This window comes from Aphelocoma coerulescens, chromosome 15, assembly GCF_041296385.1.
Source record: "Aphelocoma coerulescens isolate FSJ_1873_10779 chromosome 15, UR_Acoe_1.0, whole genome shotgun sequence".
NCBI classification, from domain to species: Eukaryota; Metazoa; Chordata; class Aves; order Passeriformes; family Corvidae; genus Aphelocoma; species Aphelocoma coerulescens.
Window position 1 is genome coordinate 173,275 of NC_091029.1, and position 72,089 is coordinate 245,363.

Here is a 72,089-nt window from a genome sequence, read left to right on the forward strand (position 1 = left end):
TGTCCTACTCAAAACACTGCAAATAACTTTGAAATAATTAGGTAAATGGTGGATAACATCATTCTACATGACCATTTAGATGGCTCTGTTTCATCACAGCTTATGTGCACAATGAAATTTCTCCACATCAGACCCAGCATTTTATATCGTTTGCATGAGTGTAACTTCTGATAGTTATTAACCAAAAATTACTGTTTCCAATGGCTTAAATACTGCACTTGCATTCCAAGGGGGCAAGGGGCATGCCAGGGACCATTCTGACCATCATGGTACTTAAATTTTAAATTGTATCAATACTGTTTCTCCTCCCCTTGCCTTAAACAAGAAGACTTTGCATCGGGGTTGTTAGTCTGTGTCATTCTATGGAGATAATTTACCAACTGGTCTATGAGGAAGTGAGAACTTTAATTTCTCTAATCCGTTTCCAACATGCACCTCCTCTTCATAAAACCAGAGAAAATCAGGACCATGAGTCACTAAACCCACAATCTTTCTAACTATAGATCACAGACTTTTTCAAGGATCAGGAAAAGCTATGATCCCATTCTTTACCGAATTAGATAATTGCCAATAGGGGCACCTTTTGAATATAACCAACTATTACAAATCCCCCTCATTGTTAAAGCCGGCTTTGGTAAAAATCCACATATTTTTTATAATCATTTTAAGAGCATTTAAATTAAAATATTAAATTGTCTCAGTGTAGAACAAAGATTGCACAATAAACAAATATGCAATTTTACTGAGGCCACAAACTTTCTGAAAAAATTTGATAGGTCTATGTCAGTGAAACATAAATTAGTAAATATCTTTTTCCACTGTACGAAAGATGCTAAATCAGAAAAATGCTGGATTTCTGTACAGGATGCCTGATCAATGTCCAAAAATATCCTCTTTTCTGTACCTAAGTAGAGAGAACAAGGTACATTAAGACAATGGGGCCACTGATCATTAGTTATTGACTTCTATGGGTCAACTCCTCGCATGGAGGGTCCGAGATCTTTCTAACTCATGGATAGAAAATTACACCCCTTGTTCAAAAACTGTCTACTACTGACATCCAAGTAAACAAGCATTCTTCTGAGATCATCCTGTGCATGACGGAAGAGAAATAGAATGTCTCAGCTTAAGGTAGTCAGCAGGCAAGACAATTGTCAAATTAAAGTGCAAAAAATAACAAACAAAAAAAATTAATTTGTAACAAAACCCAACTGCAAACAATGAAGGACTCCACAAAACCTCTAGCTAATGAAAGATGTTTCCTTCTTTATTATTGTGTAATACTTTTCACAGAAACATAGTATTTACAAATATACACATACAGACTGCTGATCATAAAATGTTACTGAAGAATTAGTCAAAAAAATCAATTTACAAAACCCAAAATCTTTCCAAAGATATTCTGGCTGAAAAAATTTAATGAAATTTCAAGGAGATGCTTCTGTACAGAAAGATAGGTTTTAGCTTCTTGAGTTCTGGTAAATTAGGCGAGTTGTGAACCAAGAGAGCCAAGCTCAGCTGTACATTTGAGATGAGGCAGTTTTTTTCCAATTGTTCTTTTCACATCATTTCTTGATGGCCAGTTCCAAGAGGTCTCAGGAGGCACTGGTTTGGATGTTTTTGGAAGCTGCAAGCATTGCTCTCACTTTGGCCATAAGATCCTGTAGAAAATAAAAGGAAAATTATCAGATATGTCTGAGCGTTGAATAGAGCTAAAACACATGACTGCAAAAATCTGCACGAAAGGGTTAGTGTGTACTCCATTCACACTGGATTCTTCAATTCATGACCATCAAATGTTTAGTTCCTAGGCTAAATGAGCCAAATAATTTGGAGAAAGTTCCTATGGCAGCAACTGAAGTCTGGTTTTACCACAATGCAACAAAGTGCTCTGCATAAATATTTCAAGCAGTTTCTATACAACAAAGCACAGAAATCACATCAATTGAAATGGAAAAAAACTATATCTTCAAAGAAACCCTGTAATGAACATACAATTACTAACCACTGGAGGTTTAAAAGAAAAGAGAAAAAGAAAAGAGAAAAAGAGAAAAGAGAAAAGAGAAAAAAGAGAAAAGAGAAAAGAGAAAAGAGAAAAGAGAAAAGAGAAAACAGAAAACAGAAAACAGAAAACAGAAAAGAGAGAGAAAAGAGAGAAAAGAGAGAAAAGAGAGAAAAGAGAGAAAAGAGAGAAAAGAGAGAAAAGAGAGAAAAGAGAGAAAAGAGAGAAAAGAGAAAAGAGAAAAGAGAGAAAAAAGAGAAAAGAGAAAAGAGAAAAAGAAAAGAGAAAAGAGAAAAAAGAGAAAAGAGAAAAGAGAAAAAGAAAAGAGAAAAAAGAGAAAAAGAAAAGAGAAAAAAGAGAAAAAGAAAAGAGAAAAAGAAAAGAATGTAACAATTGCTCTAAAACAGAAAGGGTTTTTTGCTTGCTTTGTAAATCTGAACCAAAAATTTACACAGCAGAGGCATTTTCTCATATGACAGAGTGACTGTGAAACCAAACAGACTCTCAGTCTTGTCTGAGCATGCAGTTGGAACAGTATTACAAAAAGAAATGAAATTTCATGTAAACAGCATTGAATAACTGGGTTGCAAAAAATGATGTCAAAATAAAAAGTGTGCATCAGTAATGAATCAGAGTTACTTAAACATTTGTTCACAAATGCAATACAAATAAATTCCTTAGTTCTTTTAAAGCATTTTGCGTCTGAAGTTCTCAAAACACTTTAGAGAGGAATTTAGCATCATTATTCCTTCTGCTTTACAGATTGAAGGATCTGAATGAGAAAAGATACTGACTTGGTTAGGGTCAGCCAGTACAATGGCAGCACAACAATCTAATAATTAGGTAAATTCCATTTTTTGAAGCCCTTAAAGAAAAAGAGATGCTAAACTAATCTGTGTTGGGAAATATCTTGCAGATTCAGGTAAGTTTCATTCCTATTTTTTACCATTTGCAAATAGCAACCAAGAAATGTATTTTGACACAGTAATCACATTCCTTCTCTTACAGCTGCACTTCAAGCAAGCAGTCTAATATTAAACCAGGAAATGCTATGCCATAAGCAACATTTAACCCAAAAATGCATAAACCAATAACCTTTGAAGGGTTTATGTTTTTAAAGACTGGGATGTTCACTCTCCTTTGAAGACCACACTGTAGTTTGTATCTCATTTTTCATACCAGGAATTCCCATGCATTTGTTTGGCAGTCTAAGAAGTGCTGAGGCATTAACACTCCTTTTTCTTTCTCTGCTGCCTATACTTGCTATTTTTCCTGAATAATCTTGTTTAGAGTTCCTCATAAGAAATGGATGAAATACTGTACATAAGGTACTAGACCACTAGTATTAATTCCCAACTACCACTACTTCCATAGCAGATTCAAATCTAAATCTAAACTAAATCTTTGAACAATATTTATTTCTTGAAAGAATAACCTATCCACTGAAAAAACATCAGAATATAAAAAACAACTCTGATTTTCTACTGTAAGCTTTTCAAAGTACAGTTAAGACAGTTTTTCCTTTAAAGATGGCATATTCAATTGAAAAAAGTTAAATATTTCTTTTTTTCCATGAAACTTGTTAAGAGCTCAACATGGTATGATGGGATGTTGGTAAGGGGCGTATTGCAGCATAATGTGGACTTTAACATCTTTACAGTGGATACAGTGCTGCCTAATGAATTTAGCTTGATCTTTAGAGGCTTGATTAAAATTGAAAGGACAGCACCCAGAGAAGCAAAATTGTTTTTCCCATAAGCAAACAAATTAAGAAAGACAAAAAACATGTCTCTACATCACATGCGAAGTTCAGAACTGCCCAAGGCGGTAAGAGAAGAAAACAATATGCTGGACATAGTTAATAAGGCAACATACTCTGAATTTGCCTATTTGTACCTGAGTGATTTTACTCTGCACTGATGACACAATTGCTGAAGAGATTTGGCCATCTTTTTCCTGAGAAACTCCCCTAAAAAATAAAATTAGAAATTTCCAGTAAAAGTTTTGAAAATGCATTTCACTCACCATCTTGATTTGGGTTTTATTGTACATGTCTCTCATATGTTAGTTAACAGTTCTCTCAGTCAACTAGAGGAGGTAAGACAGGGTCAGAAAAATCACTTGTACAACTGCTCAGACAAACCTGAACAGCACCTTGAGAATTTTTAACAGAACTGTTCTATATTCTGTAGAATTAATTTAATAATGAATCTTGACACACATTACAATTCAAACCACTTTAATAAAGTTCTATTTCAAAGAGTTATCCCATTTCATGAAAGCTTCCAAACTCCATCTTAGAAATAGGTTGCAGAATTTTCTGCACCAGTTTTCCTGTAAGAGTAGGTTGAGATGTTTACTCCAGAAAACAACAGAGACCCAACACTTTCATCAAACTGACGCAGATAGTGCTGTATTCCCAGTGACTTGTACTTTTGATAAGCATACACTGCACACAACACAGAGCTCCTCACCCCACAAGTCTGGTCACAGATACCCTCAGTGTCAACAGACAGCAGCATTGCAGTATGACAGTAACAGAGCACGGTACCTGGAGCGTTCCTGGCTGGATTCCCTGCTCTCCACAGGAGAGACGCTAGTTGAATGTACAGAATTTTTGTGTGTGGATGGTTTGCCTGGTGACACGGATGGTGAGGGAGACCTAGCTCTGGATTTAGTACGTGATCTAGACCGCCTCTTCTTCTTCTTTTCGTGGGGACTTCTGTGAGAAGAAAATATTTTATTGAAGAATATTTAAAACAATATTACACTAGCTAAGCTGAATTTACTTTCCACACTTCTGAAAGCTTATGTACCCTCTTCCACAGGATGTTTCTCTTGCATTCAGCAAGCATTAGTCTTACCCAATACTGCACTTTTATGGTTGTACAAAATACTTTCTCAAAAGCTCTTTTTAATATATTACATTAGGCAACTACTGGCTCCTGATAATAGATGCCTCATATGCAATATTAAGCTCAAGGAGAATTCAATTAGTAATATATTAAAGATGGCACTATCAAAACTTTTTACCTGGTTATGAATGTATGTCTATTATGATTTACATACTAGTATTGATATTACTATAATTAGAATAACTAGAGTGATGCCTCAATTAGTTAGGCAATACCTCACTGTAGGCATCTCTCTCTAGTATGCACTGCTAGAAGTCTATTCAGAAGAATGCTGTTGAAGCTTCTAGAACATCTTAAAACACTAGAACTTTAAGCCATCTTTCAAATATCACATTATTCATTCCTTTGATTTTTTATGGGAATTTCCTACTTTAAAAGGTGCTATGCTAGAACACATTGAATTCCCATATAAATAGCGTACAGCTGTGATGCTTAGAATTTATCCCACAGTTTTACATATAGAATTTAACATTCAAACCTTAAAATTGCAAAAACCTCCTTACACTTTACTTGCACAAATAATGATTAAGTGGCAGACAAAAAACCCCAAAGCCTCCAATATTTTCATGACTTCACAAAACCATCAGCGACAAAGTCAGTTGTTCCTCGGCTAGTTATGTAATTTAATTGCTTGGTTTCTTAAAACATCATCATGTAACCAAGCTGCGAACAGATTTCATATTTAAATCTTGAAAATCTTGACAAACATTTGTCATGCAAGAAAAGTATTTTACGGTAAACTTTTTCAGTGTTTTTCATCTCAGATTATGATGAACAAACAGAACAGCTGAATGATGAAGAATCTTTTCCATAATTGAACATGGAAACTGGACCATCACATTTTTACTTGAAAATTTAACATGTTAGGGCTGTAACAGTTTTTGATTTAATTCTGCAATCAGAGCTGCAAAATATCCTTTTCTGTGTTTACCTACAATACTCTTTCTTCAGTCTACATCTTCTGTACTTACTGCCATATGTTATTGTGTCATGTTCTGGTTTCCTGTTTGAAGCCTAACAGAAGTTTAAAATTTTGGCTTATATAAGTAATATTATTCACAGAGGAATGTAGTTTGTTTCACAATTGCCCTTATAATTTACAGCTTGGAGTGGCACAATTCTAAAAATAATTTATAGTTTAAAATGCTGAACGGTCAAGCAGCAGACGCACCAACACAGCATTAAAAACAGCACAGGGCTGTGAAAATAGATTCTTTTGTGTGTTTATAGGAAAACAAACATTTTAAGCTTCCACATCTTTTCTGCTTAACCAAATTTGCATGAATTCCACAGGAGCCTCTATTATCTTCATTTGGTGAATGTTAAAAACTAAATCAGCTGAAGTATACTTAAGAAGTTCTCAATTACACCTACTACACATCAATTAATTACAGGCTATCAAGAGATGGAAAGTTGTCATAAGAAACAGTAGAATTTTTTTAATGACACCGAAAAGTGAACTCTTTGTTTCTTATTCCAAAAGACATACGGAGAAAGAAGCTGAAGACTAAATGCCATTTTGATTATAATAGTTTAAGAAGGACTATATGCAGGGTACTCTCAAAATGACACCTCGATTCCTACTTCACATTCTAGTCTGCCAGTAAAATAACTGCAAAATAACTGTTTGCTAAATCAGAGTTGCCCTTATTTATACAGGTATGATGTGATGTCAAGACATTTGACATCACAGTTGTGCTATGACCTGTGCAGAGGTCACACAGCTTGCACAAGTGCAGCATGAGGAAATGACCCAACAAGAGGGAAATACAAAACTCCAAGTGAAATCTGAACTCTCATGGCCAGCAGACAGCAGTGTATTAACATTCACCAATTTGACTGGACAACCGGTGTTCAAGCATATGCAAGAACAGAGAAGAACAAGTGCTTCCATTATTTTTTTTTTCTCTGCAAAAGTATTTTTCTATCAAAATAAATCTCCAGAACATATGAAAGTTAAGTTCTAGTTAAGGAGTCTACAAGACATCAGTCTGTTAAGATGCCAGGACCCTGCCGTCCAGGACCAGGAGCCCTTACTTGGAGCGGGGCCGTTTCCTGCTGTTCCCAGGACTATTGCTGATGCGATATGCCGTGGGAACACTTCTTTCATCTCTCCGTCGTTCTGGTGTGTGAGCCCTTCTCCGGGGTGACCTCGATCGTGACCTGAGCAGAGAAAAAACATTCAAAAGTTTGCTTTCTGCCACTTATTTCCAAACTTTTATTTCAGTGGAATTGTGTTTCACCAAATGCAAATACACCATCTTTCAAACACCTGCTTTATACCAACAGGGTGCATTTAGGCTCCAAGACTTGTCAGCTATGTAAAAATTTCTTGCTTATCCAAGACATTTGAGATGAAGTTATCCATTGCTTTTCACTCCCAACAGGGGGCCTAAAAAAAGAATTAGTTTTTGGTCTTGTCTGTTACTGTACAACTTCTGTATTAGTTGATAGAAAAGTTTTCTTTTAGTCCAGCCACCTTTTGTGGCAACATAGTTTACTAACATTGGTATGCAGAAATCAAATTTGGCTTGAAGCCTAGGATTGGCAGGCCCGACCTTGTATTCCCAAATTAGTGGTGTGTTTTTAGAACTGCTGCCTCACAGAGATAAATACATGTTCTTGTTTGCAGTGCCTATCTAACATTGACAAGTCCGGGAAATATCCTGGATGCTGCAGAATAATCCTAGCACAGCCAATATTTTCACCAGTGTAAATGACCAACAACCCATTATCAGTGGTGTTTGGCACTAGCATTTTGACTTGAAATATTTCTCCTAGAAAAGTGAGAAGGAGATCAAGAAGGGTAAATAGAAAGCATGCCCAGTTTAAGATCAGAGATCTTCAGATTCACACAATATAGGTAATACATACACACACAAAATCCTGAGCCATTTCTGTTACACCTACAACAAAAAAGCACAACTGAAAATAAATGGTCACAATGGCAGGTAACTGTTGCAAAGTAACTGCTTTGACACTTAAAAATCTGATCTTTACCAGGCCATTCAGAAGGACTAAAAGAAAGGAAAAAACCAGAAGATTATAAAACTTGGGTTCAGTCAGACACCTTGATATTTTACCAGGATTTCCCTCAAAAGAGCTCCAGCAGTCAAATCTTTTCATTGCCCAAGTTGCCTGATAATTTTTCCACTCTTTTTCTGCTGCCACTGATGAGCTGCTCAGACTCAGCTCTATGCTCAGTGTTGCTGTGGATGCCGTGAGTCTGTGATGTGGAGGCACACACTTCACATTCAGACTAAAATGTCCTAGTTTTGGTATTAACTAGAATCCTGAAAAGGCTTAGTCCCTTAACCAAAAGCTGAACCTTAGTTAAACACACCTGTATGAACCAGCCTAAAAAAAATTCCAAACAATCAGAAAGAAAAAGACATTAGCTTCATTTTTATGAACTGACATTTGTGGTTCTAAAGCATTCTTCCAATCACCAAATATTAAGAACTTTGGCCATTTGCTTCAAACAATTAAAAAACAGCTAATCAGTTTTACTGCAATATATAAATTATTAGTTTCATTAGACTGTAATTCCAGAAGGCACTTTATTCCTTTATGACTTATGCTTAGAAGGGTCCCAAAAGTTCAAAGGGTTATGAAGCTTGGCATGTCTCACTACACAGGTGGAATTAAAATTACGTGACTAGACACTGCCTCAGCAATAAGAAAATCACTTTTGGAGGAGAAAAAAAACCCACCCCCTAACAATCTTTTTTAACAAAGAACAGCTACTTCCAAGTCTACTAAATTCCTAATACACGGGAAAAAAATCTCACACAAACTCCCACACAGGTGCTCCCTATCCAAACTTATTGCAAAGTAACCTGTTAATAAAATATACCACTAATTACTGCTAATAATTAATTAACTGGATATATTATATGCCTTAGTACTACTCTACTACTGAACAGTACAGTAAAACAGCAACACTGAAAAGAAGGTCACACTTTCCATCTCTAGTTCAAAATGAACATCCAAAGTTCACCCAATCAAATCACTAAATCATTTGGTACGTAACAAGTGCCTCTGCTTCCCTTCCTCTCCTCTCCTCTCACACTCACAATCCAGTAGATATATCTGTGGGTAGGAAACAGAGATTGAGGTCAACATCACTGTTGTTTACAGTCATACATGTGAACTGGAAGAGCCCACTGCCCACCCCAGGTATGACACCCGGCACCACTGCCAGAAACAGCTCAGACCTAATTCTTTAATGGTGCTTTGAAGCCAATGGGAAATAAAATCAGTAATTCAGCATTTACTACATGTGACTCTAAGATACTAAAAACTTTGTTTTCCAAGCCAGATTTAATAAATGTGCCCCATCTTTGATATCAAGTACTAATCTGTAATAACTAATTATCTCTTTGGAACTGACAGGTCTGTTCTGCAGTACCTTACAGAACTTTGGGACACAGTTTACTGTGTACATGACTTGTTTAATCTGTCATGTTGGTCTAGAATTAAAATTGTATGATACCAGGAGCTTTATAGGACTAATTTTGTTCCAGAAAATAACATGCATTTATACAGAGAATTGCTGTTAGCACACCACATGCCACAATTAAACCAATATTATCTGGGCTCTCTATATAGCTATGATTTTTTAATTTTGTTTCTGTAAAATAGGTTCGGTTGTTAACCAGAGAAATGGATACGCAAAACATGCTTTGAATCAACTTCATGTTACTGGAACAGAATTTTTGAACTTTATTACTGCTGAAGACGCATAAGAAAGTATAAAAAATGCAACAGTATCAAAATTGTATCTTATCACCAAAGACTATTCTTAAACACAACAGAGCCTCTAAACCTGTAACAATGCAAAAATAAATGATAAGCAAGTGATGTAAAGTGGTATACAAAGAAATATACTGCGAAGTTCACCCACAGGAATTCTAAGCACAATATTCATTTTAGAAAAAAAGAATAAGACGACAAACCAAAAAGGAAGAGCTTGCAAAGTATCCTGAACATCCCCCGAATACAGAGCAAAGAATGTAACTGCAAATTTCGATGTTTACCTACACTTCCCACATTTTATTTCCCATTAACTTATCACAATAAGTTATATGATAAAGGTGATTTTGAACAGATTAAGATAAGGCAACAATACACCATTAGACCAGGAAATTCAAATAGTGCACAGATACTCAAAATAGGCTTGTTCCAAAGTAATTTAGCATCACTGTCCACACAGTAATGACTGTCTCTAAGTGCCATCCACTTAATACAAGATGAACACATTAACATCCAGAAACAGTTTACACTTCATTCCAGGAGGGTATGGCTCTTTACATAACTGTTCTTTCAGCTGGAAGCTGTAATATCCAGTGCTTTGGGAAGCTATGAACACTGTTCTAGGTGAAGCTGAAGAATCCTGTTCTAGGGAAAACTGATGAGCAAAGAGATGTGAAACACGCCAAGCTTTGAATGAAGCAACACAATGCACTGAAATAATGTTATCTGAAAGAACACTAAAAATAAAAACAAATTTAAAAAAAAGAAAGACAAACCCCAGTAATATCTTCTACCTAGGCAACAACACCTACTTTTTTTTGGCAATTACTAAGACAAGGCATTATTTTTGCCTAAACATTTGAGATTCAAAAGAAATCAGTATCTGACAGGGTTATGAATCAGCCTCCTGCTCTTGACTATTCTACAATTTTTCTGTTTCAGCAGCAAGAGCTCTAATTTTGGAAATACAGTATGTTAAGGCATAGCAAACACCTCCAATAAAGCACGCCTTCAATCATCGCCATTTCTTGTACAAGGCCTTTCCTGTTCCGCTCTGGATTTTGTGAAGTTAAAACATGCAAAAGGTTTTCAGTGCAAAATCTGGTGCTGTTTTTTTGCATAATTTTAAAACTCAGTCAGCCAGCATCAAGCTTATTGGACTTCTGAGGTTTTAGAATTCAACAGCTCATCAAGAAAATACCTAACCAGCTTTAATCAGGTGTTGTAGTGATTCATGATTTTCATGCTATTACGTGCTTGTCCTTTGATTTGTGCCAGGAGGCAAATTCAAGACGGCAAACACAGATTAGTTCCTGTAGATTACTTACTCTTGATGACTTTTGTGTGATTTTTTCATCAGCTGAACTGTGGCCACCAAAAAAAAAAACCCAAAACAAAACAAAACAATCAAAACCCTATCAAAACACAATGACACTCTCCACCTTGCACCTGGTAAACCTCAGTAGACTGTTGTTTTTTCATTGGCAGAACCAAATGCAGACCTGTTGTTTGGTACAAGTATTCAAGCCGCTATAAAGGACCAGATTAACTGCTCTCCCTGAAGTCATTAAAGACATATCTCAGTATACACCAAATTGAACTTGCAAGCTCCCATTAATCTTGTTACTGCCTGCTGCAAACTCAGGATGCAGGACTATCTTTATGCTATTGAGCAGCATACCCAAGTATTGCTAAGGGCCTTCTCAAATGATTCTTTGTCCTTAAGTACCACAGAGGACGCTTAATTTTTTTTTAGCACTACTCTGATGTTTCTCCTTGGTTCTACCACGTATCAGTACAAGTGTGGATAAATATATGCAGCATAGCTTGGATGAAGTGATATGGCTGGTTCAAGTGAAGATACATCTTGACAGGGAGTTGAAATGTTCAGTGATTCACCTGAGGAGGCTTTTCCCCAAGATATGCTTAACTCTGAGAAGACCTGCATTCAATTCTTAAGCAAGGAAAGCTTCATTCAACATCATTCCCTTTAAATGCTGGTAAGCACAGAAAAGGAATGGCACACAGTATTTTGGAATGTGCCTTACAACACAGCATGTCATGACAACTTATTGTCAAAGGTCGTCAAATAAGCAGCATGTCAGACTGATCGTTTCAGTCCAAGTTACGCTCACTTAATTCCTGGCATCCCTGAATAGCAGAGATTTCTGCAGCAAAGTATTGTTCTTAAACTCAAAAATCAAGTATAAAGTAGTAAGTTGTAACATATTAACACTCCTATTAGTGTAGTAGTTAACACACTTCATTAAACAAAAAAAAGCACAAGAAAACAAAAAGAAGTTTTGGCACAGTGTCGCCAGGGGCTAGAAGCTTTTTTCAGTCTCGTGCCATAAGCAGAGACACAGAGAGGAAGTAGCGTATGGTTTCACATGCATCGCATACTTATACAGCTGTGGCAGTATTTATATGCAAAATTTGCATGAACTACAAGCAACTTAAGTACCTGTAGCCTGATCCACAGAACGTACCCTCAAAGCCCTTCCTACTGACCACAGTAACTGCACTGTGGCAGGGCATTCAGATATGACAAATTTTACAGACAGTAAACTTTGAAGGTGCTGAGACCCAAATATCTTTGAAAGAATTAACAGTATCAATAAACCACAATATACAACACCTTATACCTGGATAATTAGCATAGCGTATTTAATCTCATTAACGATTAAGTACAGAGTTAACAGCACTGGGCTACATTCTTCTGTGGTCTCTCTCTCTTTCAACTGTTTTCACCCTTCTTGGATTCCTGTCATACCTCTCCTGAAATTCATCCATCATATTTTTTCACTGGCCACCCAACTGCTTTGTTTTCTTCTGAGCTTTGCTGCTCAACCACACAGTTCTCTATCTCTATTTCTTATCTGAATATTGTCTAAGTTACTTTGCTCCAGTAACACCCACAGATTTATCAGCAAGCTCTCTTCCTGCTATCATCACATTCCTACATATTACCACCAGATATTTCACAGAGCATCATGAAAAATTTACTGGTAAAAGTTTTGTACTATGTAATTAGAAATTAATGATTATTTCACTTAAATGACTTTCAAAATACCTGCCACATTTGATGTGTATGTGCCACATACTGCCTTCAAGGTGACTGTAACCTTTGCAATGGGTATAAAAACACCTATGTAATAGAAGAAGTGCAAAGATGTTTTAAGTGTTAACCCATACAGAACTCTAAAGAATATGTTTGGTTTCCAAACCCACCTTGAATGCCTGACAGTCCTATAGGCAGTGGGAAGCGAGTGTTTTGCTTTTGAATGTGATCTAGACCTGGATTTAGATGATGAATGATACTTGAATGGTGATCGAGATCTTGACCGAGATCTTTTCTTGTGCTTTTTTCTTTTCTTTTCCTTTTCTTCATCCCTAGGAGGATCTCTGCTTCTGCTTGAAGGCCTTTCTGCTTGCTTAACTTCTAAGGTGGGTAAAGTTCTGACTGCAGTCACAGGACATGGTATACTACTGACACTCTGAAAGCAAAGATAAAAAAAAGAACAGTGTTCAGTTTCCTAAGTTAGTCGTGCTGCATTGGGATTATGCAAAGTGTGCAGAAGTAAGGCTGACATCTTCAAACACATGCATCCAGCTGAATTTAATGGAGGCCTGTACAGTTCCCCAAAGATACATATTCAAGTTGGTATATGCATGCTAAGACTGTCAGCTTAACCAGGATACAGTTCTGAAGTTTTCATCTTTAGTTTTTAGAAGAAACGTGTTCTAAAAAAATGGGTACTATCAGGTATCTTTTAGTCTATCCACATTTTACTTAGAACAGGACAAACCTGGAAATACAATCAGGAACTACCAGCATTCAAAGCTAAGTTTTAGTGTCACTTTCCTCCATGAACTGTGCTGTTTGGATGACAACTTCAAGAAAAACAGCAAAACGAACGAGTGCTGATAGAAATCATGCCTGAACTTTGCAAAATAAACGTCTTAAATGTAAAGGATTGGGATGATCACAAACATTATTACTCTCAAAGACAGAACAGGTCCATGCACATTTAATGTTCAGTGAGCAATTCCAGCTGCAGGAGGGGAAGCAAAATCATACCACAACATTTTCAAATTATCAGCTTGAACCCCAGAGAATTCTGCTCAAAGCCTTGTTAAGAACAATTCAAGCCAGGCACTACAGATATGCTCCTCATTTCAAAGTCTGTCATTCCCCCAGCTGCCATTTCAAGGCAACTGGAGAAATCAGTTTCCCTGTCATAATTTCTGCTCCACCTGGTCTGACACTTTTGCTGTTTGCTGCAAGGATACTTACCATGACTGGAATAAAAAGTAATACATTAAAACCTGAAATAACCAAATTAGAAACAGGTGATCTTTTCCTTTCTTTTTACCCTTTTCCTACCATGAATACATAAAGACAGTAACTGACCACATTTGAATAATCAAAAAGGCAGCTCTGCTTCAAGTTAGAGAGACGTGACACTTTTTCATGCTTTAACTGATAACTGCTATCACAATATTCAGAAAACCAGCAACAAAGCAGTACTAAAGTAGCTTGCTTCAAAGATTATAAACATTGTATGGCATGATCATTTGAGTGACTGGTTTACCAGAGGACTATTTCCAATTTCACAAACTCCACGTGTAACTGCAGACGCCTCACAGACTCCTCATCTCCGGTTTCCTAAGAGGCCACCAGAGTTGACTTTCATTGCTTTGACAACATTATTCATCTCTTTATACAGTACCTGAGCCTTTGCTTTGAACTCTACTGAATATGAAATATCCCAGTCTGCCTTGAAGTAGTCACCTCTCATAGCTTGAAACAAAAAAACTGTAAGCAAAACGTAGTGTTAAGAGGAAAACAAGAGAGGGGAGAAAAACCCAATGGTTTTCAGTGCTCGGGTTCATTTGGCCACATAAAACACAAGCTCCCCTATGACTGCCAAGAAGGAAGTTAATAAATGAATGACACATTTATCTCAGCCACCTGAACAAAGAATCACACAATGCTAAGCCCAACTATGTTTCCACCAAAACCATCCACTGCTGACACTGGGCTCTCCTTGACTTTCAGCAAGCTGACACTACAGAGTGACAGCGCTGTCCAGATCTCTGGGAAACATAGATGCAGGCTGGCTGGCTGGTGGATTCAAACACCACTGCTTCAAGCTACTGATGAATTACATCTGCAGAGCCATACTGAAGTAACTTTATCTACCCCCAGGTGAAATAAGCAGGTTCCTCAGTGAAATACAACAGGTAACACACAGGGAGAAGTCACCCACCCATACACCACTATGCCCAGGTGCTCTGGTGACAGATGTCGTGTCCTTATGACAATAGCCTGAACAAATGGACTGCTTCCCTCAGTGGCAACTCTAGTTGCCTTCAAGAAAAACAGCACCAGCAAAATGACTTGACTCACCACCAGAGCAGAACACAGAGCTCAGTGAAAGCAGCCAGCAAATTGCTAGGCCACAAATAAAATGTCTAGGTGTATAACTATTTGGAAAGAAATAAACTGTCTTGGAAAATAAGGTAATGGGAACTGAAATTGGAGGCATGAATGCAGAAAAGAATAATTAAAAAAAAATAACAGTAAGCACAGAACTGGGAGATTACAAAGCACTCTGCTTCAACTGATCAGGCTCTGCCAATATGCAGACCAGTAGAACAGTTTTGGAAAGCATGGAAACAAATCTGTTACCTGATGAATTTTATTATGCATCTCAAGGGATGAGAGATTTACATTGTCGGAGAGCTCTTCTAAGAAGTTAAACTGCAAACATTCAGATAGCATTCACTGAATCTCACTTCTTTGTCCGTTTTGGGTAACAGCACAATTTTTTGGCCTTTACTAAATGCTAGTGTCAGACAAATTCACTGGCAGAGTTGTTCTTCAGCATTTTATTTGCATGACTGAAGCAAATCTGACAAAAGTAATGCCAAAACATGGTTCAACAACTCTTGTTTAGCAGGAATGGACTAGGAAAGAGCTCTGCAAATAGGGAGAATTTATAGCTATATGAGAACAGAAATGAGTACTTTGGTTCATATAAGTCATTTGCATATTTCCAATATTCATAAGCCCAGAACACACATTATTTATTTCTGGGGTTACACTACTTAATCAATACATAAAGCCAAAATTAGAAATGAACCAAAATGTGCTTACTGCAACAGAGCAAAACACAAGCACTGTGTCTGGCTCAAACAAAATCAACTGGCAAAAGACATTATCAATAATATTACAAACAGCTAATATTTCTTTTACAGCAATTGGAATCCTATGTTAGATCAAAACTGCAAAGAGTGAACAATGTCAGAACTGTAAAGAGTTAATCAATAATTCTATTACTTCACTAAAATCCAAAAATACTTCAGATTCTTTTCTACCACTGTATCTTTTTTACTATAGGTTCACCAAAGGTTATGGTGAAGTATTGCCTGGCTGAGAATTAAAATGCAATTGTCTACCAGCAATGGAAGTGTATTAGTTTTGTATTCATTGCTCTGTGGAACAAAGCAAGCAGTTACTTCTATTTAGCAGTTTGTCAGTCCTAGTATTAATAAACTGGCCCAAAATATTAATTCAAAGAGATAAAAGTGTTTCCTACGGAGTAAGTTCCTACAGAATTTGTTCTATAGGAACACAAAGACTCAACAGTTTCATCTGGGTTACTCTGCTGCACTAAGAGCTATTAACAGTGCACTGACCATGGTATGGTCTTCAAAAACAGACAAAATTTTGACAGGCCAACTGCAAAGAAATTAGTGGCTGTGAATCTGTTTGCTGTGTGGATCAATATGCCTTTTTGCTTTGAACGCTTTGAAGACTAAAAATCAATGCATAAACATTCTTACCTCCTCACCTATCTTAATTAAAATGGCAGTTCCTGATATTTAGCTTTTTCCCCCCCGTTAAAAAAAGACTTAAGTATTTATGCTATAAGGAACTACAACTCTCATGTAGTTTTTGTTAGTAGGGTTATTGCAATAAAAAAAAAGTTTCAAATGCCAGCAAGTTATCCACTCCCCAAATGCCACGTTAGTACGTGACATTTATGTTTTTCCTTTATCTTGCTTTTTCAAAAGGACAGATAGATTTACAAGCAAACCCAACCCCCACTCCCATGCTAACCAGAAGATGTAGATACCTATAGTCTGAAAAAAAAGTAAAGAAAGAAGTGAATGGCTCTGAAATATTCTAAAGAATTCTTTTCTTCAAATACTTATGGGATAGTTTTGATTAGACAATTACATTTTGCTCAAAAATTAACAAAGAAAATGTGCAAACATAAAATGATGTTGTACATTGTTATTCCAAAGAGGCATGCAGGAATATCTACAGTCCGTTGCTAAAAAAGCAGGATAAAATATAGCAATGTGAAAGACATACACTATCCACAGCTGCTGATAACCCTGTTATACTTGACAAAACTAGAGGAGCATCTCATTTTTAACACATGGCACACTTCTATTTCACTCGTAAACAGACTACTTTCCACAAGGAAAAACATAATTGTTACATACAGGACAAACATAAGGACAAGACATCTACAGAAACAAATGATAAAATAGGGCTTCAAAACCTGGGAAGATGAAAAGAGCCAAAAGAAGGAAAGTTTTGCTTTGTGCCACAGAATCTTTATATTCAGAGACGTAACAGATGACATTTGGGACAAGCCATTAAAACAGCATCACTTTCAAACCATGTGCTTGTCTGGTTTTGCAACATAATGACTGTGGATTTCTCTTCTCATTTAAATCAGATACTAAGGTGTATACAGGTAACAGTTTGGGTACAACCAACTGGCTTTCACATGCCTATCAAAGCACTGTCACCACTAAAACATTTCTGACACAGAGTAAAATATGACATTTGCAGAATAATCCATGCCAAGCCTCACTACCAAGGATATATAATCTTATTTTTAAAAATTTGAATTAATTTAAATAATTTTGGAATGAGATTTGCATTTCAGATCATGAAACACCTTACTTTATTTAATAGTTTTCAAGTAAAAAAGGCAGTTCAGCGAAGCACTCCATATAGCCTGGCATATTCCAGCTCAGCATAGAAGAACCGCAGTTGTTAAACTACAAGCTGTCTGCTGTTACAGGACAAGGAACCTACATTCATTGCAGAATGAAGGCAACTTCCCCTCAGTGACACTGATAGACGTGCCAAAGAGTCTATATAAAGTCTATGTGTACCAAAAGTCTATACGAAGTATAAATGTAAACACAAGAAGGGAAACATCATCCAGTTACTGTTTATTCACGTCCTGAACAAGGGCACAGACTTCACTGGCCACAGCATCGCTGGAAGCTAACCAGTTTTGGAAACTGAGATAAGCTCCATGCTTTCCAGTACTGGTTTGAGAATTATTACTGGTTTGAAATATTATGCATAACTGGTCTGTTCTAATGCATGCAAGAATACTAAGGAGCCATTTGTGAAAAGCTGTCCTGCTTCACTGCTCAAGATTTTTCAGCTTTTTGTTTCTCTTGCTTGATTTCACTTTAAAGAAAAACAGGAAGCCATATAAAAGAAATAATTCGGCTATGGAAAACACAGAACTGACTATTTTTAAGACTCAGCTGAAGCCAAAACAGCTTAGAAGTATTCTGTTCTGTGGTATTGAATGTCCTTTACCTGCAGTTAGCAGAATCAATTTCATTCAAAGATGTAATGTACAATCAGTACCAGTGATCTTTTCAAGAAATACAAGGTATCAGGAAAATCTGACAGAGGTCACAAAAGCTTTGTGCATTTAATATATTTCTGCACATTGTGATAAACAGGTTTTCAGCACAAATGTACACTATATGTACACATAAATAGCATTACTAGTTTTTATACACTTATTAGGCTGGGGCAATGTAATGGAAATTATGCATCTCCCACAGATATTCTCAACTCCTCTTCATGCTTTACTATACAACTCAGTCATTACTCCATTTTTGAGACACATTTTAAGCTACAAAAAGCATGCCACTACATTAACTCTGACCAGTGCATATCAGTCTTTGTTTCCTGGGCTCCTCATTGGATGCTCCTACCTCCAAAACAAGAGATGAAATACATTTAGTGACATTTTTGGTGGACACAAATATTTAATTTTTTTCTTTGTTTTCTAATTAATTTTCTGATTTAATTACCCCAATTAGTTCCATTGACCAAACTACAAAACCAAAATTACATATCTTTCTCTCTCAAATTTTTAACATACTTTCTTTTTATTACAGCCACTGTAGTTATCTCCTGTTACTTTTGCAATCAGTGTTTTTAAATGCATCTTTTTGTTCCTGAAACACGACTGAAAAAGCTTAAAAAAATAAACCAGTGCTACATATTTATTTACAAGATGATTTAGACATCATAATGCAGCATACTGGGCTCTCAGGGTATATAAAACAGAGGTTAACAAATCTGCAATATGATTTCACTCATCTTTCTCCAATACAATTTCTTGACTCAAATGGGCTGTTACAAATAGCCAAAGAAGGCAAGAAGAGAAAAAGGCAAAAGAGAAAAGATAGATTATTTGGAATGAATGGAAATGGACACTTTTTCGAATACGGCAAATGGAACAGCAGCTTGAGAAACATTCATGTTTCAAAATAAGCTTTTATCTGCAAAAGTCTATATGCATATAGCTACGTAAGTGTGTCACTAAGCAAACCACACTTAGCAGGAATACTACTTCCAAAGACATTATGGCATTTTTGACTGTTCATCGAAACAGTACAAGCACTTCCAATACAATAGCCAATTTTATTTTTAATAAGGAAGGCCACATCAGAAAACATTTAAATATACACCTGAAATTCTAAATAAACCCTTTAATAATGAAAGCACCTCCAAACCACTTCTATTGGTAAGAAACAATGAAACCGGCTACTTTAAAATTCTCAAATACACTGGAATTCTTTGTGTAAGAAAAAATAGATTCCTTCTCTGAAACTGTACTTCTGTGGAAGAAAAAGAAGTTTCTAGAAAATCAGTTTACTGAGAAGTGGGATAGGGTGTGGTTTTTTGTTGAGAAGTTCACTAGCAAGTTCAGCTTAGAACTTCAGTAAGTTCAGATCTGAGTGAGAACATTCATCTGCTCTTCTGCAAGAGTCAGCTGTCACTGGTTATTTCAGGCATTCTCTTAAAGAAAAATATCAAAAGAACCTTAGCTTAGGAATACCTGTGTCCTTGACAAATTCCCTTGAGAAAAAGAGCAGAACTGCAAATGTGGGGAGTTTTGCATTGTAATTGTCTCTTTGCATTCACTCTTCGACATATAACTGAAAAGAAGTACTGAACACTTGCGTCAGGGAAAATTTGTTGGCAGTAGCAATGAGAAACCCAAATAGGATCTCTTTTGGGATGTGACCACACTTAATTCACATATCTGCTTCTCTCTGATGATATGGATCACCTAAACTGCAGGTATGTCTCTTTCAACTGTTCTCTTGAAAGTGTTTTGAGGGTTAAACCATGATTTACTCAGAAAAAGTGAGAACTGGGCAATGAAATACTTGCTAGGTACTGGAATTCTTTCTGAGGGAAAGAAAACAATGGAAAGCCATGCCACTCTTTCTTGTAACCAGTCTGTGTCACAATCAACATCTAAAATTTTCCATCAGTATCCAGAGATGATGTTTTACTTGAGTAGTGCGACCAAGAGTGATTTTACTGGCTTTTCTGGAAGCAATATAATTCCAAACCCAGGAAACGGAGAGTCTACTTCTCAACAAAATCTGTATTTGTAATGTACAGCAAAACCATCAATATACACATCAAATAAGTAAGTATCACAACTTAAGTAAGTCATCCCAATACTCTTGCTAGGTGAGCATTCCAACACTTGGATCACCAGTACAGAGTTAAAACATGGAAGCTCCTTTTCCTTTCTCTGCCTGGCTAACTGACCTAGGAATTGTGCAGCGTACTTCTCTACCAGTACTTTAATGACAGATGAGAGACATATGTAAGATGATGGAAAAAGATTAACAGTGTTTAAAATTCAAATTTCTCCCCATTTAGAGAAGGTTCTATCTCTTCAGTCAAGTTCATAACACACTGTCAGATTCACATTCTAGAGGTAAGTTTCCTGCCAGTTTTATGGGAAAGAGAAATTTATTTCTTCCTTACCTCACTACTGAAGGAATTCTCTTCAATTTTCTCAGTTTCTGCCTCCACTAGAGGGTTTTTCAAGGTCTGCAAGAACAAGGCAGCTTTCCTCTTGCGCTCTGCTTGTAGCTGCTTCTCCTTTGATTCCTTGGAGGCCTGTGCAAGCTTCTCCCTTGCTGCAGCTGCTAATCTATCCTCTAGTTTCTGCTTTGCTAAGAAAGACAATTAAGCGTTTAGAGTGAGCCATGCTTGGGGAACTCAGGCTTCCTTAAAACAAACACACATCCCCTCACCACAAACCAGCAAACAGCCCCTCCAGCCATTCCCAAGCCTTTCCAATACAGCCATTCAATGACACTATAAGGACATATCAGCTTGAAATTAAGAAATTCCAAGCATCTTAATTCACAGAAATATCATTTGCTTGATGTAAAGTAGTAGAGGTGAAGTAAAAACTTCTAACTTAAAATGACAAGAAAATCTAATCCTGATTATTCAGGATACTTGTCCTTTTCTATTTATAAAAGCTACCTAAAGAAAGTAGCTTTGTAAATTCAGAAGCTTTTTCTTCTAAGTCTTTAAGTGATGCAAACTCTCCAGTTTGCTCTTTCCACTGATCTGATCTTCACAGTTTCCAGCCCTACTTAAATACATGTTAATATGTTTATAGAAAGAGCTGCCCCAGAAATTTACAGAAACTGTTTCATCATTGCTACAACCAACAGATTTTGCTGTGTGTGATTACATGTTGTATGTGATTACACGGAAAGAATAAGCCAATTGATTTAACTATGTACATAACAGCTACTTTGTGTAATGTTTTTCATCTAACACTTTCATTTTTGTGTTCTGTATATGCACAAAACAACTGGATTTTTTTGTTCAGAGGTTGCAGAGGTTTTTCAACACACAGCTTCTTCTAAGTGTGTTTTACACTTCATTTTTATTATCATACAAAATATTTCATATTTGCTTTAGATATGTAACACTGTAGCATACTTTGTGCTGCTGCAGTTTACAAAGGAACTACTACGTAGAAGCAAAAAACCACCATTTGAAAATGAAAAATTAATTCCTGTAGCATACTCATAGTTGCGAGAAGTACTAAGTTTTTAAGCTTAGTAAATACTGACAGAATATCCACTTTAATAAGCACACTCTGCTGTCAAACAGCCTTGGGGAGGAATGGGTGAACTGGATTCTTTTAAAACATCATTCCATTCAAATTCACACACCATGCCCTTCTGCCCTTACACACATTAACACAGAACAGGAAAAATCCATACAAAGATTTAATGGCATTGCATTATAAGAGCAACAAAACATCAACAAGGCAATATTAGTCTATATGGGAGTGCTATATAAATGAAAAATAGCTTGAAGCAATTCACTGTTCTCTGAAGAAAACGAGAAACAGGTATGTCTTTGCTGGGCTTTGTTAATGCAATCTGGAAACTACAAAGTCAGTGCTTTACTAGAAGGTTGTAATGGAAAACCAATACAAAATTCAGAAAGATCAGGCACTAGGGACAAAGCACTCAACCACTCCAGTGTGTTATAAGTTTGATTTAGTCTCAGCAACCAATGAAGATTTCATTCTTAAAAATAAGGAGGAAACTGTGGGAAAAGAATTCTGATTCCTGTTAACATGACACAGATTCAAAACACCTAAAATGTCACACATGGCAGTTTTGCAGTCCGCGTGAGAGACTCAATCCTTCATTTTGTTTTCAGCACCACATGGAATACCTTGTTTAGCTTCCAACTCCTCCTGTGTAAGTTGAGGCTTTTTCTCTTCAGGAGCAGTACAAGGAGTGGTAATTGCTGGAGTATGGTTTGATGCACTGTTAGCATTCTCTTGGCCTTCCTTTCCCTCCTCTTCCTCCTCATCACTGTCATCATCTAATTTAACACGGTTTTTCTCCAAAGGAAGAAGGTCGTTTTCTTTGGCTTTGATCGCAAAGCTTATTGGAGCAAAGGATGCTGTGAATGAATGGGTAAGATTTCACACATCACTAGACTACAGTAGAAGGCAGGTTCGATTTCCTGACTTTCCCCATTACTCCTGCAGAATACACCACAAAAAAAGGAACTTGCATCATCCAGTAATGCTAATTATTTTGGTGAAAAGGACAACATAACCCTTTTTTCTCTCTTTCTGTGTTTTTTAACAAAGGTTGGAAACTTCATTTTCTGTGTAAAGATCTCAAAAAAAAAATTCAGCATTAATCTCCAACCCATTTATCCAAAATGACACTTCTAAGAATAAAGAATGGAATTTCTCACTACCTAGTACCATATGGTCTGCTCCAATACTTATCTTCCTCAGAATACCTTCTGCATATATATCCTATGAGATTGCAATTAGGGAAATTTAAATACAGTAATTAAATTACATACCAAGGTTTATAAAATACAAGCTTTGATTCTGGTAATCCTGGGGTAAGAAAATATGCTCAGAAACAAAGAACTCCAGAATTCCAAGAGAAGAGGTAACGGTGATTTTCCAACTTCTTCATGGAATAGAACAAATCCTAAAATGGGATTTTACTTCCTCAGAGGCAGAAGAAAAATCTAGTATGGATGTTATGTCTGTCTTGGAGGCAAGTACTGTATTTGGGTTACAATAAAGTGGGATTTGTACCATATTAGAGGAAACAAAAATAAGTTTATAGGAATCAGATTGTCACGAAATGACTCACTGGTTATATTACATCATGTAAATTTGAGCAAATTACTACTATTAAAGTACGGGCTCCAGTTTGCCACTTATTAATAGCAGAACAACAGAAATAATATCATTTCTTTGTGTATCTTGCATTGCTTAACAGGGCATCTTTGAAGGCAGGGAAGATTATTCCTTCCTCAGGGAAGCTACTTGGGCTGCCCAGAGAAGAAACTGCAGAGTCTGGACAGTATGACAACCAGAGCAAAGAGTCCAGTGTTTGCTGGTTGTAGAGGAAATGGGATCGCAGTGAGAAGAAGGAAGAGAGAATTCCAAAGGACCACAGGGCGTAGATAAACTTATCAGTAATTAAGTAAGCCACTAAGGTGTCAAGAAGGAAGTTTCCATCCATGGAAGTCCAGTTAAAGAGTGCTTTTTCTGTTTTATTTTTTTTTCAGTGGCTTTCAGTTCTAGTTAAAAGATGCACATTTTTACTTTTTACTGAAAATAAGAACTTTTAATGTATCTTTTCCTGATAGGCCAATAAATCAGTTCCCAGATATAAACAACCACTTCTCCAAATCAGAACACAAATAGTGTGCTAGCTGGCTGTCTCTGAGTGGCTTCCAGAGAGATCTTCCCATTCTGCCCCTCTGCTGCTATGACTGCAAGAGTAAAAACATTCCATTTAGACATGAAAGGGGTCTTTTCTTCCAGCATGACTAATATCCAACATGGGAAGAATGGGCAACAAGCCTTGAGTACTTCCTCCACATGTATCCTTTCAAATAAGGCCACTGCTTTTACTCAGAACGAATGACTTCTCTTTTGCACAAAGCTTGTTAACTGTCAAGTTGAAAATGACAAAAATAAGATTTTACTGGCGTCACTGATGAAAGCCTTCAACTTTGCACAAAACTGAAGTAAAACAATTTGTGTCAGACCACAAATACCTGATAGTCTGATAAGAAAGAAATATGAAATCAATCAAATTACTTATTTCAGACCTTTTTTGATGCTTTCAGTGAAAACATATTTTTCGCATGATGAAATTCTTTTCCCTAATTTCCCCTGCCTTCTTTTTTTTCTTTATGCATACGTTACCAAATATTTTCATGCCCAATAAATTATGTTACCATACCTTTCACCAGTTTACCATCACCGACAGCTTTAGGAGGAACAACATCCTTTTTACTTCCTGGAACTCCCCTAGCACTCGGCTCAGATGCATCTTCAGGTGCATGTTCATCTACAAATTGAGTCTCACTCGGTGTATCACTGGCAGTGTCTGCTGGAACATCTTCAGAGGAAGATACTCCCTTTTCAAAAGAAAGGAGCAGAATTACAAACAAGATAGTTATGAAATCATTAATACAATGTCTGTGGAGCTGCAATTTTGTCAGCCATTTGAAAAATCACATTATCAGCTAATCACACAACAGCTAATTTTGTATCACTCAGCACTCATGACCATAATTCTGCCTCATGTAAACCCACAGGCCGTAAAACCTACAGACCTACAGTAAGACCATGTTGTTACTTTACAGCAAATAAAATGTTCTTCAGCTGATATGCTTTTGCCAAAAACTGCTTTAAAATTATAGTTTTAAAATTAGACCCTAGAAGCATGTACTTCTTTTCTATATTTATTTAGGTCTTGATCCCCAGGGTTCCAAAGCAAATCCACTAAAGTCATTTCCCAGGGATAGGGTGAAAGCTTATGATATGTTTTTCCTCATGTACAATTGCACGTAACTTCTTCGCAGAATCAGATTTTACAGGAATCAACATAAGTTAATGTTTGATTTGTTCCAACATTCTGCTGAAGGACATTGGGCCTAGTAATGGTTTTTGATACAATACAGATGTGCTGAGATCTTCAAGGAAGTACAGAATTACTGGTTCTACCATTACATAACTGAATCATTCAGGATGATCTCTGAACTCCTATACCTCTAAATAGTATAGAGATTTCAAGAATGATATTATAGAACATTCAAAGTATTTACATGGTGAGTCCTGCGATAACATTAAGTAATTTAACATTGAAATGTGCATCTTTCAATTGAGAGTTTGGTTGCTCTGGCTGTTGTTAAGCATACGTGACGTTGAAACTGAGGCATTGATCAGATCTTCCCTGCAGCCACTCCCTGACCAACAGAACTGGTTTCTGAAAGTCCTCGAAGGGGAAAAGCACAATGAAGTAACACTTCATCCTGTATTTACTGAAGTCAGTAGTACAGTTTCTTATTAATTTTAATGGCCAGAAAAAAAGCATCAGTTGCATTAGTTGCCAATACATATATTACTAGAGCATAAAGATAAAATCGAAATAATTTTTCTAAAAAATTGAAGAGAATGGCATTATCTACAAAGCCATGCAGTACAAAAATATGCATTGCTATGCTTGACCTCAAGGGACTTCAACTGGTTTCAGTTCCTTTTTAGCTGTACTCATTTGAACACTTAAAATGAATCTTTTATTATTATGCTTCAGTTAGTGTACAATTTCCCCCCAAATATATGTTAACAAGTCCTTATTAATTATGTAAGTATTATGAATTCAATCCACTGGTTTGCAAATAAGACATTCTAGAACAACAGTCAGCATTGTGGCACAGGACAATTCTGCTTGTAATTTAACAGCTGAGTAAGATCACATTTACCAGAGCTTATCTTTAGAAATAGTGTTTTCAAAACATTTTTTCACTATTAAAACAAAACATCAGACACAAGTGTTCCAAACAGCAACCATTACTGAATTTCTTCATTTTCCACAAAGCAATTCCGAGGAGTTTACCCACAGGCCTACCTTCTTCAGTTTAAGGCTCCCCAATCTAAGCCTTGAGATGACAAATGACATAGGGCCTAAAAAAAAAATAGCTCTTTCCCATGAAAAGTTAACATCAGATAATGTAGTTCTGATATTATTTGCAATTTTCTTTTCAGTAAGAGAACAATCTAATTAGCTAACATGAGAATAGTTAAAAACATGGATGCCAAGTCTGGCTACCACCTTCTAATAACACGGACTAGAAGAAGCAAAGCAAGTAGGAAACTGCTGTGAGATTCTGAAGCTCTAGTATTGTTGCAGTCATGACTGGACTCTAACAAAATCTCCCTCAGAAAAACGCATGTCAGTAAGCTACTCCAGCCTCTGTGTTACTGTTGTACAAAGAACGACGAGGCATATGGGAAGGTATGGGTGTTAAAAGCCATAGCTAACCTTTCTGACAGCAGAATACTAATCACAATCCTACAAAGCTCTAAACCTCCACAAAGCATATATTCCCTCATACAGAAAGCCAGAAGATTTTCAGGTTGTCATTTTATATTACAACCACAGTGGAGCGGCTTATAGTAAAAAGCAAGAATTAAGTATCACACCACCTCACAGATGCTTACTTAAATGCCATACAAAACTAAAAAACAACAAAAAAAAGCATTCACATCCTTTGCTTATCAATTTCTCTCTAATTCAGCATTCCATTTTTAAAATGTCTCATGGTAACACAACTGGTAAGTCCTTTTCTCACATTTACTGCATTTTTAATAGAAGCATATACAAACACACATGTACCTGGCAGTTGTCACCGCTCTCTTTTTGAAGGAAGAACTGCTTTTTAAATTCATAATAAGCATTATACTGGTGCCATGGTTGCAGGAACTCAAACCTTTTAAAAGAAAACTGAATATGTGAAAATGCACATGAACATAGTTAATACTAACAATTCCTCATCACCTAATCTTCTCTAGCAAATGGAATGTTATTTGATGTTTGAAAGCACGCTTACTTATGCCTAAACTTCAGAGGATACACATTCAGAATATGCTTGCTAGAAACATTTTTGACAGATTGTTTTGATAATTTGAGCAATTATGCTTTCCCATTGCCTTTAAGTAGGTCTCTAAATTTCAATTAAACAAACAGGATAGTACTTCTCAAAACCTGCATGTCCTGTAATTTAATATTATAAAAAATTAAAACCTTGACTTTTGAAATAGCAGGTTAAATAACATTTTCTCTTACCTGAGATCATTCTTGGCACGAACACTGGTTTCAAATTTTACCCCATTCCTAGCAACATACTCAGCTAGCTTGTCAATGACAGGTTGGATATCCGGAGGTGGAGGTATAATGGCAACCACTGGAGTAATTGTGCTGAAAACATCAAGAGTAAATAGTTTTTATAAATAGAACATAAAATACTTTCAGACTCTTGCTTTAACAAAAAAAAAAATAAAAGTAGAGAGGTTTGTTCTCTGAGTTCACCATGCAGTTAAAATAGCTTGATTCAATAACAGAACGCATCCTAAACACTCCCTGTTGAAGTGCAGGAATGAGACTCCCCCAATCAACATGCAAATCTGTCCAAGGTACCTTGTAGATGTTGTGGTAGAAGTCAACCCACTGGTGCTGTCAGCTGTGTCTGGGGGAGGTGGGGGTGTTGTACCAGGAGGGGGAGGAACTGTTGCTACACCTGTAGTGCTGGACACAGTCACCCCTGCAGGCAGGGCGTTGTAGTAGGCAGCAACATCGATTCCCGGAGGTGGAGGTGCCAGGCAATAGGTTCCATCAGGGAGCATGTAGTAGCTGTAATACATGGCTGCCACAGTTGCTACAAAAAGACACATTTAAGAACAATATTCTAATTAGACGAAAACCACCCAATGAAATACATTATTGCATTGGTACAAATGCATTGAGAATCCAGATTCACACAACACACTAAGAAATGGCATCTCATTTCTTGTGTAAGAAAACCCAAAAAAAATCTAAAGCAAAAAAGGAAGGTTCATATTGACATATTTAGGATGAATAAGAATTATGTAGATCAAGGGACAGAATGCAAAAGTACTGAAGGTCATAGATGTGAATAAAGAAGAGAACTAGTGCAGGCATATTTAAAAATGAGCTAGTATGAAATCACACTTCCTAATCTAATTCAGCTCTGGCAATTTAACTCAGTTAAAACTATGTTCTCATGAAGAAAGAAATGTCCATATATTCAAAATTAGCATTAACAAATTAAACCCCTAGAATCACTATATACATATTAAACCACTGTATTACTATATATAGACACACACCTACTTACTTAAACCTCAAAAAGTAGACAGGTTTGGAATTCAACAGCAACATAATGAACAATGCATTTGAACACATTTTCCACACTAAAGGCTTCTCTGATTCTAAGTACTTCCTGAGCGTGCAAAGTCTTACGATGTCCTTCTATCTTTCTTTAAGGACAGTATTTTATAACGTTCTAATTAGCTTAATACATTTATATGGTAGATACTTCGTGTAAATCTAAGTGTTTTCTGCAGAAAGACTATGTATAAACAGAAAATATTAACATAAAATATTTTAAATTAATTATAGGAAGAGTTTGCTTTTCTGGAACCAAGGTTTAATCAATGCACTAAATTACAATGAATTATCCTCTTAAAAGTTTCATAAACATTCCCATGTGGCACTATTTACTTTTTTCAAAGAATAAGTTATCTGTAACAAGAACAGAATAAAGTTCTGTTTTAAAAGCAGGAAGAGGAGTTGCAAACGGAACTTGTTTTGTTACTAAATTATAATCTCCCGGTTTCTATCACATACATTCAGGTTCAAGCCTGACATTGAAGTAATCAAAAACCTGACTAGCTCTATTCTATGGAGATACTTATTCTGATTTTAGTCTTTCTTGAAATAACCAGTAATTTTCAATTTCTTCACAGAAATCTTATTTCACCTTTATTAAGATTTCCTTATCATACAGTTTTAAATACAAATTATTTCCATGGGTATTTCCCTCCACATATTACACTCTGACAACACCTGTAATCCCTTGGGGCTTCTGAACCTATAAAGCATAAAAATCAACTCAGATTATTATGGTGGCAACTGATCTGCAGCAACATTACTGAAAAACCAAGAACTCAATAAGCACCACCTTGAAGTGACACTACTCATTACTTACAAATGTATAATAACATGAAACCCTACTGTAGTGAAGGCTTCACTGATGCTATGATGATTTTTTGCCTTTTCTTTTAAACCCCTTTTATACCTTTCTACAATTTCTGTATTCTTTACTGCTTTTTGCCTACATTCTTGGACTTGTTTGTTAAGCAAGGAGACTAAACATTTTAGAGGTTTCATAGTTAGGGATCAATATGCCCCAGACCTCAAGGTCCTCTCCAGAACACATTTTGTAAACTAAGATAGAACCATCCAGGGGGAGGTTCCTTGGGGAGAGCAGGGGCTCATTCGAGCCTCTCACTGGGGAATTTTTTATTAGATATGCTAATTAATAAGACCTATAAAGTTATACCAGATCCTTTAGGGGGTGCGCATTGTGGTGTGCATTTCGGTGCATTCGACCTAGACGTGGTGCACCTAAAGATCCTTAAAATAAATACCAAGGTAAAATCCCTTTTTTCCATTCTAACAGTGTTTAACTCTTGATTTTAAGATCAGGAAAAGGCATCATCACTAGAAATTTTCTTTTATCCGAGTAGTGTTACATGTTCAGTCCTATAAATAAAAGGGTAAGTTGCATTTCTTTATTTAAGGAATCAGAATCCTGGAAGCTGAAAAGAATTAAGAGGCACATAAACTCATTTAAGCTTGACTTTACCTTTTTGAGTATCAGAATTTACAAAATTTGCAGGAACAAAATAATATAATAAGGGTACGGTGCTAAACTTACTCACAGACTGGAGACTTGGCTTCCTGCCTGCCCACCCCCTCCAACCCATTCCTGGTTTTCCTAAGCAGCAATTCAACAGATAATCAGCATGGACCTTCAAAGACTCAGGAGATTGAAAAAGAATAAATACACAGGATGAAGCATGAAGCCAACGTATTCTCTTCCCACCAGCATCCACACACAATTCATCAAAACACACCACCAGCTGCCTCCTCACAAAGCACTTACAATCAGAGGAATATTCTGCCTGTGATGTCTGCACAGCTGCCCCATCTGTTGACTGTGGCGTAGACGAATTATTATCTGATTGTGCTTTGCGCACCAGTGCTGCAAGGGGGTGATCAGGGTCTACTACCTTCAAAGGCTGAAAACATTTTGAGAACAGAAAAAAAGATTAAAATTATAAGTACATATTTAAAGAACAATAGCATCAACATCTTCAAGAAAGCAAATTTATCTACACTGATAGACATCAATAATTCTGTGCAAACACTGAAGTTACTGTTTTTGTAGCTCTCATATTAGAGTCAACGTATTTGAAAATTAGTGAAAAACAAGACAAAAACCACTTTCACGTAAACAGAAATGAATGACATAAAAAGAAAAAAGCGGTTATTACTGTCAGCCAATGACTGCCATGGCTGGGATAAGGCACAGAACCTGTCTTGTCTAAATACCAGACAGCACCACAGCCATTCCTCTGAAAGCCTCAAATACGTACAACCATCTGTCACTCCCATTATTCCACCACTGCCCAGTCTCAGAAAATAAAAACAACTAACGGATCTAGTAAAATTTATATTTAATGAGTAGTAAATTCTGGTGAATTATTTGCTGGAACTGTTATTTTGTGTCAACATTTTATCTACTAAAATCTAAAAAGAATAAACACTCTCTCTCAGCTTATATACATAAGGCATTAAATACCTTAATCTCTTCTGCTTCAACACAGGTTCTATGGGATAAATCCTTGAGTGATGCCCTCAATACCAGAGGGCATCAGAAATAGAAATGTAATTCCTTAGAAATGGAAAAATAACAATTTATGTACTAGAGAAAAGGTAACTCAAAAGTTTACAAAAACAGACTTAAATTACAGCCCGAAAAGAAGCCCAGACCTTTGTCAATAAAAGACCTGAGTACCTGCAAAACAGAATTTTTCTGTCCATGAATCAGGTGTTTTACAAGATAAAAAGGTAATTTTAATCGTGTCAAGTACCTTCATGAGTTCTTCAAGCCTACTGCATTTTTTAGATGCAAAAAGACTTGGATGAAGATAATTTCCGTCATCGTCATCATCATCATCATCATCTTCCTCAGATTTGACTCTCGAGTCTAAATAAAAGCAGTGTTTGAATTTTATTTGGGTTTGCTATGAATTTGCTTTGGGAGAGAATGATGATACAGGACAAGCATGAATTCTTAGGAAAGCATCATTCATACAAGTCAGCTTAGTCACAAACGCATAGTTCCAAGATCTTGCCAGACATCAACAAAACTAAACCCTAAATGCACAGACCAACCTTCTGTTGGACTTGAGCTATATGACTGCTCCTACAACCTTCACATCATAGCAGGTCCTGTAGCTGAACGTTTCCACAAACAGTATTTTTTCAAAAAAATCTCCAATTTAAGCAAAATTTTGAATCATCACATCAATCTCAGCTGCAGTGGAACCCCAGAAAAATGTGGCTATTTTAACAAAAAGACCAGTGTCGGTTCCAGTGATTCCCACCCTGAAGCTACCATTTGCCAAGCAACAACTCACGTTTTTTCTCGTCAGCTTTACTTTCCGAAGGAGCTGCGTAGCGTCCCTCTTTCATGGCCTTCTGGATGAACTTGTAGTAGGGATTGAGGTAGTGATCAAATCGCAGAAAGTCAAACTGGGAGTTGCGTGCTTGCTTGGCTTTCAGCATGATCTCAAACTGGGCTCCCTGCTTGCACACAAAGTTTGCAGTTCGCTCAATGATCGCATGCATTTTTGCTGTTGGTGGCTGTGGGAGTAAAATAACACGTTTGTATTTTCATAAGCAGCTTGTACACGGTGCTAGAACTCCAAGAATTAGAAAGAACAGTAGTTCCCTGTCCTTCTCAGCTTTCTTTAGCAACTTAAGTTCCATAATCACTTAAAACTAATGAAAGCACATCAGCCCTAAAAAATAACCAAAACAGTCCCAACGCTCCTCAGCTGCTCATTCAGTTCCTTTTGCAAGATCTTTTTCTTCTACCAGGACAGCTGTTTCTGCATTGAACACCAAACTGAAGAGGGCAACAGATCCTGGATGACCGTGGTATTACAATATCTCAAGGTGCTCTGAAGACTCAACATGTATGGTTTCCTTCACAAAAGCTGTCCTTAATTCTGTTATCTCTGAATGTGCAAATATTGTTCCCTAACTAGAAATTTGTTACTTTGTATTTGGTTGGGAAGAACATGTGTGCCTCTTAAGACCAACATACAAACTACAACTCCCATGTGCATTCCCTTGAAGAGTCACTGAACACTTCAGCAATAAAGCAAAAGATAAAATTAATAAAGTTAAGCAGCATCCATGCATTTTCCAGAAATCCCTAGGGAGCAGTGCAATATCAAGCCCAAGATGTGAAGAGAACAAGAGTACAGTTAAAGAATGAATGAACTTCATTATTCACTGCTTTTAATTTCACACTCAGCTACTTTGTCCTGTGCTCAGTACACTGTATAAACACATACTCTGTGTGCCTATAAAGACTGAAGTGTCACATTAATGATTTGGTTTAGCTTTGTATTTTTACTGCATAGATACACAGCTATGTTGCAAACCTAAAAAAATGTTTCTCAGAAGACTGGAAGCACTCGAGACAGTGGTGCTCCACATAGGGGAAAATATTCTCATTATTATCAAACAGCCCAATTTTAAAAGCTGTTTTCTGCCAATTGGATCCTTTACCAGGACACGTTTGATACGGAAAATAACTAGATGTTTCAAGTTTTATTTGTCCCTCTAAAACCCCAGCAAAGATTATTTTAATGAGAGGCAATGAGGTTCTTAACAAACTGATAACATTTTGTGCATTATCAGTTTCACATCATATATCAAGTTTTTCTATCTGTCCTCACAAGTTACTAACTGAAAATTTCCTCTAACAGCCCACTTCAATAGCATCCACAGACTTCTTAAAAATGCCCTGGTAAAGAACAATCATCCTTGCCCATAATCACAGTTTTAAGCAGTGGAAGACCTTCAGCCTGCTTGTCATAACTCTTCAATTCTAAGTTCCAGAATGACATTACTGCTGCAATTGGAGCTGCCATACACTGAACATTCCATAGTTCTGGACTTTTTTTTTGCTGCCTGACTTGTCTTCATTGAATATTTGTACTTTGCATTGATCTATATTACAGGAGATATAAAGTATCTGTCTTTATTGAACTGCACTTTGCAGACTGGGAGCAAAGTCTCCATGTTAGCAAGCTGATTCTCAAATTTCTTAAACAGAATAAATATCTTCCATGGTAAAGCCAAATGACTTGAATACAACAACAACAACAAATCGACGCTCACAAAAAAAACTTCTCACAATTCCCAATCCAAGGGTAAGTATACATTGCCTTCAGAGCTGCTGTCTAGACATTTTGATGTCTGTTGTTTTGTTTGTTTTTTTTTTTTTCAATCAAAACCGAATATACCTCCACTTGCTTTCTGCTCATGTGACTACACTGGAGTTCAACAGCTGACTGAGAAATTACTTCAGTAAGCCCCACACTGCACTTTGCGACATATATAGGAAATACATCCTAAATTTCTAAACAAAACTCAAGCCAAGCAGCCATCTAAACCAACAGTTTTTCACCAGCAGTTACGTTTTGGAAACAGTATCAAAATGCAAAATAAGAAGCTCTTCTCTGAGAACTCAAGGTTCTTTAAAGAAAAGCCAATGAAGTAGAAAAAGAGTTACACAAATACTCTGTGCTCATTATTAGTTATTCTAACAGTGTTCTGAATCTTTACTGGTCAAGGTTATCAAGCTGAGAATATCAAGTTGAGCTCACATATAAATTAACACTTTCATGACCACAGTTACAGAAGGAAGAATATTATCTGATTTTCCAGCATCTTTTAATAAACCTCATATACACTGAAAACCCTTACAGTTAGACCTGTAATCAAGCAGGTGTCTGTTCAGCTCCTTTCAGGAAAAATACAGAAGCCGCAATTAAGTCTACAGAACATGTAGCAAAATCTAGCAACATCACACGAAGAAAGGAGCTTCTATGTGCTAATACTTTCAAGTTATTTCAGACTTTATTAGAAATAAATTACTGTTTTTCTCCTCGAATATGCTAGTTTTATATACAGCATTTACACTTGATCAAATCCTATCCCCTTCAGATTGGGGCTCAATTAAAAAGATTTCAGAAAAGAATTCTTGAACATAAGCAAACTTTTGGTTTAATGGCCCTTTATGGGGCCATTGAACCCTACATCTCCGCAAGTAGCCAATCCAAGAACAACTGCCTTTTTTCCATATTAGCTAAAATAATATCACAAGTGATACTAAATGCACTTGGCATAAGCACAGTGATCATTTCAGTGTGAAAAAGAAGATTCATAGAACTCAAGAATTCAAGGCAGAACATTTGAAATTAAGTTACTATTTTAGAATAATTTAAAATGTACCACACTAAAGTTAATGGAAAAAAAACCCAACCCAATCACCAAACAGAGCACCATCAACTGCACAAAAGCTGGCAGAAGTGTAGGCTGCATTAAATGTACACATACCAGTTCCACATCAGAAGGTACATTCAGTCCCGGAGGCGCAACAAAAGGTTCTTCATTTTCCTCTGTATTTTCTGTCTGAGCTGTTTCTATAAGAAATGACAGAATAAAGTGCTATAGGAAAAAACATGTCAAAGTACCCAAATGTTAAAAAAATATTCAAGTATATCTAAAACGATGTGCAATCAAGGAATTTATCAAAAGCAGCTATATAAACAGCATTTGCACTGCAGACATTTAAATATGGTTAAAAATAATAATTTGTATTACAGTCCATTAGTTGCTACAGCAGAAATGTTCCTCTGAAAATATTTTGCTTTACAGATTTTTTATAATAATTGAAGTAAAAAATTTACTTTTTAAAGTAACTTCTAGTACTACCTATTCTACTAGCCTTAAGAGAAATTGTATTCCTTTTTTTCCTTGACAGATTAGATGGCACCAAGTGCAGGAACACCTGATCACAGGAGCTGTGGAAACAGCAGAACAACCTCATCACGCATGAGATGTTGCAGTGATTACTGCAGACAAACCATGCAACAAAGGGAGTTCACTTGTTTGGTTACTTTCTGGTGGGTTGGTTTTTAGTGTTTTTTTCTAATGAACTCAAATAGTCTAACTCCACAAAGGCAGAGAAAAATTTAGCAGCAAAGAAAGAAGGAAAGAGCAGCAGACAAAGTAGAATAGACTGTTTCTTTTGGCAGCATCTCCAGCTAACAATATTTGGTTATAGAGTCTTAAACAAATGAATTAAACCCCAGAAAAGACAATGCAATTCTGCTTCAGTACAAAAGAGCAGAGGAGAAACCCTTTGTACAGTGGGAGTAGCACAGACACTGACTGCCCTTACACAATCTCTCAGACACGGCAAAAAAAACACTAAATAAGCTTGAGCGCCTAAAATGATCCTGCATTGCAACACAATACCTTGGGGGGAAAAAAGCACATTTCATACCACAGTAACCCACTAAGATGTAGTAAGGCAACCCAACTGTTAACTGAATGATCCTCACTTTACTAAGACATAGTTCAACAACATTTAAAAACCTTCCTTAAGAATGTGCGATAAAAATACAAAGTTACTGTAATTATAGATGGGAACATGACAATTGAATTCCGTATTTTTTAAGGTCATGGAGCAGGGCACACTATGTTGAAGACAGACTCATTTATAATAATTAAGATGACAAAATCTAAACTTAGAAATTTACATTCTTATCAATTACTATTTTATGCTTACAATGATATTTTCTGTCTTGACTAAGAAACACAGTGTTAGCAGACAGTCAATGTAAGGAATTCCTAGGTTTTTTCTGAATAAGAATCTGCAAGACAGCAGAATTAAATTCCCTGACTACTGCAGTATTGACTGTGCCATAGCAGGAAAACATTTTTAAGCTCTTCAAGAACAAAGTCTGCAAAAACTCAGTAACAGAGTCCCATAAAGACTTTGATGAAATGCTTTCAGAAATTTTAATTACATTTTAATGACATATATTTTAAACCCTCAACTGCAAGACAGAAATGCTATGTCCTCCCTCTCAATTAATCCTTTTTACTTTTACCCCTTACCTCTTTGTTTTGCAGGCTGATGCTCCTCCTCTTCAGTGGGTTCTGAAGGGTCATAATAATCACTGCCATAACGGAATCCCACTGCATTATAGGTACCATCTTCTGCCAAAGCTTCACTGAGTCTTTTATATTCCTCCTCTTGAACAAAAATGCAATTACCAACATTAGAACATATTCAGAAGCTAACTTATTAAAAAAAAAGAAGTAATATTTCTTACTTTAGTTTTTAAATAAGAAGTTTTCTCCTGATCATTTTAGCTTTCATTAAAAACTGAACAGAAAAACACAGCATGTACACATGCTGACTATTTATTTCTTCTTGAAGAGACATAGGCTGTGGATTAAGACATTCTAATGCAATTATGCGTATAAAAGCACAGAATTTCCTTTAAAAAACACTAAAAATGAGGCAGAATGTGTTTATTTTGGGGGGTCTGAAATCCCAGTCTGCCCTCAGAATCTGGGCAATTTCTGTGTGGATCTACAGTTAAACTATCCTGAGGTCCTCTCACATACGCAAAGACTCCCGCTTTTCGAATCCACTGGATACTGTCAAGATAACATCAGAAAAAGAGAGTATAAAATTAGGAGTAAATTTAATTTCATAATAATTTACTTAAACGTGCTTTTCTAATAACCATGTTATTCCTTGAGCAATACCTTGCCTTGCCTCCTCCTCAAGCAAGTCCGTATGCAAGGCTAAATACCTCTCTTCATCACAGAGGGCTTCTATTCTAGCCTCCTCTTCGGACAATTGATAATCTCTGTTCCAGGTGGAATATTCAGCATCATATTCAGAAAGGTCATGCAGGTGACCACGCCCATCATACCTGCAGGATGAAACAGCTGGTCAATGCAAAGAACTTAGGGCTTGGGTTTATGCGATTACTTAAATACTTACCCAATAAAAATGAAAAAAAAAAATACTTATACGTTAATGCATACTCCCTTTTAGAAGTTACAATTAATTTTGCTAATCATTTGTCACCAACTATCGAAAATTTGTTTAATAGTCTAAATTCCTCTCAAAGAAACTAATAAATTATTACAATTAAAGGCAAAGGTATCCTTTAATAGTTTAAGTGGGATCCATTTCCTTAAGAGCTCTTACCGTACGTGCTTCAACCAACCAATCAATGTCACTTGCAAAATACGTTTTTCTGGAAAGTCAAATAGCTTACATTCACACAAACCCGAGTACATAAATACCTATCCGTAAGAACCAAACGGTCGAAATTTCCTCGCTTCTTTCTGCTAGTCCCGAACTCTCAGGAGAAATCTTCACCATAGAAACTTGCGTCCATTGGAGGTAAAATCATGGCTAGGCTCGGCCCCTAGCCATTTGGCTGAGGAAATAAGTTCTGGGTTATGTGATAGAGAGACACACATACATAGGAACAGTAACGTAAACATGCAATTTAAGGAGGTTCACCGCAAAATCAGCAAAGATCAATGATGTACAGTTCCTTTCTACTAAGAAATCACTTTATTTGCAGGAAAAGCACTGCATTGGGATAATGTTTATGCATCAGTAAGAGAAACTGATTGGAAAGTAAAGTGACAGTGAACTTGACTCCGCTGAGGTGTCTTCCCACACACAATTCTTGACTTGTGCCAACTTGCTAGACCAAAAACAAAGAAAGTAAATATTCTTATAGCAAAAAGCAAATGGAACATAGGTCTGGTTAATCAAGCTCTGTCCACAGGCAAACTTGAACCCAAGTCTTCTCATAGCAATGGGCTTTTCTCAAAATGGTGAAAATGAAGACTTCCTGCTGCTGGAGATAAAAGGAATCTAAGCTTCCAAAGGAGTTTGTAAGATTAGCAATTGCAAGCTGCCTTAACTCACAAATGTACGTTATTTGGTATTTCAGTATGTGTGTACAGACATGCACATACTTAAGTGTTTGCTCCCTACAATTTCTGTAACACCTGTGAACAGGGCTCTGCTGCACAGCACCCCAAAAATGGCCTCTACTTACAAATGAGATCAGTCACAGAAATGATTTGGACTAGAAGTGTGCAACACAACACTTCCATCGTTGTCTAAGTGAGAAACGAAACATAGCTACAAACATTTATGGCTGGTTTGTCCTGCTTTTGTGTCTATTCCAATTAAAAAAATTTATTTCAATAATAACCATCATTAATGGCGTAAGCACCAAAATAGTGCAAGGGCATTTCTTTTTTCTCTCCAGTCTTAGGGAAGGAAATCAAAAGACCTTTCCTTACTGACATTTTTCCAAGACAAATACAGCTCTTAAGTCAAAATAAGAAAATCTTGTCTAGCACCAAAGCAGTGATGAAACTGAGGGAACACATATCTATAGTATGCAATGTGACCCTTCTCAAACCAAAATCCTTCCATCTTTCCCACTGAGGTTTTCAGGGTCAGCCACAACTCTTAAATTATTCTTTCAGTGCTCCACTCAAACATAACCAACCTGACCTCCCATGTTCCCTCTCTCCAGCAATATATTCAGATAACTCTGAATGAATTTATTTCCCAATCCCACCCTGCACTGCTGAAACAAATCAAAGAGATCAGGAGGAACATCAAAGCAGATTCTATTACTCTTTCTGGCCACGAACCTGGACCTGGCACAACAACCAAAAGAAGCCAGCCCTAACATAAAATTTCAAGAGCAAAATTTCAAGAGCACCCAAAATCAAATCCATTCTGTCTAATACAGTAAATCACGGCACCGGGAAAAGTAAACAGGCCAAGAACTGCTTGTAGTGTGTCCCATCAACAGCCTGCAGCCAGATTATGTAGGAGAAATAAGAAATCCCCATTTCCTTTAAGGCAGATAAACACCTTTCCACTCCCCACACTGCCCCGTTCTCACCTACAGAACATACAATGTGCCTAGTAAGTACTCCCATGCAATCAGGCTCCCTTGGATTCCAAGTGAGAAAATAGGATGTTTGTGGTTTGCACTGAAAAGGAACTGATCACTCCCACTCTCCACCCTGCCGACCCTGCCTTGCCAAGTGGAGCAGAAAGACCCATCACACACTGACTGCCAGGAGGAGAGGAATCTCCCAACGCTGCCAGAGAGGGAAACCCCAAATTCCCGCAGACAAGGGTGGAGGGAGGGGGTGGAGGGAGGGGGGGGGGGGGGCGGGGGGAGGCCTGCAGCGTTACCAGAGCACCCTCGGAGTGCTGTGCCGGGAGCTGCCTCCAGCCCCGCCACGGAAGGTCCCGACGCTCCTGCCAGAGCGAGCCCTCTACTCAACCCCCGCCCTCACTGCCCACAGCACAAGGGGGGAAACAAAAAGAGGCTATCACAGCAGATCTCGCAGCACAGTCTGGGGGTTGTGTTACACCGACCTATCGATCATGATCTTGGGGTCTCCCATCCAAGGAATAAGGTGTCGCCCCTGCTCCTGGTACTGAGCCTTCTCATCATCCCGAAACAGCTTGCAGGCATAGCCGAACACCAGCAGCTCCACACGGCTACTCCCGCCTCCACCTCCACCTCCTCCGGGGGACCCGGGCACCGCTCCCCCTCCTGACAACAACATTAGGGGTGGCGGGCCTGCTTCTTCTGCAGTCCGTCGAGACCCTCCGAGCCCTCCGTACATCACCGGAGGGGGTGCAGCGAGGCGGAGGCAGCTCGCAGGAGCACCGACTGTCCGAGCAGCGAGTCCCCGCACGGCCGGGCCCGCGCTAAAGCCCCCGACCCCGGAGTACCACAGCCGCCATCACCCGAAACAAAATGGCGACGCTTCCGCTTCCGCTGGTGGCGCAGGGGCAGGGACGGGCTGGCTTTTGGGGATAGCAGATTCGCGTCAAATTCCGGCAGACCGAGTGTTAAATCCGAGGATAACGTGACTCCGCGGTACCGAAGACGACACTACGCGTTCGGTGACAACGGTCGAGGCCCGAAAGAGGCTGTGGATCCACAGACCCGGCCGTGACGAAAGTGCGGAGCATCGGGAGGGCAGAGCGGCGCCGCCGGGCGCTCTGAGAGGCCGCCCTGGGAGGCCGCGCTGAGCGGGGCGGGGAGGGGCCTGTGCGCGAAGTCCTGCTCGGCAGAAATGAGCCCCAGGAGCTTAAGAGCAAAACCGAAACGTGGGCCCCCGCATCCCGGTGTCCGCCACGCTGCCTTGGAGCCCCCAGGGGAGGGGGAGGCTGAGGAGCCTCAACGCAGTACAGGGAGGTGCGGCACAAAGCGGGGATCAGTCTCAGGCTGCGCTCGGGAAGCTCGAGGGGAAAGCCTGGGAGCCACGGTGGGAATCACAGAATCAGTTCGGTTGGGAAAAGACCTCTGAGACCATCGAGTCCAATCTACGACCGGACACAACCTTGTCAACCAGACCAGGGCACCGAGTACCACGTCCAGTCTCTCCTTGAAAGGGGAAAGGGAGGACTTGGGACACTGGGTAAAAAATTTCGAAGAAAGTTTATAAACCAGAGAATTTTTGGCTAAAATTGTATGATCTGGGCTGAAATTTTCGATGTTGTGTATCTCGGGGTTATTACTGTCATCACTCTTCAAGAAGTATGAAGAAATGCGTTGTTTTGCATATTTTATAATAAAATTCTGTAAGGAAGGACATGATGTTTTGTGATTCGCAGTGGGAATTATTCCATATCCTTAGTTATGAGGGATTCTGAGTGCCCATAAATGCTGGCAGAGCTGCTGGGTTGTGTGAAAAACTCTTGTCATCATTATACAGAAAGGGATGAAATACGTAAAATAGTGAGGGACGAAATGCGGGAGCGCTGGAAGAGAGGTGGATAGTTTGTATCAGCAGTTAGAAACACCTCCTACCATGTGAACTTATCAGAGGACACCTAGTGTACGGGTGGGAGCGCACTTGATCATGTGGAACAATTTAATACCAGCTGGAAAACACTTGGGAGTCAAAAAATGAGTAGGAGAAAACCATTGAATGAACAAAAAAAAAAAAAAGTTTTTGATGGGGAGTATAAGAAAACAATGTGTGCTGATGATTTTGTGACTTCCGTAAGTCCTCTGATAATGCAAACAATTCAACGGGAAGATAGTATAGCACCAAAAGGCCTCTGTGCAGTAGAAGTGACAGCATAATAAGATAACTTCAGACCATTTTCCTAGGATATCAACATTTGAGACAAGGACATGTAACTCAGATGAAGGACACAAATGGAAAACTTAGTTTAAAGGATGTAATTACAGAAAGATGGAGGGAGTATTTTAATGATTTCTTTAATGGTGAACTGGATAAAGGCATTTTCCAGACAGCTCAGCCATTTCTAGAAGAACCAAGAGGTAACCAGAACATGCAGTAACAATAAAGCACCAGATGTCAATAATGTTCCCAGTGAATTATTAAGAACAGAAGGGGTTACTACTTAGATTTCTTTTTAGCTGTTAAAAAAATAAAGCTCTAAAGCAAAAGTCATTCACCTTTTAAAAATTTGTTGGTAACTTTTACTCCAGGAGGAGGAAAGTCATTAAAGAAGCACTTTTTCTGTGTCACAAGGTTCAGTATTAAGAGCTTGCCATTGTTTTCCTGCTTTGGTGGAGTTTTGAGCAGTCTGCTTGATTTCTGGGCTAAGTAGGCTCTTTATGCCAGACCTTAGACACCAGACCTTAGACACCTAGAAATGTCCAGAACTTTTTTTAGAGGTGGAGAAAGCTGCTAACTTAGAGGGTTAATTTAGCTTGCCTTGACTGTTGGCTGATCATTGATGCTTAAGGGGTCAGAAAAAGCACTGGTTTGATCCTACATCCCCATGCCTGGAGCATGCAGCTGTTGGGATTGCATCAAAAGTTAAATAAAACAACCAACCAAACAAAAACACTGCAAAACCTCCCAAAACAGACACCCCTCCCCCAAACAAACAAACAAAAAACAACCCAAGAAATGCACGGAAAATCCTGGAAAATTAACTCAATTTGCATCATTTTATTGTTCATTTAAAGGGTCCTGTGTCTCTCTGCAGAGCTCTGTTAGCTGTTTGGGTAGGTCACACACAAACATATGTCCCCATAATTAGTTACTTCATTCTTTGATTTTTTTCCATTAAATGTAAATTTAAGGACAGAATCAACTGTGTTTACAAACAAATTAACATTTGTATAGTGAATGTTTTCATGATTATGTTTCAATGTATACATTTGCAGAGTCAAATTTCAACTTAAATTTTTTAAAACACCAGATAGAAGTTCCCAACTAGGAAGAAGTAGCTTATTAGCCAGACGTGGCCTCTTTTGATTTTGAATGGATAGAACTGTATTTCGTCCTTCATATGTTATTTTAGTAATGTCCTGTATTTAAATGCTTCTTCATGTTTGAGCGATATAAAAGCCTTTACTAAAAAGGCAGAACCTCTCTCCTGACAATGTAATGTAAAAAGCTTCTGTTGTTGAGGAACAGTTCCTTTTAAAAGTAATATGTGAAAATTTTTCTTTCTTGTCTCTCTGAAAGCCTCCTTTTTACTGTCATCTGGCTATGGGAGTGGTGGTCATTATGCAGAAACCCACAATACAGAGCTTTTGGACAGAAGTGAGAGGAGTGGCTGATACCCCTGAGTGTTGGGCAGCCCTTTAGAAGGATCTCAACAGGTTGGAGAGATGGGCAGAGAGGAGCAGTCTGGAATTCAACAAACGCAGATGCACGGTCCTGCACCTGGGGAGGAACAAACCCAGGCAGCAGCATAGACTGGAGATGATCTGCTGGAGAGCAGCTCTGCGGAGTAGGATCTTGGGGTGCTGGTCCCTTCCAACAGGATCCATTCTGTGATTCTGTGATAGTGGAGTTCACATGCCCCACACTGGAGCTGACGCTTATGGCTTGGGACCTGACCTCACACAAATGCTGGTAGTTCAGCACTTACCACGTTGCTGAAAGTGACCCTGTCCGTCCACTAGCCTACAGTGTTCTGCCCCCTTCTCTCCATGGGAATCTGTAGGACAGAATATCTCTCTTCAAAATACTTTTAATGTACTCTTACTTACCCTGAGTGTTTGTCAGTGAAAAAGAGTGGAATAATGAGTAATTATTTTGCAACTACTCTGTCTCTGGATAGCTTTAAAGATAAAAAATTGTAAATTTCCCTGAAATTTCCAGCAGTGTGTGCCAGAGGGGTAAATGCTGCCAAGCAGCACCATACCTGTCATGATCTGTAAAGATCCAGGCAGGACCTGGTCAGTCAGACACTCTCTGGTTGGTGCTCTTTAATCTCCAATCACAAGATTAACTGCTGCAGGGTTGCTGTGAATGCTGCCAAGCATCAGTTGAAAACTTGTTGTTTGAGGGAATTAGAGCAAAACAAAGCATATTTGCATAATCCCAGTTTGGATCAGGAGTATATTTTGGAAATGTGGATGGCCAGGATTGCAAATGTAACATTAAATGGGCTGACCTTTTCGTTTTTTTATTGTGTGTACTTATTAAGGATATTGAAAGAGGTTTCAATTGCAATGAAGTAGTGTCCTCATGGGAAAAGAAGAATTGTGTCCTAAATAGTATTTTTGTAAGGATCAGCAGATGGAAACTGAAGCAAGACATATGCCAGTTTAGAAAGATTGAACATACGTAACAACTGCTGCAATAAATCTGTATTTCTATGTCATGAAATGCCTTTGAGCTAAACTTAGGTATCTTTTTGGAAGAATAACTTTGGCAAAATATGTGTTAAGCTTTAGTCAAATGTAAATAATTACACAAAGTCCAAGAGTAATACTTATCCATTAAGCCATTTGATTAGACCTTCTGGACAGCTGGCTCAGGATAGATTGTGTCTGTCTCCAAGAGGACTGGAGAGGTGTTAGGCAGCTGCACGATTCTGAATGAAAAGCATGTTTCATATTAGATTTGAGGAAAGTGTGAGTGGAAATTGTGAAGGGCCCCAAGACAATATTGTGTATATGGAAGTAGCTAATCAATGAGCATTTTGGGGAGGCTGAGCAATGTACATATTGCACGCCATTCAGAAATAGTGTGAGCACAGCTACCAGGCTAATAACCTGCTGTGAAAGCATCTTGAAGATGATGGGAACATTTCAGCTTCACACTTGTGTAAGCTAGTGCATTCTCCAAAACAGGATGTTTCCCCATCAGCCATTAATGGTGAAGAGGAATCGTACTGTTCCAGAGACTCCTTTCCCCTTTACGAGCGGCAGTAGTTGAATGGCAGGCATTCAGAAGACACAGAAGGAATTTTTACAGGTTTATGTGTGATCCAGAGTATTTGCTCAGCTCTTAAGTTCTGCTGGTGTTGTGTTCAGGCTGACTCAGATTATACACGACTCACCTTTGAAATAGGGCATAACCTCTGCTATCTCTTTACAACCTTTGATTTGACTTTCCTGTCCATGGATCCAAACACATCAAATACATCACTGAACACCATTCACTGATGATTTATTGGGCTGCATTGTCAAAACTGTACTCAAGAAGCCAACAGCGTAAATGTAGTAAAGGATTTTTAAGGTGTCCACTGGAGCAATCCAAATGCCTCCATATTCACACAGAGCAAATAAGGTGCTGTGCCAACACCCATTATTTCATTTTTATAAAAATGTATTTTTGTGCTCTGAGCTACTCGTTATTGTCTTCAGTGGTGCTAGCAATTTTGAGAGAAACAATATTGAGAGAAATATTGTCTATTAGAGGAACAGTTAGCCACACTTACTGGCAACTTTTCTCATCTATTTGAGTGATAGATAGAAGCAACCTTACGGCACGGCCAGATGCATCAATGGTTCTGTGCTGTTTTATTCTTCATGTAGAAATAATGTGTGGTTTGAGTCACTTACGAATGTATTGTGGTCATCTACAAACCCCGAATTTCCCAATAGTGAAAGCATACACTTTCTTTTAAGGTTTATTTCATTGATAGTGTACAACTTGTGGAAATTAAGCCCTTGTAAAAATATACCAATGACTTCTACAGAGAAATCTGATTGTACCATGAAAATACAAGGCAAATGTATTATTTTGGATAACTACTACATTCTTTGTCCTGCAGAAAAAGGGCAAGGTGTAACAAGGACAAAGGGGACTTCTGTTGTCTTCCTTGGTCAGAAGATTATGTTCAGTAATGCATGAAGTGTGCAGTAAAACTGCAGAGGAGCTACAGATTTTAAGCCCTAGACTAGTCTTTTGAGCCCAGGCACAAATTTTTAAGCTTTTTAAAGCTAGCTGTCCCTCTGTGAAGTCCACATAAAGGTTTTACCATAGGAAGACTTTGAAACTGAGTTGTATTGATTACTACTAAGTTTAAGAATATGGTGAACACTGACTTTTCTGAAGAAAGACCACAGAAAGTATTAATGTAACTGTGAACTGAATCTGAGTGATAAAACTTGGCTCCTGCTCAAGGTTAAATTATACACAAAAATATTCTGTGTTCATTTTGTCTTAATCCTTTTGTGCAGTGAAAAGCTACTGTCACATGAAAAGGGGAGATTTCCTGACACCTAGTATTTAATTTATGTGTCAGCATTGAGGTATCAAATTATCTCCTATTTGCTGTACTGCCTCAGCTAAAACAAGAACACAAAACCAGCTCTTGACTGCAGCAAGTGTAGTGTCCGAAGAAGAAAAGCACAAAAATTTGCATCAAACCAGAATAGAATTTGCTCAAATGAGATAAAAAAATAAGAAGAAAGCTTATAATTCTTCCACCAAGCAGCTGCTGTGATTGTTAAGTAGGGAAAGAAATTAAAAGCTGTCAGTTCATTTTGACACTTTGTTTCTAACGCACGGAGCAGACACACCAGAGCTTGTGAGAGATTTTTCATTTGAACTTCAAAGAGCAGGGGACTTCTCCACTGAACAAGGTAATGCTGCTTCTAATAACAGGTGTGAACCATACAAATCTATTGAGAACCTGCTTATTTCCTTTTTTAATTATCTAGTTTTAGGATAACAAAACAAATAAATCGAAAAGCTAATCTACTCACTCTAGGCTCCTTTATTCTTGCAACACACACCTGTGAGCATCAGGCATGCCTGGCATTACTGTGAGCTTACCTAAAATGAAGCACATATCAGTGATTTGTAGGACTGTGTTTACAAGGCTCTTTTGAGGAACAGAGTAAGAACCTCTGTAGCCACCAACACAAGCAAAGATACCCACTTCCATTAGTCTGTACTGCTGAGGAGCTGTATAGATGCTTGCATGGTCAATGAAAGGACAGCCTGACCCGTGACTAAATCACGGGACTGGAGGTCAGAAGTCTGATGACTTCATCCACTTGTGCCACCACTGCTATTTGTAACGGTGCCAGGCTGTCCATCTGCCAACCAGTGCAGCACAGTGGCCTTTGAAGGTGTGTATGGCTGAATGAGACTGGCTTTACAGGCTCTTCTGCAAAACCTCTGGTTTTGCAGGGTTTCAACAGTGGTTGAAATGCTTGTGTTATGGGAAACAGAATTAACTGAGGAAGTTAGTGTGAGTCTGCATCAGCTGCATGCAACTCCTTGGAAACAGGAGTGTGAGAGTCTCCTGACTGGTGGAATCTTTTCAGAGGAAGCAGCTATTATTGGACGTTGAATTGCTTACTAGCTATGGATTTTTTGTTTAAAATGATATGCCTCTTTTACAATCTTCCAGCCAGATAAATTATGATCAAACTCTCAATCGTAAGCATTACAGGAATAGAGGACTAGCAGAAATTTGCATTATTGCTTTATGCAGTGGATCAGGAAAAGATTTCATTATTTGCAGTACCAGTTGAGGTACAGAATTTTATACTGTCTTAGAGAAAAGCTTTTGCAATAGGTATAATCTGTTTCTGTGTATACATTAGACATTCATGTAACAGCGGCATTTCTTATGCATGAATTGCCTGAAAATATGCTGATTATAGCAGTATGTTTGCCTGCAACAAAATATTGTTCTATGCCTGTGGGTTACATATTAAATGACTTTAATTAGAGAAGATGGATTAATCTGGAAACTCATGCAGATTTACACCACAATGTGGGTGACACAGTGTTTACATGGTGTAGTGCTACGGTGGCCCTGTTCCTCAACTCTAGTCTCTCTCTCTCTGTTGCTACTTTTACACCTCCAGCCTGATTATTGTGTTTCCAATTCTACGACAGGGGCAGAAGACAATGATAATTCATGCCAGCATTTTGTAGTAGTTTGAAGCTAACTGAGTTATATATAGTAGGAATGAAGTCCTGATTTCGTTAAAGTTGATGGAAAAATTCTCATTGAATAAAGTGGGACCTGAATTCTGATTCCAGGTAGGAAATGAGTTGTCCTAAGTGGGCGTATTATAAATATGCAACACACCTCTGGATAACTCAAATGGTATAGGATTGCAAATAAAATACCTCTTTAATATCTCACAAAAATTATTTGAGTAATATACTTTCTAAATAACATCAGTTGATGACCTCTCTTTCAGAAATGTATGGGTTGTTTTTTGATTTGTGCTGTATATTAGGTTAAATAACCTTGATGTGATAACAATCTAATCACAGTCCCTTCCAAATAAATGGCTTGAAAATACAAAGTATATTAAATCTCATTAAGAGTAACCACATGGAAAAAAAAATACTATCCCTTGTAATGAAGCTGTCAGTGATGTCATATGGAGGGTGAATACTGCAAATCAATGCAAGTTGTTCCTGTCAGCATTCAGGAAACAAAAACATTAAAATCTGGCAGTGAAATCTTAAAATATAGACAGAAATTAATTGAATTGTTAAACTATTAATTTCTCTGTCTTATAGTAACTTGATTTAGCTACATTTGTACCAAGCCTGTTACTAACTGTAGAGGAGAGAGCTACTGAACAGGCACACAGAGTTTCACAGACGAACACAAATAGGAACAAACATGAAAATTCATTAAGGTGCTTGAACTTCACAGCTCCCCACTTCTTTCCTGCACCATTTGTAACTGAATTCCTGTGAACAAAATATACAGACAAGTTCCAGTTGTTGCCGTATTAATGCCAAGAGGAGAGATGGTAATGTGTTGAGACTTTGTACACTGACACCTATACAAGCTCACAAATGGGTAGAACAGACTTGGAAAAACCACTGCTCTCATCACTGCTAAGAGGGTTAATCTTTCACAGGCTTTGTGGTCTGTACCGGCTCACTTTCTTTCTGAGGATTTCCAAAACACTTTGTGCACTTTAAGAATATGGTGGTGATGACTTTGATACCAAACTGCTGTCACTTCTCAAAAAAAGCTTGACAGCTGCTTATCTGCTATTAGCAGTACTATAAAAGTGGCGTCTAGCAGCCAAGCACAGCTGCTTACACACAAAGGAAAGGTGGGCGGACAAATAGCAGGTAAATGTCTTAATTAGAAATTTAAGATCTTGTTAGAATACAGTTTTACATTATGATGAACTTAAGTGCATGAGCTGTTGCATACAACTATTTAAATCTTTTCACGGAGTACTTGGCTTGACAGGTCTACTATTTTTTAAAGTAATTTAAGATCCTTAATGGGCATCTCAAATATCCCATTCAATGGGAAACAGCATCATTAGCACAACATACAGAAACATGCAGATAACTAGTGAGTTAACAGTTCCAGAAAGTGCTTTACATGTAGTAGAGCAGTCTCCTACTCACTCAGTGGTATTGTCTAACTGCTCAATGGGGTGGTCTGAGTGAATTCTTACCCTCAGCAGTAGTCTGCACAGTTTAGACAGGTTAGTCTCTGACTTTTGGAGAAGAGTACTTATTTTCTGCCTGTCTGTCAGTTTCCATACAGTTTAAAATGGCCACATTTTTAGCCATGCATTTATCATTTTGTCATTGTGGTTAAATGGAAAAGAGCATTGTATACGAATGACAGTACTAAGTATGTTGCAGTATTGTTGAACCCAAACAATATGCTTTTCATCTCATATCCCTATGTAATCTTCCCTTCTCCCTCATGTCACTAGAGCAACACCACAGAGCAGCTGCTTGCTCACATGTGGAAATCATATTTCAAGTCATCTAATTTGTATTCAAATCAAGAGATGATGTGTTTCTTAAAAAGAAAAGGGTTCCTTGGTCTGAAGGTTTGCTGCAGTCTCTTGTGTGACTGGAGACAGCCGTGCATCAATAGTAAATTTAAATTGGAATTATTTCTTTCATTTGTCACTTTACACTTGTGCCTTGTTTATTCTTAGATGGCAGCATAGATGAATAAAAACATACCATCAGCTAATCATCATCCTTTGTAAAACTAGGAGACTTATAAGAATGCATGCAGTAGCTAAAGGACTTTCTTCAAATGGAACAGGTTAAACTAGAAATGCTTAGTCCCTGTTGTGATTTGAATTGTCACAGCTCTGACATCACAGAGCACTGATCAAACTGCAGCAACACACATGATATATCTGGTCTAACCATAGTTTGGGCAATATTCAGTGAAGATACTGTTCGAATAACTCCAGGCAGCAGCTTGCACTGATGCATGTGCTGTCTTTGTCTGATGTGGTGTTTACCTAGAATATCTGGACAGCAGCTGCACCCTCCCAATGGTGTTTAAGCAGGTGTTAATGGCTGTTCCTCCTCCAGAAAGATTCAGGGACGCTTTCACCCTGTAACCTTCCTTACTCAGTCTTACTCTCAGCCTAGTGCTTGCATGTCTGAAGGTTGTGTGGATGGTATAGGGATGCTGGAGGACTGGTTCAGAGCAGTAGCACAAAATCTGCTGCTTTTGAGTGTATGAGTCCTGCTGCGAGCCCCCTATTCCCACCTACTAACACCGTGGTGGTGGTTTTGGGAGTCAGAGTAGTGTTTGTGCATGCTGCTGTTCTGGGCTGTGCAGGCTGGTTTCTCAGTGGTCGTTGCAGAACCAGACTGGGGTGGCTCTCAGAGGAACAGAGGTTTTTACTAAATCTCTGAGTAGCAAATGAATTTTAAATTTAGTAGAACAATTCTCGTTTATCCTCATTTTTAGGAGCAGCTGGAGTGACACAGGCAGTGAGTTGTTAGTCTTCCTTTTGACACTTTGGCTTTTATCAAGTTCTCTTGGCAAGTAACAACTATAGGGAGGCAGAATTTATTAAAGGCAACAATGGTTATAAATGCATTCCCAGGGGTGCGAGGTATGTGTAAATTAGTTTCCTGCAGTGTGTATCTCTTTTCTAATTCTTTTGAATCAGAGATATGCAGGAGCTCTAAGAATTATACACATTTTCATGGTCATCAAGGAGGTTAGAAAGAAATTACTTCTGTTATGTGCAATCACTTCAAATGAGAAATCCAGTCACTTCAACATTGGCCCCTTAAACAGTGATAGGAATAGAGATGGGAAATCTGCTGGTTTGTGGGCATGGGAAAAGGAGACTGGGGGTTCACGAGCCTGTATTGGATTAGAGCCAGGATCCTGAACTGCACCTTCACCTCCATGGGGAGAAAGCAGATTCCTATGTAGTGTTCTTGCTGTATGTCATTGATAGATAGTCCATTAAAAAACAAAACAAACAAACAAAAAAGGATATTTGAACTGTTGCATTGTTTAGATCCCTTGATTCATATTGTGTTCAATAGCAGATGAAATGGAAGGAGAGGCACTAAAACTGAGTACAGCAGCTCAGCATGGACTAACTTGGATCAAGAAGTGTACAACCCTTGAGCCCCCATCAGTTATGATTTTGCTTTTTTCTCTGAGATATATGAACCAATATTGTCTCTAAAACTCCTATACTAAGTTTCCCAAAACTCTCTGATTCCTGCTCCTTTTAGATTTGTGAATAAAACTCTCTTATCATGCTGGAACTATGTAGCTAAAGAGCCCTTAGGAAATGCCGAGTATCTTTGTTTTAGCTACCTTGGAGAGGACAAGTCTATGGTCTAGTTGCAACACAACCAAGGCTCAGTCCCTGTCCTGTGAAGGTTACAGTCTTCCTTCCTTTCCTTTTCCCCACTCCAGGGCATGGAGGGAAATCACATCTGTGTTTCTGTCATGTCCCAGGCAGCTGGCAGAGCTTGGGATGGACCCAGATTTCCTAATGCCAAGTGTGGTACTCTGCCTCCTGTGCTGCATTTTGCATAGGATGTGGTGGGAACAGGCTCTTGGTTTACTCCACACATTTGTTGGCTCTGCAACCAGCTCAGGGAGTGGAACAGGCTTGCAGAATATGTGTATATGCTTTTTTCAGTCTTCTGGAGATACATCTGTGCAATGAAAACTCAATAAAATTTTAATGGTTAAAAAAACCCCAGACAACAAACCAACCTTTTCATCATTATCTCATTGCAGGCAGGTCACGCCAGGGCGTCACTAGCCCAGAATCTAAGCAGCATCTAACCAGTAGAAGTCATTCTTCAAACATGAATCCCAGAATGAGCCATTGCGTTAGGTAGTAGTTATAAATAATTCATTAGCTCTGGTTTAACATTCATCCTGCCACTTAAGTAAAAGCCAGCCCTATATTTGCAGGTGAAAAATAACAGTTGTCATTACAGCGTATAATAATGCAAATCGTTACTTTAGCCTTAGATGGCAATATTGTTACCATGATAAAGTTACATACAGATAGAAATTGTATCACTTCATACTCTGAAGTCCTCTGACAGCCAGTAGTCATTCTTCTAAAGTTATTTTCTAAATGTACATGTACGTGTGTTTTTATATGTATTTACACAGTCATACACAACAGAAACTCTACCTTTGGACTTTGGATAATACCAGAGAGGCAAACTAAAAGGACTGTTCAAGTAACAATATATTCCAGTAGCCAGTATCACATACTTTAGGCTGTGTGCTAAGCTATCCTTCATGTCTACTTCTCTTTCTTTCTCCATTCATTTTTCAACATGACTTTTCCTTGTGCAGTACACACAATGCATTCAGCATCTCCTTTTTTCAGCTGCAAATGTTACAAATTTTATTCTTTGACTTTTTCCTTTGTTTGTGCACAGCAGTTGAATACATTAACTCCCAAGGATAATAACCTAAAGTGGTTGGCTCTGTCTGGAATAGTGACTGTAGAAATCAATATAATTGACTGGTAATATTAATTATTTCAGCAAATTTTCGAGCCCAGTGTTACAGCTTTCATTCAATTATGTATTATTTAGTCCCCCATAGTCATGTAAGACAGCAGGAACATGGGTTATGTAACCTAAAAGACAAGTTCTTTTTACTTTCAAAGTAGTTAGAGCTTTCTTCCTGCAGTGAGAGGGTCAAATCCTCCTACCCAGGCACATTAGGCTGACTACAGAAGACATGAGAGATTGGATTGCATTTGGATGGCTGCTCTATGAATGTTGGTCCACTGACTTGAACAGAGATTTTCCAATTTTGGTGTGTTTTGTCAGCCCATGGGACCAACGGACAATAAAATTAACTCTCTGCGATTTGCCCATCTGTCCCATGTGTAGCCCATGTCCCTGTCCTCCGACCTCCAGAAAACTTATAAAAATCCTTGAAAAAAGGTCTGAGAGCAGGTCTGAGGGATCAGCTCCCTTAGAGCCTAAGATTGGATATCCCCAGTGCCTATGCAGGCTATCCAAATCCACATTCAGGATTTCAGAAGAGAGCTGGAAAATGGCGAAGATCAGACTGTGTCATGCATGCATGAGATGTAAAATTTAACATTAAAGGGCCTTGAAGAATGAAACAGCAGGAACATCCTTTCATGAAAATTCAGCTCTGTGCTGTTCATTCTGATGTACCTGCCACTGCTGTGTATATACTGTGATTAATTGCTTTCATTCTCTCCACAATTTCTTATACCTTTCTCTTTTCTCTCTCTTTTTTTTTTTTTCTTCTTGATCCTTTATCATTGTGCTAGGCCTAACATTAACATGGGAAAACTACAGAGAAGTCACAGATGTATTACTGTAAATTTAGTCCTATATTTTGCACTTGAAATTAAATCTGTGTCACTAAGATGAAGTTCCTTGTCCCGGAGGACTCAGCAGTACTGTACAGGAAATAATTAGGGGGTTGTGATGGGACATTTGGGTTGATACCATGCAGTAGCTTGTTGTCACAGCTCTGGGCTAAGTGTGCAGCTCTTGAAGATACCAAATATCTTCAGTGTTTTCAACAAAGTGGAAAAAATCTTCTTGAAATTTTCCACTATGTTTTCTATGCAATTGCTCATTGTTGTGGGAATATAACTCTTGCTAATTAAAATGGGTACTAGCAATTAAATGAATGCCTTAAAATGCCCAGCTTCACATAATACTCAATAATGGCTATTTCTACAGGAAATACTTTTTCAGAAGATGAATATGATATGGTTTCTTTTGTTTCAGAGCAACAAATTCTTCAATGGTTTGACCAGAGCCTCAATCTCCTAATGAGAAGGAGTGGCAGCAGGGGAGAAGGGAAGGAAAGAGTCAGCAAGCTGAACAGCTTGGAAAAAACTAGGAGGATCACATCCTCAGATTATTGATAACCACCTAATTTCAGTTTTTATTAAGCCCATTTGATCGATGAGTCAAGGATATATGGAACATTTTTCTTGATCTCAGTACTTTATTATTCATAAAATAGGCAAAGATTTTCTCCATTATTTTTCAACTATTATGGTGAGGTATAAAGCAGCAGACCATTAGATAATGAGTGTATCAGTATATTCAGAAGTGCTGTAATAGTTTTTATGTTATTTCAGATTACTATCCAGATGGGTACCCGCTGCTGAAGCATATTTCAGCTGTGAAAATTGAAGTCTATGCAAGTTCTCGCTTGAGAAGAGAAAACACCTTCCAAGAAAATTTTGGTGTGCCCTTCTCAGTTGTTTCAGGAGTTGCCCCAAAAAGAAATGTTTCTCAAGTACTGAATAAAGCTGCATTCCTCTCACCTCTCCAAAACACAAAAAGAAGCACAGAGTTAGATGTAAAATAAGTTTCACTTGAAAGCTCAGCTTACAGATTAACCACCTGTAACTATAATTTTCTTTTTCTGATTGCCTGTCTTCCAACATTAAGATAGGCAGTCATAGTGGGCTAATTATTTCAGGTGTCTAACCATGACAGACTGTTCTCTAGCCAAGCTCTGCTCTTTAATCTCCTTGAATTTCTCGCTAACTCTTGAATGTGTAAATTTAGATTGACTTTTATGGTTTTATTTCAAGAACTCCAGTAACATAAGAAACAAAACTGCAGTTCAAGCCAAGTTCTCATCTGACTTTGTATGACTGTCAGTCATAGTTACAGGTCAGAAGATACTTTGCAAAATTTGAACTGAATTTGTGGAAGATAAAAGGAAACTACGGACAGTCCATTTTTTTCAGTACAACTTTCTAGTCTAGACTACCATTATAAAATAGAGCGAAATTACTTATTGCTGGGCCTCCACGAACCAAACTGGAATTTTAAGTATAGAGACATCAGATTCACATCTGCATTTAACTTCCATTTGTATTGTTTCCCCCTTCCTTTCCAGTTGCATTTACCCTACAATGTGCTGTGTTGTGCCTTCCAGTTCACTGCCATGTGGAACTTAATCCTGGTTAAATTTTCCGTATTGCTTTGGAAACAGAGCCAGATGCTGGGGCATCCACTGTGAACAACTTGGCACTTAGAATGCTCAGCTAGAAGAAACAGTGGGTTTATGGGGACTCCATTTTAAGTATTTTGTTTTGGTTCTCTTCTAAAAGGTACCACAGATATGCACAGAGTAAAGAAGTTTATGCTAATATGTGCAGTTATAACCTCCCGGGACTTAGTATTTCTCTCTTTGGAGACCTGTCCTGAACGACAAACTGCCCAGCTGGAGTCTCCACTCTCCTGTTCAAAAGCGTTTTCAGCTCCTGCTCCGAATGCTATTTTAGGAAGTAAAGGACAAAGCTGATTCTTAAAATTTTACTAGTTTTATCTGACAGTGACCCCTCTCTTGGTTTAGACCACACTGATGAATTCACAGACACAGCAGCATTTTGCAGAGCTGCACAGCAGAAAGCAAGTGTCACCTGAGAAAGGTGCTGAAAAGCAAAACCCATCTTCTGAAGTGTCTTTGCTTTCTGTACTTTGAGATTTTTCTGACTGCTTTCTTGTGCCTTCACTTGCCCAGATTTTCCTCTTTTGTGCTCAGTCTTGCACAGAGGTGACCAAAAGCATAACATTCGTCAACTTCGCCAAATGGGAAGATCAGGCCCAGGGAACTCCTGTCACTCTGGAGTACAGTGCACTCACACACAGTGAGTGGGCTTGTGTTGCACCAAGCTTTGGGCTCAGTCCCTTTAATCCCAGGTGTATGGTGTTGGGAGTGAACAAAGACACACCAGCCTGGGATTTCTCATTTTGTTTGCAGTTCCAGGGTGGGGAATGCCAAATAGATTGCAGCGGGGGCAGGTTTCTAGCAGCAGTAACCAGCAAGTGACTGATTTTGTGGCTAGCGTCTTCTTGGCTCCTCATATGTTCACTTTTGCACGGTTGCTGGAGAGCTGTGAAGCTGTCTATAGGAGAGAGAGTGTGAATTTACTGCTACACCATTACCATTTATTTTTTGGATATGTCTTGCTTCAATTTTCTATGCCACAAACACTTGCATCACCCTATCTAGGAATGCTTTATGCTAAAAGCAGCCAATTCTTCCTCTGCTTACATTTGTATTTTTTATAGAAGTGCATTTATTATGTCATAAATGCCTCTAAGCTGCCGAAAGTGGTACCTCTTTCATTGCAGGGTGAGGGCTCATTACTGCATATGTTGGAGATGATTTTACTCTGTTTTGCTTCTCTGTTTTGTATCACCAGATGAGAACACAACTTCTCAAAGGGAAGCATGGATATTAACTCCACAGACTTCTGCCCTGAATCCCTGAGCAAGCAGCCAGTTGAAAGTTGTGTGTGCTGAGCAGGGCGTCTGGCACTGCCTGGCAGGACAGGGATGGGGCATAAGTGTACTTTCTTTTCTCTCAATGGAGGCTGTTGTTTGGGTCTTACTCTCTGTTAGCTGCCAGTTCTTGTTAGACCTAGAGGCACTTACTTAGAAGTCTTTTCCTCCACCAATTTTGTTTGAAACCAGCCAACAGGCTTAGAAATGAGGTGGAAAGAACAGCAGATGAATAGGCAGATGGCACAACTGTATATGTTTAATTTCCTGTGGGAAACCAGACACAGTTTTCCATCAGAAACTTGCAGTTATGAAATGTTTAATGGGAACTCGTTTGAAGCACACTTCTGTAAATTGCAGGAACTTCAGTGTGACACCCTAATCTTTGTGCATAATTTAGTCCTGTGTGAATAATCACATACTGAAACCTCCCTGTACCTTAAGTGACTCGTATTTTCTTATATTTCTTTTTTCCTCTGTGCTAGCATTCCCAGTCTGGGAAATGGGAATAGCACTACAGCTTGCCTCCTGTCAGCACTGTAGATTGAACCTCATAAAAATCCTGTAGGAATCGCTACTGAAAAGCTGACAAGGAGAGAGAATTTTATTTTCAAACTAGGATTTACCTATGATTCAGGAGGAAGGGTCAAATTCTTGGCAACAAAACAAAGATTCCCTGTCAGTAAAACTGTCTGGTGCTGCCAGTCTGTGTGTGAATGAGGCTACAGTCCTGGAGATAACTGGTGTGTAGTCACACACCTCATGGCACTGCCATAATGCATTTGTACAGGACAGTTTGACTAAGGCTGGACAAATCAGACTGTCTCTGGTATTTCCCAATGCCTGGCTTTTGTACTTTACTAATACCCCTGTAAGCTCCTTTGCATGTACGCATGTGTAACAGCTGACTTCCTCCCCTGCAGAAGTGCTTCCCCACACAAGAAATACAGGGACGTGCTCTAGTAATGAAGGAGGCCAGTACAAACCATCTGGTTTTAACCCATCTGTGAAATACCTACCTGACCATAAAGCAGTTCCAAATCCAAAATGTCACTGGAACAGTCATATAAGAATCTCTGCAAAGGTACCAGGAACACCAGTTTTCTTCCACTTTCTTGTGTCAAACACACTAAAAGCAGAAGCTGTGAGCAGTTCTTTTTCATTTGGTGGTTGGAAGTAGTTTGACACTGCATTGATAGGATAAAAATATCTGCGGAACCACATGCCTCAGATACACAGCAGATTTCAGGAATGAATAACTCAGTATCCCACCTGTTTTCTTTTTGTCAACAGTTTGTTCAAATCCCAAGACAAGTATTCCAAAATGCAGTGAAAAGATTAGTCTTCGGTAACGTTCTCTTAACTGACTTTGACAAATGGTGTGTCACCCTGAAAACATACTTGACAATTCCTCTGTGCATCTGGAGAGCTACCAAATGTGTCTGCTCTTCCATGAGAGCTTAGATATCCCTCGGGCCAGGAAGCCTCATCAAAGTTTTAGACCTGAGTTTTGGAGACATGAGAGATGTGATAAATAAGGCCTGACACAGGAAGGAGTTCTTGTGTTCCTGTTCTCGTTTTGCTGTAAACATGTGATGAGGATGTCTTGCGAATGCAGGAATTCTTGCAAATCAAATAACTCACCTGTGGCTGGGGCCTGGATGGATTACAGAGGAGAACATTCATGTCACTGTATGTCTATGAAAACATGTAAGAAAGTTTTCTAGATGTTATCTAGAACACAATAGTTAAAAGCTTTCTTACTAATTCAATAGTCAGTTCTTCTGCACTTTTAACTGCCAGTGTGGAAGTGCTCTTTGTTTACAGCCTTCATATGTTACATACTATGGTTCAAAATTTGGTACTGGATTGCTGATGTCTTCTGGAAACAAACAAAAAAAATTAATCACTTCTAGGCTGTCTTGGAGACTCTGTTTTGGTTTGTCAGTAGTTTTGCTATTGAAAGTTGCTGTCCTCTCCTGTTTTCTAGCAAAGGCTTTTATCTCAAAAAGAAAGCCAGAAAGGATACTAGGAAAATCTAAAAAGGAGAATATGGCAAAGGCTTAAAAAGTTTATTCATAGGAACTTTCCAAAATTCATCACTATTTATAGACCTGAAAATATGACTGCTGTTTTGCCCTTGAAACAACAGACAGACTTAGTTATTAACTAAAGCTTTTATTAATGGGGGAAAGAGGGAATGTAGACACCTTAAGATCTCTCTGTTCTCGGTAGTGAAGTAGCAAGTGCTTTGTTTTTGAAATCGTTATTAGAGTAAAAGGTGCAGCTCCTTGATAAGAAGCAGTATCTAGGTAAAGATGCGCCATTGCTTCTGCCTTTCCAGGGAATTGTTTATAAGGATGAGACAGTGTCTGTCAGCTTTCCGAAGAAAGGTCAGGCCATCAGCCACCTTGCTTATCTTATGCCAGCCAGACAAATCATGAACAGGCTGCTGCTGCCTCACAAGTTCCTTGAATATTTTGCAGCTTCTTTTGTCAATGAGGAGCCCATAAAGGGCCCCCAAAATGCTGATCTTCACATGGGGCTGTATGTTACGATAGCTATTTTTTCCTCTCTGGTGGTTCTCTGTCCATATGTTATATTTGCTTCTTTTTTACACGCACTGAATAAATACTTTGCAGAATGAAATTATCCTGCAGAATCCTGGGATGTGCTCATGACCAGTGTTTTGATAAAGCTGTATTTCTAAAGAAACTTAGCAGTATATTAGAAGCTTTTGCTGTATTTTAGAAAGGTTACTTTGTACCATGTTCCTATCAACTGGAATGGGTTTTATCTCAATGTTATATTTGGAAACTAAGGCACAGAGGTGTGAGAACACAAGGTGATTTGTTTAAGATCACACAGAGTATAACTCTTCTGAGCTTGGACATGGTCCTTGGCTAAAGCATCTAAATGATTTTTTAGTGCTGATTTCTGCAAGAAAAGAGGGAGAAAGCTCTGACCCTATGGCACTGCAGGAAGCAGAGCTGGTTGTCAGCATCACACCCAAGGGGCTTTCTTCTACTACGAGTGATTATGATAGGTTGCTGTTTGCATTATAGCCAAGATTAGAGGTTTAAATATCAGTTCAAATCACACTGTGGGACATTTCGTGTGAACACAGCAAAAGTTGGCTGCTTGTCCTAAAGGTCTCATACACACGATCTAAAAAGAGAAGCAATGACTTCCTCCTCCTACAAGGGTTTACTGTGCAATATCATGAACTGCATCTTTGCTTGGATGTGGATTTTCGCCCTGAGTGCAGAGCAGTGAAGATTTGCCTCTTCAGCCGGTGGTGTAATAATTTGTGATAGACAGAGCTCTCTTCATTGTGTTTGTGCCCTTTAGGGGCCTGGAACTCATTGCATTGTCATTTTCCTAGGGACACCAGCACCTAGAGGAATGCCAACTAATACATGGGCTGACAGAGGCATTAATATCAGAGTTGTTGCTGCTTCTGTATTGTCTAATGACTCTTCTGTTTGAGATAAATTGTGCACAGAGAGGAGACTGTGTCCATCATGATATGTGAAGTAGAAAAATGCTCCAGTCAACTCCTAAAGTGTGAAAACTTTTTTGCATTTCAGTAATTCCCTTATTAAAAATGAACAGAACCTAAATTATGCAGAATCTTGTGACTGCTCTCTTTTAATTAGTTCCTCTTTTGTTTGCATTCATTTGTTCAACCACAGCACTCTGTGCCGCCATTGACTGCATAAATGCAAGGATAGTAAGTTTTCTTTATGTGCTTAATCCATTTATTGAAATGCTCACTTTAGCTTTTCTTTTTTTTTCTTAACGTACTAAAGGATTAGATGCCTGACTCCATTTGCAATTCAGCGGATGATGGATATCAATTCCCTTAGGCTTCTTCAAAAGTCCTGTTTGCTTTCTCTAGTGACAATTATCAAATATCTGTGTTTCAGCTAATAAATAAAGCTCGGCAGCAACCAACCTGTTTGTTCTGTGACATGAAGGGAATGGCATCTATCCATGCAACCGTGGGGAAATAGTGCAGGCAGAACTAAGAGTAAACAATTAGGCAAAAATATGGATATCTTTTGGTATTCCTTGTCCCATCTTTCTCACACACACAAAAGATGTTTGCATATGCAATGAGGTCTTTCTGTTTAAATGTGATAGAAAGAGTGTACTGAAGTGTTAGTGTCTCTAATACAGTGGTGTGTACAGTGCTTAGCAAAATATTTGTGGATTTGGCTTTACACCTAAGTGTAAGAAATTAATGTCATAGTCATAATTGACCCAAGGAAGATTTTGTGGTCACATCTAGGAAAAGCCAGAAAATGTGACAGAATCATAAAAATATGAAAAGTCTTGAATATTTTGACCTTGTTTTGGACGTTAGGCAGCAACGGTGTGTGGTTTCTTTCGTCTCTCCCCAAAAGTCTGTGCTTGAGTATAACACAGATGGTTATTGAAAGTCACATCAAAGAATAGGTCAGAGCACGTCAAGGAGAGATAATGATTTGTGAGAGAGCAGCAAATCTGCTTTCACACAAAAATGAGAGACATGGGAAGCACTGTAAAAACAATACGGGATGTTTTGCATGGGTGTTCAATAAACTCTTCCTTTTCTTTGTTGAGAAGGTCCAATGAGAAACACATCTCCGTGTCCTCACCTCACCCTTTCCCCCTTTTCTTCCTGTGTGTTCCGTTAAAGGGACTGATCCGTGTTAGACAAAAAAAAAAAGAGGCTGAGATATAATTGACTTGGATCAGTTCAGTGGAACTGATTTTTATCCTGGAAGACAATTGAGAAGAAGCATACAGTTTTTCATGTTGTCTTTGCCCCTTTCAGTCCTGCATTCAGCAACTTCCCAGTAAAATCTTGTCCATCAGTTTCCTGGGTTTTGTCTCATTATCTGTATACTAGTAATGTGTAGAGTTCCCAGAAACCATGAACACACAAAACAGAAATATTTTTCTTTAATCATTGTATTTGAATCATATTGGTAATGTTAATAACAAGCCATAAGATATGGCTGCCTTTCAAATGGGTTTATTCTTTCTCAGGAAGGATGATGTGTGGTTTTAACAAATGCAAGCAAGAGACCATGGAAGAGGATCCCCCATAACACCAATTTTCAGCTATTAGTTTGTGTGGTTCAGAACCACAAACCATCCTTAACTTTCTGTAATGGAGCATAACACTAGCCTGGGATGGGATGCTTGGTTAGCATATGCCACAGTAATTACAGAATTCATAATTAGCTGTACAGTCTATAGGAAATGGATGACAAACTATCTGTATAATTTATGACCTGTCTCTGCTAATTTGATTCTGCCATGCATGAAGTTCAACTCGCCTGTTGCCTACCAATCACTGAAAATATGTTTATACTGATGCATCTCTGAAAGGACAGACAGATGAAGGATAAGGATATTGTACACTGTGACAGAAGTGAGATGAGCAAAATGTTCTTAAACTATTGTGCAATGTCTCCCTGTTTTAAATCATGAGCAAAAGAGATAATGCTTGCATAAGCTGTTGCCTTCAGAATGTTATCAGTCTTGATTTGACCACATAATTCTCATAGAATTTAGCGACGTGAATGAACACTGCATCCCACTCTGAAATACTTCCTTGCTATTGACATGCCTTTTATGCAACTTTGGCAAGTGTAAAAGGTAAACTTGTTACTGTTCGTGACTGCAAATGAAAAGAATGTGAGAAATGAGACAGAGCATTCTCAGGAGTGCTTTTTTCTCCTATCATTTCAGCGCTCCTCAGACTTTTAGACTAGTGTCTAGTAAACCACCCCCCCCACCCGACTCCTGGCATAACACCATTTCCACTCTTATCCCAACATCAGCTCCCATACAGAGAAACAATTAAACTTTCTGGGAGTGTTAACTGCTCCATTTTTACTTTATAGGGAAAATTTTAAATAATAGTAAAAACCCCCACATTATTTTGCTGTGCGATAATGAAGTAAAGCTTATTCCTCACCCATTGTACAGACATTTTAGGTAATATATTTTTATTATGATAACACCACAGAGGCCCTTGGAATCTGCAGGATTGGCTTAGTGTAGCTCCCTATTATTCTCCTGCAGCTTTTTGCCTCAGGTTTCCTCCCATGATCTTCCAAAAGCACTGAGAGTAATTCCATCCATCTCTTGGCACATGATGAAGCTGTAACAAATGCTCTCACAGTTTTGGTCTGGCCTGCTTCTTCCTGGTGTAGAGCACACATCCCCCACATGGACACGGATGAAGAAGGGCTCTGAAGGGAACAGATGTTGACTACTGGTAGAAATGTAGCTGTACCTTCAAGCTGCTTTTTTTCTTCTACCACCTCAGCCATCTTCCAGCTCCACCTCTGCCTTCAAAGGCAGATTGAAATGCAGATACATTTATGTTACCCTTTGATCTAATTTCATCTCAGTAATTTCTCATGTTATAAATCACTCAGAGTGAATAAACCAGTAATTAGACATTATGGCTGAGTTAGGTATAATTAGCTATTTAAAAGAGAGCTAATTATGCTGTTAATGGGATTTTTCATTTTGGGGAGGGAAGAGGGATAATGTTAAAATACATCTATAAGACTCTAGTTAATGCATAGAGTTAGCAGCCTACTGATTTTTTGTGTTTTGCTCTCTAGCTCTTCACCTGAAAGATGTTCCACTTTACTGGCAAATCCTGCTGTCTCTCCCTTTTAGTGCCTGCTCTGTGTGGGGGTATCTCTGCTGCCCACAACAATGGATAGAAAGTAGGAGACTGAACGGGAGGGCAAAGTCCACCCTTTCCCTTGGGCACCACGCGTGCACGAAATAACCAGACTGTCATGGTCTAGATAGAGCACATCAGGAGTTCTGGATGGTGACTTGTCCACCTTCCCCTGACCTCCTGGACAGCTTTGGGGACATGTCACCAAGGTGTGCAAGTGGGAAGGCAGCCAGCTGGGGACTGTGAGGCAGGTGTCACTTTATCAGAAGGTTTATTTCCATGTTGCAATGTGAATCACCAACTCTTGTTCTGTTTTTATTGTGGATATTATGTCAAAACAGTGTAAAGCACTCTGAGAGAGAATGAGATTTTGGACAACTGAATATGCACGAGAACTTCTCACATTTGTCCTCAACCTGACACAGAGAGCTGTGCACATCCCAGACATTTGATTAACATTGACTGTGGACCCTGGAATGAAAGTCAGTGTAGCCACTTTCACTTCTCTGGAGGCTTTTTCTGCATTCAGCTGCTTCTGCTCTTTCAAAAGCCAGAGTCAATAGTAGTGATAGAAGGGATGTTGTGCTGCTCTAACCTCATCATGAAAACAAATGCTAATTACTTCTGCATGAGCAAGAGGGACATTGTCAGTTTATTTAAAATCCATCACCAAAGGCACGCAGGTGTTTTCAAGATCAGGGTCAACTGGATTGGTTGTAGGGTAGGAGGTGTTTTTTAAATTCCAGAAAATACCACCAGGCTTCTAATTTGGATTAAGTAGGGAATAATTCTTTTTCTTTCCCTTACATTAATGATTTATTCCACATAGAAACCCATTTAGTTTCATGGTGAAGGAAGCTTGTTCATGGCTCTCAGTAGTCTAGTCCCAGAAGAAAGGATAAAAAGCTGGTTTCTTCCTATCTCACATTAAAGATATGTGCTTGTTACAGGTATTGTTTAACCTGTGAAGTCTTACCTGTAATCCAACTGCTGCAGGCTTCATTAGTGTGTGTTGTGTTTCCCTGGCGCCTACAGGGAAGGAGGGATCTCTCTTATCCTCTGTGCTCTGCAAACAACTGCTGTTTTGTCCTTGTGGATCTTCTTTCCCTTTGCTAACTGTACTTTGAGGGTTCATGGATGGAAAGGTATACCATAAAACTGCTAACAAGGCAGGAGAGACAAATTTGGTCTGGAACTTCTTCAAGAGAATCCCTGCTCCTTATCTGGGATATTTTAGTGACAGCTTTTGCAAGTCAGAAGTCTCTGGCGTAGAAGAGAATTAACCAAACTCACAGGCTTCATCCCAGTAGGAGACCCTGAAGACTGAGCTGCTAGGAAATTACTACAGCATCAGATTCACCAGCTCATTGAAGCTGAGTTTAATGGTAGGGATTCCAAAGGTACACTGAGGGGCACAGGGTTTTCAAGATTAAAAAGATGACACACAACACAAATATTTTTGACATTAAAACTTAATTTAATTTTTAATGAAAATGTTGGCATAATAAATGGCAGGGCAGGAAGTTGAGCCAATTTTTGTGAATAAGTTTAGAGCTGGGGGTATTTTGGAACAAAGCACAGGAAGCTGGGTCCTGTGCAAAAGTTATTAAATAGCTTAATCATACATAGAGATGGGATTTAGTTTCAAGTGAAAGCTACATCAAACCTAAGCTCCTAATCCCTTTAAAATAAAAACCCTGAACATTAACCAGAAAATGATAGAACCTCTTCTATTCATGTTCAAAAAAACCAAAACAAAACAATTTCAATACCATCTGTTTGAGTTTGTGGAGCAGCAAAGAGGAACACGTACAAAAACATGCGTCAGTGCTTTGCATACCTTCCAAAAGACCTATAGCTCCAGGGAAAATATAGTGCCATCCTCACCCTCATATGAGGTGGTATATTTTTCCAGGAATGATGCCCAGCAGCACTTCTGCCTTCTGTCCAGGACCACATTGTTGTGAAGCTTGGCACAGACCACTGACTGAAGTACGTCTGAGTCCTTCCTTTTCATCAAGGGAGCAGTGAAGATCTGTGGTATCCTAGGTAAAAGTTTCTACAAATTCTTGAGGGGAATAGACACAGTGAAGGGGGTAAGTTCCATTTTATTCACCCTGGACTTTCCATGCTTTAACTGATCCCTTTTGGTTTGTGCTTCAAAGTAAACAACTTTCTGTTCTCTTTGATATTTACTTTCAATTAGATAAGCCTTTTACCCCCATCAGCACTACTTTCAATTTACTTACAATCTTTCTCCACTTCTGTGGTGATGAATGATAGTAATGATGATAATGAAACTGAGGGCTTATAGCAGGCTGGAGAGAGAGGCAAGTGATGTGATTGAAATCCCATCCTGGGGCCCTAAATTCTCTCAGTATTTTCTGTTTCTGTATAACTGAATGTTGTACTTAACCTGCTGTCTTTCTATGCTCTTGCATTTCTTTCACTGGTACAGCTTTCCCTGCATCTCTTCCATTGAGTTTTGCATGTGACATGGTTTCCCTGGGTGAACTGCAAGCTTTTTCAATCTTACTTAACCTCCTTCCTGTGTTTTCAACAATATCAACCATGTTTCTTTCAGGTACTCTTGTAACTGGTTTTATTTTGGTTTCTATGTGAGGCTAATCTATCAGCTAGTAAAACATTTTATGGCTGGTGCTTGTTTTCTGCTGCAAGAACACTTTTTATGCCCCTTGGTGAGGCATTTTGTTCCAGGGGACGTGGTGCTGCCACCAACATTGACAAAGTTCCTTGCTGAATCCACCCCATGCAAAGTGAGCCTGAGAAGATTAATTCCTTCTCTTTAGAAGTTACTTAAATTATCTTTGTCTACTATTTTCTCACATTCAGATCTACAGCAAGACCAATAGACTAAATATGAGCCTCTGCAAATCTTTAATCCCTCCTTCCTCTGCCAGACTTTCCAATTTTTTGTCTCCTTGCCCCTATGCTACCCTTTCCTTCTGCTTTACCTTCTTTTGCTGTGATTCCATCAGGCTGGGACAGAGAGAAACAGTTACTAACACTGGAATGATGTAGTTAAACATGTTTTGAGCCATCACAGCAGCCATTCAAGCTTTTCTTTCTAATTACCATAAGTAATTAATAGCTACCCAGGAGCAAGATTCAGATTAATTAATTCCCACCAAAGTCATCCTCCAAAGTACTCCTTTGACCAAATGTTAAAAGTAACTTTTTATAACTTGAAAGTAAGATAAGAAATCATTATTAGCAGCAGTACAAATTCAGATGAGCTTAGTAGCTTTGCTAAGTTTTATTCTGCCAGTTTCCTGTGCTCTTTGCTGTTGCACTGAAAAAGGGGAATTAAAACTTCCCCACTAAGGTTATATTGGTTTCTATTTCTTACATTATCCCAATGAATATTGCAAAATGTTGTAGCCATTATCTTCATTCATATCTTAATATACAAAGGAAAACAATTGAGTTCCTTTAGTTTGGCCATTCAGTTGGACAAACTAAGCTATTTGCCTGACAGTAAATTATTTTCACAAATGTGGACGGTGAAAAAGTGAAAGAGGACACAAGAGTTCTTTGCTATTGACCTCATTGGGACACCAGTGATTTTATTAGAAGTATGATTTAATCTGCAGTCCATACTGTGGCATGTAGAGTACTGATGTTCTACATTGATGGAGATAACCAGTATTTCCTAAGGCATTCAAGAAATTCAGTGAGAAAGCACTAAATTCACTGTTTCCAAAAGATGTTCTTCCAATTCACTCCCTTCCCAGAGTGTGAGTCCATATTCCTTTTCTGCTTTGCAATACAAGGATTTTCTGTGCATTTTATTCCAAGGATGCCAGTTTTTCTTCTTTGAGTCTTGAAATGTCAACTAATTGTGAATAATCTTAATCAAGAGACCAGAGAGTGGTACTAGGTATTGATTATTTGCCAGGAAGAGCCAGATCAACATAGAGGTCTTTGAATTTACCAAGTCTTCAAAGCTCCACTGGTGATAAATCCTTGAAAACTTTTTTCCCAATGCTTTTGTTTTAGGTGTCTAACATTCACTGTCTGTCAAACAAGACAGATGAGTACAATTCCAAATCCTCCATAAAGATTACATCACTGCAAATGATGAGACTTTGGGGATGTGGTGTCTGCCCTTATCCCCTAAAATCTATCTTGGGAGGATTTTCATAATCTCTCTGAAATCCTGGATTTCCAGAACTCTTCACAGAACTATCCAAAATCTCTCTTTGTTGAGAGCTGTGCAGGGAGGCAGTCACGTTGCTCTGCTTCAATCTGGCTTGGTGCTGTTAATGGTTTCTCTACAACTCCTTGCATCATCATATATTTTTTTAAAGTATTTTTGAAGACCAAGTGATCACATGAAGTAAATACGTAGAAAATCTACTTTGAAGAGTCTGGAGCCTGATTTTCAGATTATGCTTTTATTTAGTGATGGCACTAGACATTTTGTTTGTTTAAGAATACAGGAAGAAAAAATGTCGTAGGCAGAGATAAAATCTTTTAATAGATCAGATGATGAAGTGGGAAAAATTAGCCTTTTGTACCCAAGAACTTGTCTGGAGAAGGGATATTAAGAAGAACTTGAATAACTAGATGCTCTTCTAAATTGTCCAACAAATCAGCTGGTCTATTGCAGCTAATTTCGAACTCTGCCGTTTTTTAAAGCAGAATTGCATAGCTTACATTCAACAGAATATCTGGAGTTCCTTTGGGAAGATCATGGCTTAATGTAAAAATCTAATTATTATGTTAATCACTATTTAAATAGCAAGGAGTAAACTACAGACCTCCAACTGCAAGGTGACAATAGGAAGACATCAATCATTAGATTTGTTTCTGCAATACATAAGTTTTCAGGGTTCGTTGAAAGAAAACCACCCCTCTGGGGGGAAAAAATTGCCTTGAAAATCAATGAAGTCATTGCAGTTGTAATTTAGTGTTTTGATAAAGCTGAAAATTAGCCAGTTAATATTCTTGTCACTGACAAATAAGAATTGTGAATTATTGGATGGGCAGTTTTCCACAGGATTGTTGGTATATATACATATACATAATTTTCTTTCCCCTAGAAATAGGCAACATTATTAGCAATGAAAAAGACAGCTCAGAATCAAAAGATGATTAAAAATCCTTCCTTTCTTCAGACTGCCATTGTGTCAGGGTAGTGATTGAAGAGAGAGAGCCTTCAGAGACTGCATCATCACGACACTGCAGCAGCCAGGCAGGAACAAGTCCAAAAATAATAACATATGGGTAGAGTCAAAGGACTCAAAGCTGTGTCTCTGCAAGACATGGAGCAGCTCCTGAGTGTTTAGTACCCGGCAGGGCTAAACTCCTGAAAATTGACACTAAGATTCTGTTCTTCCACCTCACTTTGATTTCTGTTTTCATCTTTCACTGGTGTTGAAGATGAAACAGAAACAAGCTGAGCTGAAAGTTAGGAATGTGTAAAGTTAGAAAGAAAGTTAAGAATGTGTAAAGGTATGTAGGAAATTAAAAGTGAAGGGGTCACTGTTATCTTGTATTGATGAAAGTATTTACCTGCAAACATCAGGCATAGAGAAAATGGCTCAAAGCTTAGAGCACAAGAACACAACTCAGGAGAAAGGGTCTGAAGTCACCAACAGGTTTCTTATAACTTTGGAATAGCAACTGATTTCCATGAGGATCAGTCCCATATTTCTACACATGATGGGGGAAACCCCCCATTTGCCATTCTTCTCTAGAAGAATAAACACTTTCTGTCCTGAGATGTGCAGAGACTATGTTGTGTCCTGTTGCATGGTGTAATTCAGTCTAAGTATTTTGGAAGTTTGTCAGGTTCGGTGTCTAAATCAGAGCTGTGTCTTTCAGATTCTGTAGTGGGTGGCTATGATGGATAATTTTTCAATTTACAATTTACAAATAGCAGGACACTGAATGGACAGGATACAGCTCACACCAGTTGTTAAGTAGGTTGTCTTAAAGAGGAGCCTTGTTACATCTGCTCTGCTTAAACACTTGTGGCATAGCAAGGAAACAATGGAGGGTTACCCAAAACTGTTTCTTGGATCCCACTTGGGAGAAGAAACAGATTTTATGTGTCGGGCCGGACCAATCCCTTCTCCAGTCTTGCAAACCCTACTGCAAATATTTCCCTCTTGTGTGTGTATCAGTGTAGAAAAATAACTAACCCTTATCATGTACAGTACTTATATTTTTCATCTTTAGAATGGTGTAAACACCTTTACAGTAACTTACCATAAATGTGTCTACAAGGCATAAAAAAGATTGCTGAGAAGGAATATACTATCCTTTTACCTTTCTCTTATGCCAGTCATTAGAAAATCAGTCATATGTTGCAGCACAATGGATCGATTTCATTGTGTACCAGTGATAAATTTAATGTACTCTCTACATGAAAATCCCATTATTGGGATTTTTTATGTAATATATAAATATATGGATTCTAGTAAAACCAAAAGAAACAGTAGCACTGATTGAACTCCTTTAAAAAGTACTTACCGTAAAAAGTACCATGATCCTTAGTCAATTCTTTCAACTTAATTTTCCTTTGCAGTGTTCATTTTTATAATGCAGGCTTTACTGCATTAAGCCATCTGATAAAAAGGGTGCTAACAGCCTGGCCACATTTTCATCTAACAAAGGCTACATTTAGCGGGCTCAATTACAAGTGGAAGCTTTAGATAGAAATAGAAAAAGAAGGACGACAGAGCAATTTATTTTTACAATAAAACTATTAGCTCTTGCACCCTCCCCTCCTTACAATATTCTGATGCTTAACACTACATTAATGAGGCACTTTTAATATAATTATGGTTGCTTTTGTTCCAGCTCTTCCTGATTTTCAGATGTGGCCTTAGAATTAACTGTCCTTGGCCAGAGAGAGATGTTCCCTTTAACAGGGCTGCAATTGTCGTCTTTTAACAATTTCCTCAGACATCTATTGCTATTTTTAGGATTCCATTGGGATTTAGGGAGAAGAAAGAGAAAACATAACTTCGTGATGTTCCTCTCTTTGGGTAATTTAACCAACATAAAATTTGTGGCATCATTGTTGGGGTTTTCACAGTCTGAAGCTCAACATACGGCCACCAAACTCTTTTTCCTCTCAATCTTTAAATGCATTATAACTTATTTTCTTTTGTAGCAGTCTGAAGATATTACTTGTATTAGGATCTAACTCCTAATACAAGTAATTCATTAGCAACAGGCTATGTTGATCCTGAAACCAAATATAGTAATTACCCTAAAGGTCTTTAAAATGTCTCTTAAACAATGATTTGAAGGAGTGGGTTATTTACGCAGCCAGTAACAAGCTGTGGAGCATTTAATCTTCCAGTTGCTGGTCTGCTCCTCAGTTTGGGTTGTGCTGGCTCTTATTTGTTTGTGGTCTATGACTAAGTGGGTTGATGCTGCACACAGCCAGCTAGTTTGCAGTCTCAGAAGGATGGAGGAATAAATGGACCATAGCAGCTGAATTCCCTTTTAATTTTTAGCATGTCACCTTTGGTTCAGTGCTGGAATACAGTGCTTTGTAATTCAGCTCACCACCTTTACTGGGCTGTTTTCTTCATCGTTATGCATGTGGCTGGCTCTAGTGGGCTTTGATATGGTTATGAAATGGCAGCATGAATTAAATTTCTCTCTGGATGTATGAAATTTATACCGTTATGCCCTTATGCATATTAAGAGAAAACCACTCTTTTGTTTCAGACATAAGGTGATCTTTCAGTCATTAATGGGGAAATTCCTCTTCATGGTCCAGTCCATCTGTGAGCTATATGAACTGTGCATCACCCCCAGTCTTACAGCTCCAGCAGTTTCAGACACTTTGTACATGTGGTTGATGTTTCCCTTAAAAAAGCAAGACCAATTCTGCTCAGTTTGTTTTATGCTGCAAGCACAAACCCCAAAACTGGCTCTGGTCTCTGTTTACCTTCAGGTATTCATAAAGGAACGAAGAGAATGTACTGCAGTACAGGACATTTGTTCTCCGCTGCCTTCCCCCTAATGAGCAAATTGGGTTTTAAACACCTGAATGTGACTCTTCCAGAAAGAAAGGTATTAATTTTTTGTCTTCTGAGGTTTGGCTCAAGGAATAGGACCAGTCAGACACACAGACATTCTGCTGGAAATGAAGCCTACTAACCTTTTTTATAAAAGAGTGCGAACAATTATTTTAACACTCCTGGAAAACAATCAGGGTATTTGCTTCCTTGAGAGTAATTTTTTTCCAGTTGTTTCTGTTCTGGTAAAATTCCTCGCAGTGATTGTTAAAAGCAAGCTGTGCAGCCCAGGAATGGGATGGAGATAATTTGGTAGAATATGGGGCAGTGCATGATGGGAAAGCCCTGGTAGGAAACTAGAGACTGTGCCCTGGGAAAAAAAGAAAACCAATAAAATAATAAAAAATACATATTTGGCTTGTCTTGGAGGGATAAATGTCCAAATAATCCATTTGGGATCTGTAGGGATTCCTTTAGTTGAAAAGAATTATAAGAGAGTTGTCAAAATTCCCTAGGTTGGATTATATGAGACAGATTGAAGCTGTGTGGATAGAAAGATGATGGCTGGATCTGGGCTGCCCAGGCAGAATGCAAAAGCAGAGGTTTAAAATTAAACTGAGGAAGGAGGAAGGAACTGGTCTTGTGGAAGTGTGGAAAGAACAAGGGGTTTCCTTAGAACAGGTTTCTTCTGGGTTTGCAGGTTTTGCAATCCAACACTGATGTGCTGCACTTGCACAAGGCATCAGCATCACTCCTCTGAAACCTCCACAGCCACATGTGGTGGCAAAGCCATGATTTTGTGTTGGACACAATGGGGTTTCTATTGCCAAGGCTGGCAGGAGAGGATAATAAAGACTTTCTTCACTTCCCTACCAACCCCTGGAGACTGCTCAGGCCTTGGAAATAATCACAAGGAACTCTTCTTTTGCTTCAGTGCCTAAGGCCATGCACTCTAGCTCGTCAGGGGTGCAGATTAATATTTAATGACCAATGCCTTTGAAACTGAAGAAAAAAATTAATGGTCAACTTTAGCCTACTCTGCTCAGGGTTTAGGAGTGTGTAATTCTTTATAAGAAGAAATCTTTGCCAGATATTTAAATCTGGCGTTGTCCAATGAATCATACACTGATGAAAAATTCTGGAACCATTATAGTTTTAAAAAGTAAATCATGCATTAGATTTTTGCA

General features: G+C 38.3%; 1 protein-coding gene across 6 annotated transcripts; it reads right to left on the reverse strand.

Annotated features, from left to right (window-relative positions):
• Positions 1 to 1,246: 1,246 nt before the first annotated feature.
• SFSWAP (splicing factor SWAP) lies at positions 1,247 to 40,229 on the reverse strand. Of its 6 annotated transcripts, XM_069031414.1 has the most exons (19): positions 39,827 to 40,229; positions 37,153 to 37,322; positions 36,493 to 36,630; positions 34,924 to 35,009; positions 31,926 to 32,151; positions 31,377 to 31,492; positions 30,386 to 30,521; positions 27,835 to 28,072; positions 27,484 to 27,615; positions 27,034 to 27,127; positions 24,595 to 24,772; positions 22,538 to 22,771; positions 20,810 to 21,000; positions 12,904 to 13,169; positions 7,988 to 8,143; positions 6,955 to 7,080; positions 4,554 to 4,724; positions 3,899 to 3,971; positions 1,247 to 1,661 (listed from the first exon to the last, which is right to left on the reverse strand). In XM_069031414.1, exons 1-19 carry the CDS (start codon positions 40,078 to 40,080, stop codon positions 1,596 to 1,598), a joined length of 3,051 nt encoding a protein of 1,016 aa, XP_068887515.1. In that variant the 5' UTR covers positions 40,081 to 40,229; the 3' UTR covers positions 1,247 to 1,595. The 6 variants fall into 6 exon arrangements, with proteins under 6 accessions (XP_068887515.1, XP_068887510.1, XP_068887513.1 ...); XM_069031409.1 differs by lacking the exon at positions 7,988 to 8,143 and having other exon boundaries at positions 39,827 to 40,228; XM_069031412.1 differs by lacking the exon at positions 7,988 to 8,143 and having other exon boundaries at positions 37,200 to 38,114; positions 39,827 to 39,842.
• Positions 40,230 to 72,089: the final 31,860 nt, after the last annotated feature.

Excerpts from the sequence above, each read along its gene's own strand:
- SFSWAP (XM_069031414.1), bottom strand. The coding sequence starts at position 40,080 with ATGTACGGAGGGCTCGGAGGGTCTCGACGGACTGCAGAAGAAGCAGGC. Across the intron at positions 37,323-39,826 it reads CCCAAGATCATGATCGATAG|GTATGATGGGCGTGGTCACC; the intron begins GTCGGTGTAACA and ends TTCATCCTGCAG. Across the intron at positions 35,010-36,492 it reads TCAGCCTGCAAAACAAAGAG|AAACAGCTCAGACAGAAAAT; the intron begins GTAAGGGGTAAA and ends CATTTCTTATAG.